General features: G+C 41.3%; 1 protein-coding gene across 1 annotated transcript; it reads right to left on the bottom strand.

The window, feature by feature from the left end:
* Window positions 1–21,197: 21,197 nt before the first annotated feature.
* LOC136871729 (peroxiredoxin-6) lies at window positions 21,198–66,763 on the bottom strand. Its single transcript, XM_067145270.2, has 5 exons — window positions 66,607–66,763; window positions 32,879–33,035; window positions 23,815–24,032; window positions 23,136–23,211; window positions 21,198–21,493 (listed from the first exon to the last, which is right to left on the bottom strand). The coding sequence occupies exons 1-5, from the start codon at window positions 66,687–66,689 to the stop codon at window positions 21,365–21,367; spliced, it is 663 nt and encodes a 220-aa protein (XP_067001371.1). The 5' UTR covers window positions 66,690–66,763; the 3' UTR covers window positions 21,198–21,364.
* Window positions 66,764–72,089: the final 5,326 nt, after the last annotated feature.

Below are 72,089 nucleotides of genomic sequence, written 5' to 3'. Positions count from 1 at the left end.
CTGAAGTATCGAGTGGTTTCACTTAACCGTCTATGTGGAAAAAGAGCGATCGCACGAGCAGGAAACAAAGTGAACATTGCCGAGGACGTAGGGAAGAGAAATAATTAATACCTGTAATTCCAACGAAACAATTACATTTTATACAGTGAGCTCTTTTTTATGAACATAACCATGGCTGTAGTCGAGGGTACACGCTGTATAGCCTCTGCTTAACTCCACTCATTAGAGTACGCCTTCTGATTTGGTTTGTTTTATTTGTAATTACACCATGCCCTGTGAGAATTTTGGGACTACAGCGCCGAATCCAGCGTCCGTCACACTACAAAGTGTGTTCGAAATGGCGGTCATCTGTGTTGGTGGTGATTGTTTTAAGAGGACGTACAACTAGGCAACCATCCTCCTAAAACTAATCATACACAAAAAATGGAAGGGATCCGAAAAATGAAGGTATCGGCCAAAGAAAGACTAGGGCCACGGAGGGCGTGAAAGTGAAAGACACCCTAGACCTCTAATACCGTCGGGGTTGGAAAACAGTTGACCAATGGATATCAGACAGGATAGATGAAAGTGAGGAGCCTTGCACAAGTTGAAACACTAGGGCTCATCTGAGTGCCCCATGGTCGCCAACCCACGCTTCCAAGTTAGGAGCCCATGGGGCCTCTTAGTCGCTTCTTACGACAGGCAGGGTTTATACCTTAGGTCTTATTCTACCGCCCCTACCTGGGCATCTGTGTTCAGAACAGAATGTACAATAGCTTTCTGTTCGACTGACGAAGCATTTCCATTAGTATGTCTGTCAGGGCCAACCTTTTGATGTGGTTCTCTACGTGGGGAAGTTTCCGTGATAAAGTCTTGTAGCCCATAATGAGGACATTATTCCTACAGAGTTTGGTTGGTGTACTACAAACTTTCCTGTCTGAAGTGGGTTAAGTAGGTAATGTGTATTTGTAACCACCCGGTACGAAAGGGAAATATGCAAGCAATACCCCCCCTCATTCTTTGATCCTGCCGGTGGTGGTGACCCTATTCTTTATCAACATCTCTTGATTTTTTGGTCATCCTGAAGTTTATATTCTAATTCTCCCAGGATTTGGTATGGTCTCTCACATTATTAGCCTAGAAAGAGGAAAAAACGAAGCTTTTGGTAGGTACTTTGCCAAACAAGTACCGGCACTGAGAAAAATCTGTAGAATTTCGGAATGCAAGTAAAACACGATACAGCATTGCTTGGAAAATACCTGGGGTTAATGGCCATGAAATATAAAAATCTATATGGTCATATTCGCGAAATAATTGAGGCTAGTAATCGGAAAAAATAATTCGAAATTCTCTTGTACCTACCATACATAATTCAAAGCCACCTTATTTTTTGTTCAGGAAACCAATTTAGGCTATTGTTAAAATTTCGTATCTCATCTACTTATGTGTTAAAGTACACGGATTATCTCGAACTTACGCAGACTGCGTTTTAAGGATTTCACGCTGCTTGTATGCTGCCTTACCGTTCTACAAATTCTGAAATTTGTATGAAATACCATACACTGAAGTCTGTTTTTTGCCACCAATAATTTCGAAGATTTGTGAAGGAAACGCACAAGATGTGAGAGCACTTGAGAATTACACATTTACAACTTAAAGCCGATTGAGATTCAATTTAATTATCACCAAGTACCATTACCAGCATTCTCCAAAACCTGGAGATAGAACAAGCTTCGAAACATTAATGGTAATAGCATTGTTTACAGAAGTTATTTCTACAAGACATACTGTATTCAAATTTATCGACTTTCATTTGTTCCTGTTTAATAGTTACTTCCGAGATTTCGAAGTAATAGGGATGTTCACTTATTAATCTACTAACAGAGGTACCGGTACTTAGGATAACTCAAAGATTTACTATGATACCATTCGTACGTCAAATAATATCTGTACAACCTCGTTTTCTAATTGATTGAACGTAAGTCTAACTTTCGCACTTTACATGCCATTTTGCCGTATGCTAAATAAAAGGTCAGCAATTAAAAATTGATATTTGAGGGCTAGTTTAGTTTTCATTGCGATTACTCTTAAGTTGCCTACAAAATTTATTCAGTGCTATGGTATTTCTAGATTGCAGGGACTGTTTGATGTTTAAATCGTGCAAGTCCTGTACAGTACGATCAATTATTATTGTTAATGTAACATTATCCAATTCTAGCTAGTTCTCTAAATTTCGTATACAGTATCTACCGACCTATACTAGCCCACTCTAACCACTGCATCCGACCCTATCACCGAAACGCTTCTCCCCCCGTTCCTGAAAGAGTTCTTTACAATGTTAATAAATTTAGCGAGAAAATCCTGTATGTACGCACACCTTAATACAATTTATGCCGAAATCTACTGTTTGGCCGCTGAAGGTTTTGTTCGGCAAAAGTCCAGTCCATTTTGAAGCACTGGAGACCTTGGAAATTTCAGTTATGACAGGAACTTTCGAGTTAAATTGAAACGCTAATTCCTGTGCTATAAAACTGCTTTTAGTACCATACTGTTTTATCAGTTACAGTTTATTAGATACTGGTAGACTTTAGTATTAAACCACTATGTATCAATAGTTTTAAACTTCGGTAAGTCTTTGAATTTGTACGTCCAAGATGAAAGTTTCATCGAAAGAACTGGAAATTATAGCTAAACTATCATACCTACGACTTCAACTACATACATTACGGGAGGTTACTACGCTTAAAATCCCAATTCCTATTTGTTAAGTCTAATTGAAGTTTCATTACGTCTGATCGGGGAGAATCTACCTACAATATATGCAGCTTCAACGATTCTGCTAGTTTTTAGTGCTACCTAGAGGCACATTTGTCGAGGACAAAGTAGTGCCTTCATGTAGTTAGGAATTCTACTCACTGCTGCTGCCACTAGAACGCTCCATAGTTCAATATGAATCTCATTAAGTGCATAGTACGCTAAGCCTAAAAAAAAACACTCAACGGAAATCTACACTATCAATCGGATATTAATTTGCCGAAGCATAAGTGCTGAGAAATTACCTGGTTAAATGAGGATGCGGTATGAATAAAGCTCGTGAAAGTTATAGCCTACCTTTCGTACAGGTCTGCTGTGCTGACGTGACGACACCAGAATAAAACACACGAAGTGCAGCTGTCAACGACGAAATTGACAGTGAAATGTACAGAGCACATTGAGCTGAGGGGCGGGGAGAGGGGCCGACATGCGCAGTTGAACGAAATACAAGGGAGTTCTAAAATCACGTATTCTCAAATAAGAGCTACGTCACATATTCCTCGGGGGTCATTTGTCTCGTTTCTGGGAGGGAAATAGCTGGGAGAGACCAAGAATGTTCATGTTCTTTTATTATGAAACCTACTGTAAAATATATTGCATTGAAGAAATGAACTGGGGTATGGCTTTTAGTGCCGTCCGAAAACACGTTCGGTTCGCCAGATGCAGGTCTTTTCATTAGACTCCCGTAGGCGTCCTGCACGTCGTAATGATGAAATTATGATGAAGACGACTCATAAACCCAGCCTCAGTACCAACGAAATTAACCAATTAACTTATGCTAATTTCGCGAAACAGGGCTTACCTCATCGCTTCACAATTTTCCAAAATTAGTCCTAAAGCGTTTCACTAATTTAACTAGTGAATTATGCGTGTGAAAGTTATGTATATATATAGCAACAATGCTGATAGATAATTATTCCTTTATTACAGTCCTAACGAAAATTTCGCAATAAATTACCCTATAACCCTATATGACCATACCATTACGATATTTCCTAACCTTGATAAGAACTATCATACGATGAAAAAATGAAAATGAAATGTCGTATGGCTTTTAGTGCCGGGACATCCCAGGACGGGTTCGGCTCGCCAGGTGCAGGTCTTTCTATTTGACTCCCGTAGGCGACCTGCGCGTCGTGATGAGGATGAAATGATGATGAAGACAACACATCCACCCAGCCCCCCGTGCCATTGGAATTAACCAATTAAGGTTAAAATCCTCGACCCGGCCGGGAATCGAACCCGGGTCCCTCTGAACGGAAGGCCAGTACGCTGACCGTTCAGCCAACGAGTCGGACATCATACGATGATGATGCTTGTTGTTTAAAGGGGCCTAACATCTAGGTCATCGGCCCCTAATGGTACGAAATGTAATGACGATTTAAAAGTCCAAAACTCATCCACTGGCCAGGATTCAAAACGTGATGATGAAGAATGAATCGATGAGTATGAATTAAAAATAATCAGCGGATCCGACTCAAAATACTGAAAGTTAAAAGTAATTCCAAAATTAATCCACTGACTAGAATTCAAAACAAGAGACGATGAATAATGATTATGAACTTAAAACCATCATTGAATTCGACCTGGAATACCACCACCTTCCCAGAAACTAACGTAAAACGGTAGTATATACTGCTTCCAAAGCACAATCCTGAATCGATGATGCTTGTTGTCTAAAGGGGTCGAAAATCCCGGTCCACGGGCTCTCATAATGGTAGCCTACTTATTGTTAGGAAAGTAAGAACCATGGTATTTCTCATGTAGCGGTACTAATCATAAGTAACGTAGACTTACGGTGTTCCACACATTGTGGTACGACTCACAGGTATTGTTATACGCACAGGTAACGCAGGCCTATGGTGTTTCTCACATTGCGGCGCCACTGAGGTAATACAAACCTATGGTGTTTCTCACATAGGTATACTAATCATAGGGACTCGTACTATCCCGTGGTATGCCTCACATGGTGGGTACTAATCATAGGCAACCCGTGGTGTTTCTCATATAATGGTATTAATTACTGGCAACGGAAGCTCGTGGTGTTCCGTATGTAGTGGTACTAATCACAGGTACTGTAAAACCCATCCCAATTCACACACTGTTGCTACTAATCAGAAACCTATTGTGTAAAGGCGACCCATGGTGTTCCCCGTGTGATGGTACTAATTACAAGTGGTCTCATAGTCCTGATGATCCTTTGGTCGCCCCTTACGACAGGCAGGGGATCATCTCCGTACAGGCCATGAAGGCCCCTGGAGGGGTGGAAGGTAAAGGCTTCCACTATCCGTAACCTCGGCACTTGGTGGGGTAGAGTGGTTAGCTCTACGCCCGGCCGCCTTTGTCCCAAGGAATTAACCTGGTACTCATTTTGGTGTAGGCTAGGTGAACCTCAAGGCCATGTCACCTTCAGAAGTGGAAATCTCGTTTCTTAAATTTTACGACTTCCTGACGGGGAATCGAACGCACGTCCTTCCGGGTGAACCGAGCACGTCTTTACCACATCGGCCGGGCAGTCTCTACAGGCAGGGGATACCGTGGGTGTATACTTCGTCTGCATCCCCCACCCACAGGAGGTTTAGTCACCTCTTACGATAGCCAGGGGATACCGTGGGTATATTCTTCGTCTGCGTCCCCAACCCACAGGGGGTTGTGTGTTTGGTCCGCGAGAGCTATTTTATTTTGCTCAAGTCCGTCGGTAAGCGGGTTAGAACCCTAACCGCCACGTGGGAGTACCACCTCTCCCCTGCTCCACAAGCGTAGTAGGTTCGTGGAGAACTATCATATTACTGTAATCAAGATTACATAGCAAATTATCCTTTCACCGTACATGGCCATAGCTTTCACTCTATACGGTCATAGCATTTAGGAATTTTATAAAAAATTAATACGAAAAGATACTTCTGTCGAAATGCGAAATCCTTGTTCTATCTTCTGTTTCCCTTCACACACGTGATATTGGAAAACAATTACTAGATCGTTATCTTCCATGAATTCGCTGCATTTTCGCGCTTATTGCAAAATAAGTAAATTTCGCTTTAAACTGGCCTTATCGCTTTAACTCGCTGTAATTCGGCGAAACTAAAATCACTAAATTCTTAACCAGAATCATATGATTCGTTACGATGTTTCAAAATCGCATCAAAATATATTTTGTCGCATTTATCGTTAATGCAAAAAAAAAAAAAAAAAAAAAAAAAACTCATGGCTCTGCCCATTTGTATTCGCCCGTGAAGCGATCTGATTATCTAACTGCAGCAGCTGACAAAATTAAAATGGTCTGAGATATGAAATGATTTTTTCAAGTTATTTATCGGTATGACCAATCCCTCTAATGCTCATACACAGAGCGGAAAATGAAATCCCAACACCAAGAAGGAGTTTTGCTAGATAAGTAGATAAAGACAATTGTGTTTGCACATCTGAAAGATGACTCCAAATTTCATATAAGTGAAAGCAATAATGATAGTTTGATAGAGCCGAGAAATTAGCCAGAACAGACATCTTCAAGAAACTGGAGAAAGTTTCAGGAATTCTGTACTTTGGTTCAGTCATTTTCAGTTTGGTGGTTGTGCTCCTGAGATTAACGGAACAGCTATGGCCAAAAATGTAATGACGAATTTATCCCTCTACGGAGCCGAAACACGGACTCTTCGTGCTACAGACATGAAGAAAAAGTCGCTCTATCTCGTGAGTAGTATCCAGTCTGGCATTTCCAGTTTTCCTCTATGATGATGATGATGATGATGATGATAATGCTTGTTGTTTAAAGGGGCCTAACATTGAGGTCATCAGCCCCTAATGGTACGAAATGAGACGAAATGGAATGACAGATTAAAAGTCCAAAATCCTCCACTGACCAGAATTCAAAACGTGAGGACGAGGAATGAATGGATGGATATGAATTTAAAACAATCAGTGGATCCAAACCTCAATGTCTTGCATTCACAGAAACTGACGTGAAACAATAGTAATACTGACCAAGGGACTGCGCTTATAGCATAATACTGAATCGATGATGCTTTTAGCCTAAAGGGGTCCAAAATCCAAGTCATCGGCCCCTCATAATGGTACTTATCGACAGGAAAGTAGAACCATGGTATTTGTCATGTTTCCCACTATCGGCAGCCCTGAAAATGGTTTTCCGTGGTTTCCCATTTTCACACCAGGCAAATGCTGGGGCTGTACCTTAATTAAGGCCACGGCCGCTTCCTTCCAACTCCTTGTCCTTTCCTATCCCATCGTCGCCATAAGACCTATCTGTGTCGGTGCGATGTAAAGCCCCTAGCAAAAAAAAAAAAAAATTGTCATGTTGCGGTACTACTCAAAAGTAGCGTAGACTCGCGGCAGTCCACACAATATGGTACTACTCACAGGTAATGAAATTCGCACATGGAATACAGACCTGTGGTGTTTCGCACATTGCGGCGGCATTTACTGGCAACGCAAACCTATGGTGTTCATCACATACGTGTACTAACCACAGAGACCCGCACTATCCCGTGGTGTTCCTCATATGGTGGGTACTAATCATAGGCAAGTCAGAATCATGGTGTCACTCCTAAAGTGGTACTGCACACAGGTGCTGTATAAGCCGGCAACGCACTCTGTTGGTACTAATCAGTAATCACAAACCTATTTGGTACCTAACATAGTGGTACTATGTGGAAGTAAAAGCGACCCATGGTGTTCCCCTGCGTGGTGGTACTAATCACAAGTAGTTTCATGGTTTTAATACAATCATCCCTTGGTCGCCTCTTACGACAGGCAGGGGATACCGTGGGCGTATTCTTCGTCTGCGTCCCCCACCCACAGGGTGTTGTGTGTTTGGTCCGCGAGAGGTATTTTATTTCGCTCAAGTCCGCCGGCAAGCCGGTTAAGACCCCCTATCCGCCACCTGGGAGTATCACCTTTCCCTCTGCTACGCCAGCGTAGTAGGTTCGTGGTTTCCTCTATGGAGCCGAGACATGGACTCTTCGTGCTACAGACATGAAGAAAAAATCGATTCTTTTGAAATGTGGTTTTGGAAAAGAATGTTACGCATACCTTGGGTAGCATTTCGCACCAATGATTCCATTATAAAGCAGCTCAAACTCAAACGTATTATTATTATTATTATTATTATTATTATTATTATTATTATTATTATTATTACAATTCTTTGGACACACTATGAGACGTGGGAATGACAGCATAGGAAAACTGATCATTCTTGGAAATACACCCGGAAAGAGAGATCATGGACGAGTTCCCACTCGATGGTCGAACATTATCAAGAACATAACTGGGCTGAACATCTTTGGTACAGCACGTCAGGCCGAGGACTGAGGAGACCAATAGCCTCCTCGGAGATCACGATCTTCAGAATTGAGGGCAGTAGCATAGCCAGGATCGGCCGATTGATTACAAAATGTTGATAGAACATAATCAAGGTGCGTGTGTGGCGCGCTGGTGCATGGTTTGAATAATGTAGATATTAAGATTGCAGTACACTACAAAATCTTACATTAAAATACAGAACAAGAAGAATACAATCAAGGTCAACAGTTTTACAGCGAATTGTATGCTCAGTTCAAAATTTAAATTCCAATTTTCGAAGCTTCTTAGAAAATAGATTCAACAGATCTGTTGGTTCTACAATTATGTTCTGAATGTTTGGTTAGTTTATTGTTTATTGTCAGTTTCTATTTAATTTCTATTTATTTTCTTTTTGTAAAAATTCCATGGGGGCGGGGGGCTCTCACCCCCAGTAACACCCCTCCCCTCTGGCTACGCCCCTGATTGAGTGAACGTTGAGAGAGAGAAAGCAATATATTTTTAGTTTAGCCTGTCCCAATGGATAAACGCTTCTAACAAGATAGTCAGCGCTCTCGTATTTAAAGTTATCGTAAGCCTATCTTAGTTTAATATTGATTTGATTCGTTTACATTAAGAGCAGATGGCGTTAAAAATAAATACTTGATATTGACACGTGATGTGCTTTTGAGATCTATGTAAACACTGTCAAGAACTCTGATTATCTGGCTATATACAAACTAACCAATTGGAAGATTGGGTTGGGTTCGTATTCAACTGGAGGGTTCAATATGTACATAAAAACCTAATATCTATTCAACATCCAAGTTCTTTCAGGTATTATAATACCTTGAAGATATATACAAATGGAATATACCCTATATTTAATAATAATAATAATAATAATAATAATAATAATAATAATAATAATAATCAACAGGATGGCATCTATATGTGTGAATGATTATCTGTAGTAGTAGTAGTAGTAGTAGTAGTAGTAGTAGTAGTAGTAGAAATGCCCCTGTTCAGCATAGCAGGTGAGGCCGCCTGGGCGAGCTACTGGTCATTCTCCCCAGTTGTATCCCGCGACCCTGTCTCACGCTCCAGGACATTGCCCTTGTGGCGGTAAAGGTGGGATCCCTCACTGAGTCCGAGGGAAAAGCCAACCCTGGAGGGTAAACATATTAAGTAGTAGTAGTAGTAGTAGTAGTAGTAGTAGAAGTAGTAGTACCGAGCGAGATGGCCGTGCGGTTGGGGTCGCGCAGCTGTGAGTTTGCATTCGGGAGATAGTGGGTTTGAAACCCACCGTCGGCAGTACTGAAAATGGTTTCCTATGGTTTCCTATTTTCACACCAGGCAAATACTGGAGCTGTACCTTAATTAAGACCACGCCCGCTACCTTCCCAGTCTTAGCTCTTTTCCGTCCTTCCATCTCCGAAAACCTTCGATGTGTTAGTGCGACGTTAAATAAGTAGCAAAAAGTGTAGTAAGTTAGTAGTAGTCGTCACAGAAACAGATTGCTATAAAACATAGGACTTAATATCTTCTTCTTCTTCTTTTCCTACCGCTTTTGCCACGGCTGTGGGATCACGGGTGAGAACTGCGTCGCACTTGAGAATTTGGCCCTGTTCTACGGCCGGATGCCCTTCCTGACGCCAACCTTATGGAGCGATGTAATCACTATTGCGTGTCTCTGTGGTGGTTGGTAGTGTGGTATGTTGTCTGAATATGATAAGGAGAGTGCTGGGACGGACACATACACCCAGTCCCCGAGCCAGAAGAATTAATCAGAAGCGATTAAAATCTCCGACCCGGACGGGAATCGAACCCAGGACCCTCTGAACCGAATGCCAGTACGCTGACAATTCAGCCAACGAGAAAACATAGCACTTACAATATCACACAAAAAAATGAAATTCGTGACAAATCTCAAAAATACTCCACCTGCACTTACCATTGTATATATATATATATATATATATATAATTGAAGAGTAAAGGAATTTAAGTAATTAAGTGAATGGATCACTCAAAATGGCAATGAAAACAAATCAGTAGCTTGAAGAACTCAAAAAATAGAGATTGATTTTCAACACACAAATGATGTTTTTTTTTTTTTTGCTAGTTGATTTACGTCGCACCGACACAGATAGGTCTTATGGCGACGATGGGACAGGAGAGGGCTAGGAGTGGGAAGGAAGCGGCCGTGGCCTTAATTAAGGTACAGCCTGGTGTGAAAATGGGAAACAACGGAAAACCATCTTCAGGGCTACCGACAGTGGGGTTGGAACCTACTACCTACCGAATACTGGATACTGGCGCACTTAAGCGACTGCAGCTATCGAGCTCGGTACAAATAATGTTTATAGCAAAATTATCTTGTCCCGGAAGAATAAAATTCGTCATTACTTAACAGTGATTGAAACTGAAGCTCTTTATGCTTCAGAAACGCTCAATTTACATCATCGAAACTTAAATGAACAATTAGAGATTAAAGAAAGGAAAATCAAGAGAAAAATCATAGAGCTAAGAATTAAAAAAGAACACATTACCCCAAAGCCAGCTTGGAAACATAAATTTCTAAACTTACTCATTCAGTGAGACTGCGACGAATTTAATTTTTAAGCCATTTGGAAAGAATAGATAACACCAGACTTACTTATCGAATACATACATTTCTGCAAATCAAACGTACGAGATCAAAATGGTATAAGCAAGTAGAGAAAGACCTCACTGAATTAGGATCACCAAATCTGCAAGATAGAAATGTAATCAGGAAAATTGTTCACACATGGAGATTTGAAGAAGATGAGAAGAGCCGGCCTGAGTGGCTCAGACGGTTAAGGCGCTGGCCTTCTAACCCCAACTTGGCAGGTTCGATCCTGGCTCAGTCCGGTGGTATTTGAAGGTGCTCAAATACGACAGCATCGTGTCGGTAGATTTACTGGCACGTAAAAGAACTCCTGTGGGACTAAATTCCGGCACCTCGGCGTCTTCGAAGACCGTAAAAGTAGTTAGTGGGACGTAAAGCAAATAACATTATTATTATTATTATTATTATTATTATTATTATTATTATTATTATTATTATTATTATTATTATTATTATTAAGATGAGAAGAAAGCAACACGACGTAGCTGGTCGGAGGAACAGTCATTACAACAATTGATGAAAAGAAAGAACTATTGGGCAAGGAGGAAAACTCAACAGATGTTGATTCTGCATGGTCCTAAATGATCCATTTGCAGAAGAAGAGAAAGAAGAAAAAGATAGTAGTAGTGTTCCACAGTTACTGCATAATCTCCTTATATCATAGCTGGAGGAGAGATATGCTAATACAGCTGTGTGTAAAATTCCACTTCCTAGTTATCCTTCACTACCTCACGTGATGTTTACATATTCACGTTAACCTTCGTGTAACATCGTTGACCTCGAATTAGCACTTTAGCATGGTTTCGTATTACCCAGCCACTGAACAGCAACGCCAAGAGTTAGAATACGAGGTAGTTCTAAAGGAGAACTAATGGGTGAAGTCCTGCACGGATGCGGATATCCGCGAAGTTAGTGTGATGATGATGATGCTTGTTGTTTAAAGGAGCCTAACATCGAGGTCATCGGCCCCTAATGGTACGAAATGAAATGACAACAAGAAAATCAAAATCATCCACTGACCAAAATAAAAAAAATCGTCATGAAGAAGGAATGGATGGACATGAACCAAAAAACAAGAAAAAACGAGCAAACAAACACTGAGTGGATCCAACTCAAGAAAAGATCATAGATAATTTATTACTGACCAAGGGACCACTCATGAAGCACAATCCTGAATCGAGGATGCTTGATGTCTAAAGAGGTCCAAAATCCAGGTCTAAGGCCCCTCAGAATGGTACCTGTCGCGAGTAAAGTAGAGCCATGGTATTTGTCATGTTGGGGTACTAATGAAAAGTAGCGAAGACTCACGGTGTTCCACACAAGATGGTACTATTCACAAGTATTGTACTTCGTATAGGTAACGCAAACCTATGGTGTTTCTCACACAATGGCGCCACTCATAGCCAACGCAAACCGATGAAATTCCTCACCTTGGTGTACTAACCACACTCTCTGTGGTGTTCCTCACATAGTGGGTACTAATCACAGGCAACGCAGACCCACGGTGTCGCTCATATAGTGGTACAACTCACAGGCAACGCCCAGACCCGCGGTGTTGCTCACATGGGTACGACTGACGGGTACTGGAAACCCACAGGGGAACCAACTATCTGCTGCTACTAATCACAAACCCATTTCGTACCGAATATAGTGGTACAACTCGCAAGTACAGGCAACCCATGGTGTTCCCCACGTGATGGTAGGAATCAAAAGTAGTTTCGTGGTTCTAATTCAATCATCCCTTGGTCGCCCCTTTTAGTCGCCTCTCACGACAGGCAGGGGATACCGTGGGTGTATTATTCGTCTGCGTCCCCCACCCACAGGGGGTCGAAGTTAGTGTCTTGGCGGATGCAAACTGTATGACAGTGCGGATAATTTTGCTGATAATTTCTAAATAATGAAATATATTTTCACTCAGATATACTCTCATTTTTTCTTGTGGTTTGGCGATCCTTGACATTGGTATAAGCAATGGTGATGTATAAACAGCCCAGACTATAAAGTCGTAAATCTGACCTAAGCCTAACTGGCTCCTGCCCAATTAATGGAAGGAAGGAACAAAGGTCCGTACGTCGGTAGTCGTCGCAAGAGGAAATTCCTCATAAACCTGTGATTGTGGATGGTCTAGTGGCAGGTGTCGGACCTGTCGTATTATGTTGACAGATATAGCCGTTTCAGTACCTTGGGTGTAATATCATCATCATCATCATCATCATCATCATCATCATCATCTGTTTACCCTCCAGGTTCGGCTTTTCCCTCGGACTCAGCGAGGGATCCCACCTCTACCGCCTCAAGGGCAGTGTCCTGGAGCTTCAGACTCTTGGTCGGGGGATACAACCGGGGAGTATGACCAGTACCAGGCGGCCTCACCTGCTATGCTGAACAGGGGCCTTGTAGGGGGAAGGGAAGATTGGAAGGGATAGGCAAGGATGAGGGAAGGAAGCGGCCGTGGCCTTAAGTTAGGTACCATCCCGGCATTCGCCTGGAGGTGAAGTGGGAAACCACGGAAAACCACTTCGAGGATGGCTGAGGTGGGAATCGAACCCACCTCTACTCAGTTGACCTTCCGAGGCTGAGTGGACCCCGTTCCAGCCCTCGTACCACTTTTCAAAATTCGTGGCAGAGCCGGGAATCGAACCCGGATCTCCGGGGGTGGCAGCTAATCACGCTAACCACTACACCACAGAGGCGGCTGGGTGTAATATACTGTAGTTAAATTTTTACAATATTTGCGGATAACCATTCGTGGATACGGATGCAGGTGCGGATGAAGGAAGTGCGGATGTGAATAACATTTTGTATATCCGTGCAGGGCTATGTTTATGGGTTGAAAACAGGGAAGCTCGGGTTTCAATGTGGAACCATTTACCGTACCATCAGATATGGTTTCAGAGCTAAGTCCAGACATATCCGAAACAGTACTTAATGTATTCATGATGTTCTTTTCATGATCTTAAGAATACAACCTCCAGTTTTACGTGCAATCCGAATCACAGAAACATGCCCTTTAACATTAAAATCTCATGCACTTAGGCCGGGATTAAAATGCCACTTCGCTATCAAACTTGATGATGATGATGTACTGCATTTTCCCACAATCTGGTGGGATTGCACATATGGACTTGGTTCTGTTTTACGCCCGGATGCGCTTCCCGATTGCAATCCTATGAGGGCGGATGTACGCATTGACTATTGCGTTTTTTCTGCGGTGGTTGGTAGTTTGTGCAGTTCTGTATGCATTGAGACAAAAACAAATGCACAGTCTCCGAGCTCACCACACGCAGCTAAAAATCTCCGATCAGAACGGTAATAATAATATATGATGATGATGATGCTTGTTGTTTAGTGGGGCCTAACATCTAGGTCATCGGCCCCTATGGTACGAAATGAGACGAAATGGAATTACAATTTGAAAGTACAAAATTCATCCACTGACCCAAATTCAAAACGTGATGATGAGGAATGGATTGATGAATATGAATTTAAAACAATCAGTGGATAAGACGCACAATGCCTAACATTCCCAGAAACAATATTACTGACCAAGGGACTGCTTCCAAAGCCCAATCCTGAATCGATTATGCTTGTCTGAATGGGTCAATATCTATGTCAACGATCCCGCATAATGGCACTTATCGCTAGTAAAGGAGAACCATGGTATTTCTCAAGCTGCGGTACTAGTCAAAGGTAGCGTAAACTCACGGTGTTCCAAACATTAAGGTACTACTCACAAGTATTGTTCCTCGTACAGGTAACGCAGGTCTATGGTGTTTTTCACAAAATGGCGCCACTCATAGTCAACGCATACCGATGAGATTCCTCACCTAGGTGTACGAATCACGGGCGCCGGTATTCCCGTGGTGTTCCTCACATAGTGGGTACTAGTCACTGGCAACGCAGACCCACGGTGTCGCTCATATAGTGGTGCAACTCACAGGCAACGCCCAGACCCGTGGTGTTGCTCACATGAGTACGACTCACGGGTACTGGAAACCCACACTGAACCCCGCTTGAGTGCTACGAATCACAAAACTATTCAGTACCTAACAGAGTGGTACTACTCGCAAGTAAAGGCGACCCATGGTGTTCTCCGCGTGATGGTACGAATCAAAAATAGTTTCATGGTTCTAATTCGATCATCCCTTGGTCGCCCCTTTTAGTCGACTCATACTACAGGCAGGGGATACCGTGGGTGTATTATTCGTCTGCCTCCCCCACCCACAGGGGGTGAGTGTGTGGTCCGCGAGAGTTATTTTATTTCCCTCAAGTCCGCCGGCAAGCCGGTTAGGACCCCCCTATCCGCCACGTGGGAGTACCACCTCTCCCCCTGCTACGCCTGTGTAGCAGGTTCGTGGTAATACTAATACTACTACTACTACTACTACTACTACTACTACTACTAATAATAATAATAATAATAATAATAATAATAATTGTACCGGGTGGTACACCTCAACCCCGTGCATTTAAATGAAGCACCTTGAAGAACGCTATCTAATATACAAAACTTGAAACAACTAGTGCAATAAGTTTGGACGTTTCTCCATAGATGTTTCTATTTATGAAGTGATGTCATGCACTCTGGTGCAAGGTGGAATAACTAGAAATTGAAAGAAATTTTGTGTTCATAGGTTTTCTGAACTGAATTAACTTTCCTCATTTTTAACACTTCAAGATTTGTAATACTTCATACTCATCCCGCCAGCTCTGGAGTCTGGCCAATAAGAAAATTTTTGTATTTATTTTTCAGCCGATCATGGGCTTCTTGGAACTTTTTCGACTGTCCAATAAAAATGAGAGAGTGTGTCCGGATTTAGTCCAGAGCCTTCTCGAACCTTCCTCTCGGGTATAAAAGCTGACGCCTTTTCGAGCTAACTTGTCATATTGATCGTCGTGTTACTGAGTGTGTGTGTTAAGAGAGGAGGCGCGGGCCTCATTCTTCGGCAGGAAGAACATCAGATAAGGCAATGGGTACCAGTTTCTAACTCAGTAGTTATCTCCGCAAGCCGACTCGAGGGGAAGGTTCCAATATTGAATTATGTAACAGTCAATTTCCTAACATGTAAACTTATCTTTCTTCTTATGTAAAAGTTCAAGTAAGTCAGAAGTACTTAAACTGAAAACCGGGGATAGAGAGTGCGTTACCCTCTCGAATTCCCCTTCAATTAATCTTGAGATGACTATGATTTTGTAACCATTTTCACTTGTGAATTGTAACTTAATTTGTCCATCTAGTCACGTCAGTAGTGTGGGATTAGCCTCTGCATCGTCGGGCCACTAGCCCAAGTAGGGTTTTAATCTTTGATTTCAAGGAGCGCAAGTTTCAGCCTCCATGCATTTCGATTTTTGGGCCAGTAACTTTAACCTGTACTTTCCCACAAAGGCCCGGTAGAATGGGTACTCAATACCCCTGTAATATTTCTTTCATGTAAACCTAAAAGACTACCAATATGGTTCAGTAAATTGTAGGTTGTGCCTATAGCGGCCTGAAAGTGTAATTTTATTGTGCAAAGACGCTCTAATCTCTAGTGTAAAAGGTAAAAGTTGCCTTGAGTAGGCGGTTAGAGTTTGGGAGCGCAGTCTCCTTGATTGAATTATAGAGCATAGAGGCTCTTTTGCATTGTAATAGATATTTGTGTGGTGCCTTTGGGAGGCAATAACTTGTAACCTTTGGAGCAAAGTGTTCTTGTAAATTGTGATTTAGAATTTCCTTTGAAATGAATTGGGATGTTCGTCTCCTTGACTATCTACCTAGACGCAACATTTGAGAGGCTGGAACCTCTGTAAATTAGGAGCTTGAAGCTCAAAACGTAACTTACCTATTCTTGGTGTTTCTGCTTTTCTATTTTGTAAAAAAACTACCTCTGTACCTGAAAGCTTGTTGTTTGTTAAATTTTAAGATCTGAAAAGAAATATAACCTTTATTTTAAAGTTTTAAATTCATCTTTGACCATCGTAGATAGACCTATTACCACCAGCACCTTGTTTCACCTCTGCGTTCCACGCAATACCCCGGAATAATAATAATAATAATAATAATAATAATAATAATAATAATAATAATAATAATAATAATAATAATAATAATAATTTTACAATTTAAACGCCCATCAACTGTGCCAAAAATCGACCACACAACCTTCGATAAATTAGGTACCATTGGTGTTGGAAATGAACAAGAGTAGGCCAATAGAAACTTTATAGGAAGGGGAGGAGTTGTATGAATGCTAGAAATAGCCGAAACTCCGTAACCCTCTTACAAATCTCAGGTTGTGAGTTTCCAAGCTTCTATTAATGTTTATAGATGTGTGCTCAGTGTTAGAACTCAACTCTTTGGTGCTCATTTCGTGGATTTTAATCTATAAAATAAACATTGTTCAAAACTTTATATTACGGATAATATACCAGAAAGAAAAATGATGATGATGATGATGATGATGATGCTTGTTGTTTAAGAGGCCTAAAATCTAGGTCATCAGTCCCTAATGGTACGAAATGTAATGAAAATTTAAAAGTCCAGAATTCAAAACGTGATGATGAAGAATGAATGGATGAATATGAATATAAAATAATCAGCAGATCCAATTCACAATACTAAAAGTTAAAAATAATTCCAAAATCGATCCACTGACTAGAATTAAAAAAGACGACGATGAAAATTGATTATGAACTTAAAACAATCAGTGGATCCAACTCGCAATTCCCCACCTTCCTAGAAACTATCTTAAACCATAGTAGACATTGACCAAGAGGCTGCTTCCATGGCACAATCCTGAATCGATGATGCTTGTTGTCTAAAGAGGTCCAAAATCCAGTTCAACGGCCCCTCATAATGGTGCTTATCGCTTGTAAAGTAGAACCATGGTATTTCTCATGTAGCGGTACTAATCTCAAGCAACGCAAGCTCGTTTGTTCCTCACATTGTGGTTCTATTCACAGGTAAAGTTCTACGCACAGGTAACGCAGACCTATAGTGTTTCTAATATTACGGCAACGCAAACCAATGGTGTTCCTCACATAGGTGTACTAATCACAGGGACTCGTACTATCCCGCGTGTTCCTCACATTGTGCGTACTAATCACAGGCAACGCCCAGACCCGTGGTGTTTCTCACATAATGGTACTACTCATAGGCAAGGTAAGCCCGTGGTGCTTCGCGTATAAAGGTACTAATCACGGGTACTGTAAACTCATAGTAATCCACCCTCTTTGTTATTAATCATAAACCTATTCTGTAGCTACCATAATGGTACTACTCACAAATAAAGGCGACCTACGGTGTTCCTCGCGTGATGGTACTAATCAGAAGTAGTCTCATGGTTCTAATTCATTCATCCCTTGGTCGCCCCTTTTAGTTGCCTCTTACGACAGGCAGGGGATAACGTGGGTGTATTTTTCATCTGCGTCCCCCACCTACAGGGGGTCAAAGAAAAATTACACCCAAGTAGTCAATTATATGCTGAAGCAAATATAATTAATATAAAGCAGCTGTACGCCCTGCAAAGTATATTAACAAAAATCAAAATATAATTGAGAATATTAATTATGAATATTCAACACACAGTAAACTGTACCAACGTTGTACGTTATACAAACCGAAAGTTAAGCACAACAAAACGCTGTGTCTTGCACTTCATTCCAATATTCCTGAATATCATTACAGATTTCTTAGAAACTACTTCATTAAGCCAGGTAAAGAGTATGAAGCGTCTTGAATCCTTTTTCGTTAATAATAAAACGATTATTGAAGAAATAATTAAGTGAAAATATCACGTCATCATATTTAGTTTCTATTCAATGCTCCACCATGTAATGTTGATCGTACCCATCATTCATTCATACCCATACTCGTGTACTTCTGGTATTATTGTTAGATTTACTTCTTTTCTTTATAACTAACATTCTAAATTACCACACATAAGGTTTCACTTTACGTGGTATTACTAATATCCTGACTCGACTCTATTGTGGTTGGTGTGATTCTGTTACAAATAATAATAATAATAATAATAATAATAATAATAATAATAATAATAATAATAATAATAATAATAATAATAGAAAAATTCGATGCGCCTTAAGATGCTGGCGCCTTTTCTTAGCGTGCTGAAAGATAAGAAGATTGTTTATAACCTAATTACAGGATTGTTTGCATGTGTATCTGTGTATTCCTTGATTCTGTACCTGATATAACCCAGTAAATAACTTCGATGATTTAATTATTCAGACAGAGTTGATGGTTTGCGTTGATGCGTCTACTGATGCTATAACCGCAGCTTCCTGCTGTTTTTCTAACAACGAAAGAAACGTTATTGTGTTGACATACAGTACTTCTGATGTATCCTACTTTAAGTGAACTGGCCAATTACCTTTAAAATTGTGTTCTTCTTCTTAATCATTTTACCCTCCAGGGTCGGTTTTCCCCTTGGGCTTAGCGAGGAAACCCACCTCTACCGCATCAAGGGCAGTGTCTTGGAGCTCGAGACATTGGCTCGGGGGATACAACTGAGGAGAGTGACCAGTGCCTCGCCCAGGCGGCCTCACCTGCTATGCTGAACAGGGGCGTTGTGAAGGGATGGAAAGATTGGGAGGGACAGGCAAGGAAGAGAGAAGGAAGCGGCCGTGGCCTTAAGTTAGGTACCGTCCCGGCATTTGTCTGGAGGAGAAGTGGGAAACCACGGAAAACCACTTTGAGGACGGCTGAGGTGGGAACCGAACCCATCTCTACTCAGTTGACCTCCCGAGGCTGAGTGTACCCCCTTTAAGCCCTCGTACAACTTTTCAAATTTCGTGGCAGAGTCGAGAATCGAACCCGGGCCTCCGGGGTTGGCAGCTAATCACGCTAACCACTGCACCACAGAGGAAAACTAAAATGGTATTATACGGAAGAATTTACGTCTATTAATACTTGGACAAAAAGCCTCCGTGGCTCAGACGGCAGCGCGTCGGCCTCTCAACGCTGGATACCGTGGTTCAAATCCCGATCGCTCCATGTGAGATTTGTACTGGACAAAGCGGAGGTGGGACAGGTTTTTCTCCGGGTACTCCGGTTTTCCCTGTCATCTTTCATTCCAGCAACACTCTCCATTATTATTTCATAGCATTTATCAGTCATTAATAAATCACCTTGGGAGTGGCGACCTCATTGTACTAATAGTCTATATAGATATGTTTCATTCATTACATCCCTGACCCTATCAAAGACTGGAAAACAGGTTGTAGGTATTCATTTTCAATACTTGGACAACATTTATAAGACACTGCCGATTTGTCCTTGCTCTAACTTTACCATTTTTAATCCTCAAAAATGCTCTTTCCTCCTCGTCATCCTCTTCTTATCAGCTTATGAAATACATAGTTTCAAATTTAATTCGACTTGAATATCTTCGAGAACATGAAATGCAGTATCTATATACTGTATTTTGATGGGCAGAATAAAATAGGATATAAAACTCTGAACGGAATGATTCACATAATAGGACGATACAAAGAAATAAATACGACAGAAGCTGGATTTAACGCGGTTGTCGAGGGCATGCTTTACCTCGCGTTATTTCTTAACCGCGGTAAATGGAAAATGGCCTATAGGGCGATAAAGGTAGACTACAAGAGAACACAATTTTATGAAATGCACTGTTCACATTCGGCATTCCATTTTTCACGCGATCGATTATGTTCAATTTATCGTTCACAGAGTACGTTTTTCTTTCTTGTGACATCACATCACCTGCACCGACCTCGAGACTTACCCAGGTGGTTGGGGTCCGACAAAAGCTAAAAACCAACACGGTCACTTGTTTTGTAAGCGTGGTAAGTGGATGGGGAAAGGTCATTTTACCTGAGTTATATATCGTTTTAACATGTGCCGGTGAAGATTATGTTGAATATTTTTATGCGCTTTACTAATATATTCCAAATCTAGTATAGAATGGTTACGTGCTAGAGTTGTTTGTAAAAAGCAAAATCATCTCCGTACTGGCTAGGAGGGCCTTGGAGGGTTGGAAGGTAACCTCGGCCCGTAGCGGGGGTAGAGCGGTTAGCTCTACGCCCGGCTGCTTTTGCCCCCATGATTTAACCTGGTACTGATTTTGGTGTAGGCTGAATGAACCTCAGGGAATGAAAATCTCGTTTCTTTATCTACAGGGCTCTCATACTGCGTTTCAGCAAATAAAATTGAGTTCACGGTTAGTCAGCAGTCCGTGCAACACTAGGCAACTTCTCCAACTTTGCGTTGTTGCGGGTAGCCGCTTCATGCGTTACTATGAAAGCTCCTACAACGGAGAAGATCGACCACCCGTTCTACTGCTATATATTTACAGTGCGAGGGAACACAGTGAAAACAGCAACATTGTGTGCAGAATAGAGAGGGAAATATTTTGTACATTTGTTGATGGAACATCCGGCACGTGTACCATGTTTTTGTTTCTTTAAGCTAAAATCGAAGTACACACTCGTTATAAGGCCATTACGAGAAGATTTTATTGGCGAATAATAATGAGTACAGTATGTAAGCAGTACAATATTTGGATGTTACATGGAAGCGATAACTATGAGGAGATTAGTGATACGTTTCGACAGGCTATGGAATTCAGTACATCAGCACACAGACAAGGGAAACGTTTCAGTAGTCTGTTGTGGTTCTCACGTAGTTAATACCAGAAGGCATCTTGACTTTCTCCACTCCTTTGGGGAAGAGCTTGGGAAGGTCCTCGTCCTTAACATGGGGTAGGATCATCACCTTGGTGCCAGGCTGAAAAAAAATTAAAATAAATAAATAAATAAATAAATAAATAAATAAATAAATAAATAAATAAATAAATAAATAAATAAATAAATAAATAAATAAATAAATAAATAAATAAATAAATAAATACATAAATACATAAATAAATAAATAAATAAATAAATAAATAAATAAATAAATAAATGCCGAATGGACTAATATCCGCCCTTTAAAAAAATCCGACTACCTCTGCCGAGTCTGAACACGCGATAATGGGATCTGAACGCCCACACTCAACCACTGATCCACTGCCATCGTAATAAGCATTCTTCAAGAATCTTTTTTTTTTTTTTGCTAGGGGCTTTACGTCACACCGACACAGATAGGTCTTATGGCGACGATGGGATAGGAAAGGCCTAGGAGTTGGAAGGAAGCGGCCGTGGCCTTAATTAAGGTACATTTGCCTTGTGTGAAAATGGGAAACCACGGAAAACCATTTTCAGGGCTGCGGATAGTGGGATTCGAACCTACTATCTCCCGGATGCAAGCTCACAGCCGCGCCTCTACGCGCACGGCCAACTCGCCCGGTCTCTTCAAGAATCAAAATAATCATCAAAACGATGTTTCTAGAGATAAAGTAACGTGACTTTTGGTCTTACATGGGGATGTCGATCAGACATCTTAATTCCACGTAGTGATATGTGCATAGCACACATAGGGCCCCAAACTAGACCTAGCATTGACGAGTTACTTGAGTTGGACCCCAATTTTTTAAGATCTCAACTTCGATCTGACTTGATTAACCATTTTTCAGTTCCGAAACTTTCGTTGATGGCTAGAACGCATCTCAAACCATTCTCTCTTAATTTGACTGATGATTCATTTTCAAGATTACTAACGTCCAAATCAACAACACATGACTGAAGGGTCTTTGATATTCTTGAACCAAGATACTCGCCTTTTACCAGCGCCTCGGTACCCTTCACTTTTGTCTTTCGGAATATGCTGTCATATATTTTTTTTTATCACCACACAACCCTTGTCACATATATATTTTATGTAATGTTTCCTGTATTTGATGTTTGTCAGTAGCTCCTTTTAGTGGTTTACTCCCTACAACACTATTTCTTTATTCGACACGTGTTGTATCCAGGAAATTCTGAGTATTCCGCTATGTAATCCATCACCGTATGAAACCATAGTTCTTGAGGTATCAGGTATATTATAGTGGAAGGGTCACGTACTCCAAGAAAATGGAAGACTCCCTTTAGTTTGCAAAATTCGGAAAAGAGAGCTCTGGCTGTATCGGATTCGGCTTGGACTTTCATGTGTGCCAACTTCTTCTTTTAAAGTTGTGAGCATCTGAGAGGAATTAGAGACAAAACTGAGATTCAGGACAGCCACTGATGTAGCTCCCCAATTCCGATCAAAGAACACGATTTAAAAACTCACAGTTGACGGGTAGTTAAGCATATACTCAGGTCAGTTTAGGAGCGTGGTCGATATTTTACCAGAAATTCAATACCTTTCCCCAAATATTATACGACTTTGCCTGCTTTCTCTGCTTTTTTCTGTACGTTCCAATCCCTGTGTACTCACACTGATCAGAAATTATTGGTATCAGAACAATAAATTTCAGTTCAACTCATCTGTTAAGCAAGTAACTTACCGTCCAGTTGGCTGGGGTTGCGACCACCTTAAGTCTGGATGTAAGCTGGAGAGAGTCAATTACTCTCAGAATTTCACTGCAAAGAGAGAAAAGAAAAAAATCTCATTAAATATGAAATAATGTCGAACATATGAGATTATTCTTTCCATAATTAACTACGTTCCCTCAAGAAACTTTCTATGTAATGGTTAAATGAATTGTTGTGTAATGTGCTTGTATTTCCATTTAATGCACGCTAGCTACAGTAAAGGGCTTCCCAGTCCTATTGTAGACAATAAATACATTCAATTCAATTCTCTCTAGTCGTTTCCCTAATTCAGAGGACTGTGATCTTCTTGCCATTACGGTTATGTGCATTTGCTCCTTATCTATTGGTAAGCCACAGTCGTATTTTTTAGCAAATTAGATCGTGCTGACGTCCGATGGTTCAAGTGTTCTAACTTTCGGGCCGATAGAATGAGTGGCCTGTCGCCTATGAAAAGCCCAGCTGATCAACCTATGGCTTGAATTTGAATGGCCCTAATTTGGCCATATTGAATATTTGAGAAATGAAGTATTATCAACTTATTTCTATTAAGAAATACCTCAAATTATTATGTAAACACATTATGTAAGTATCTCTTTAACCTTTGCTAATGATATTTATTACATATATAACTTCAGTGAAAGTATAACTTACTCGACATTTCTGCCGGTGGAAGCGGGGTAGACCATGGACAGCTTGAGCTTGTGGTCCGGGCTGATGATGTAGAGAGCGCGAACTGTCATGGCTTCAGATTCCTTGTCCTTACTCTCCTCATCGATCATGTCGAGCTTCACCGCCAACTCTCGTTTCTCGTCTGCGACGATGGGGTAGGGGAACTCCCCGGGGATGTCCAGGCAGTATGATTTGATGTCCTATTGAGCAAAATGGAAATTTCAGCATATTGAATCATATAATGAAAACGATCAGTTTGGTTCTGAAAAGAAATGCTTTATATTTTGAACTACTAGAATGAACGTCTCCTTATAGTGAGCTACCCTTCCATTAGACTATGGACCAGTGGCATACGCTGGGATCAAAACATGGGCTACCAGTAGATTGATTGATTGATTGACTGACTGACTGATTGATTGATTGATTGATTGACTGATTGATTGATTGATTGATGTTTGTTTTTTAAAGGGCCTAACAACGAGGTCATCGGCCCCTAATGGTACGAAATGATTCGAAATGAGATGACAAATTAAAAGTCCAAAATCCTCTACTGACCATAATTCAAAGCGTGAGGACGAAGAATGAATGGATGGATGGATTGATATGAAGTTAAAACGATCAGGGGATCCGACCCACAGTGCCTCACAGGCACAGAAGCTGGCACAAAACAATAGTAGTACGGACCAAGGGACTGCTTCTATAGCACGATGCTGAATCGATTGCAATATGCTCGTTCCCGAAACGGGTCCAAAATCCAGGTCATCGGCCCCCGTAATGGTATTTATCGCTATAAAAGTAGAACCATGGTATTTGCCATGTTGCGGTACTAATCAACAGTAGCGTAGTCACGCGGTATTCTATACATTATGGTACGACTCATAAGTAATGAAATTCGCACATGTATTACGGACCTAACATGTGTTTCGCACATTGCGGCGCCCTTGATAGGCAACGCAAACCTATGGTGTTCATCACCTAAGTGTACTAACCACAAGGACTCGTACTATCCCGTGGTGTTCCTCATATAGGAGGTACTAATCATAGGCAAGCCAGAACCACGGGTTCCCTCATCCCATGGTATCGCTCATACAGTGCTACTAATCACAGGTACTGTAAAAGCCGTCGTGCCCACGTTTGCTACTAATCACAAACCTATTTGGTACCCAACATAGTGCTACTACGCGCAAGTAAATGCGACCTATGGTGTTCCCCGCGTGGCGGTACTAATCACAATCGCAAATAGTTTCATGGTTCTAATTTGATCATCCCTTGGTCGCCCCTTTTAGTCACCTCTTACGACAGGCAGAGTATACCGTGCGTGTATTCTTCGTCTGCGTCCCCCACCCACAGGGGGTAGATAAAGAGAAAAAAGAAAAAATGGTATGATCCGTCACTTCGAAAAATGAAGTAACGGACAAAGAAAGGCAAGGCCACGAAGAGCGTGAAAATGAAAGACTCCCTAGGCCTCGAATGCTCTAATACCGTTGGGGTCGGAAAAGAACAAGAGTGGACCAAGGGGGGTCGGACAGTATAGACGAAAGTGAGGAGCCTGGCACAAGTAAGTGGAAGCAATACATTGTCTTCCTTCTTGCTAGTTGCTTTACGTCGCACCGACACAGATAGGTCTTATGGCGACGATGGGATAGGAAAGGCCTAGGAGTTGGAAGGAAGCGGCCGTGGCCTTAATTAAGGTACAGCCCCAGCATTTGCCTGGTGTGAAAATGGGAAACCACGGAAAACCATCTTCAGGGCTGCCGACAGTGGGATTCGAACCCACTATCTCCCGGATGTAAGCTTACAGCCGCGTACCTCTAACCGCACGGCCAACTCGCCCGGTGGAAGCAATACAAGGACTCAGCGAAGGGCCCCGTGGTCGCCAACCTACACTCCCAAGTTGAGAGCCCTTTGGGCCCCGTTTAGTTGCCTCTTACGACAGGCAGGGGATACCGTGGGTGTATTCTTCATCTGCGTCCCCCACCCACAGGGGGTAGTGTTTTTGGTCCGCGAGAGGTATTTTATTTCCCTCAAGTCCGCCGGCAAGCCGATTAGTACTCCCCTATCCGCCACCTGGGACGCGCCACGTGGGAGTATCACCTCTCCCCCTGCTACGCCAGCGTAGTAGGTTCGTGGCTACCAGTAGACATATGTTATCGCTTTCGATAGCTGGTTTAGTGAACGTCAAACCTTAAGCGTTTTGAGGTGCAGCAAATAGCTGACTGACTAGCCTGATGTGTTGTCAAGACTGTTTCACAAGCTAATTCCCTGACCTCTGCTATCGTCAATAATCAACACCTGATCAGTGGAGATGGTAGCCTAAGGTTTAGCAAATTAAAATCCGGCTTTGTGGCTAAATGTATAGAATGCTTGCCTTTGGTCCGATGACCCCGGTTCAATTCTCAGAATCAAACCCCTCGTACTCTTAATACCCCTGGCTTGGGGACTGGGTGTTTATGACATCTTCTCCATTCATTTTATCCTCATTAGTTCACCACTAAGCCTATACAGGTGGAACGCACCATTCTTCTTATTATTATCATTACTATTATTATTATCATTTTGAATTTTACAGCAGTACAAGCGGTCGTACCTATCGTTACGGTTTTATTAGCTTCCTCGGGAGATGAGTGATGATGTCCTACCCATGATCACAAGTTCTATTCCAACCAATAAAAGAGAATAAACCTGAATGATTGCATTTCATTTTAGCAGAATTGCCTACAAAAAGAAAACTATGTTACTCGTATAACAGCAGCCCTGCAGTGTCTTCCTGCGAGGATGCAGAAGTAAACGGGAGTGAAATACCAGCTCTCTATTATCTATTAAGTCAGCAGTAAGAGGTGAGGAAGTATATGATGAGGAACGCAGTTAGCTGTGGCGATCTGACGGAGCGAAGCCTTGCACACCTATTTCAGCGCGATGTGTGGTGAGGGGAGAGGGTCGCAGCGCTTGGACTGCAATATCAGTCTCCGATGCCTTGATCTCAGACATACACGCGACGTTTTTTCTCATTGCTTTCAAGTTTTGTAAATGGAACAATGCGTTAGATGCTTGCATTATAATGTGCTTTAGATTTCCATCGTTCTCATTTGAGGTTTTGGTTTCACCGATAGCCTTGTTAGCCCTTCAGTATAGGCCACATCTGTGGACGGCCCTGAAGATTGTTTCCGTATCTTCCATTTAACACCAGGCTAATGCTGGGGTTGTGCCTTAATTAAGGCCATAGTATCTTCCTTCTTAATCCTTGCCCTTTCCTCTGCCATCGTCGCCATAAGACCTGTCTGTGTAGGTATACATACATATTTTATAGGCATTTTAAAAACCAGAACATTTATTCTTGAATGATCATGTATGTAATTATTGAGCGATAAAAATATGCGTTTTACGAAACGTAAGCCGGCGTAAGTTATACCTCTCCACTTTAGTGTGCAGAAGGTTTGCAAGCAACTGCGGGCTGGTGATCAGTTAAAAGGGCCAGCATGCAGAGAAGCCCGGAATTTCAATCAATCAATCAATCAATCAATCAATCAATCAATCAATCAATCAATCAATCAATCAATCAATCAATCAATCAATCAACACTGATTTGCATTTATAGCAGTCGCCTAGGTGGCAAATTCTCTATATGTTGTTTATTTGGTCTTTTCTTAAATAACTGTAAAGAATTTGGAAATTTATTGAACATCTCCCTTGGTAAATTATTCCAATCCCTAACTCCTCTTCCTATAAACGAATATTTGCCCCAATTTTTCTCTTGAATTCCAACTTTATCTTCATAATGTGATCTTTTCTACTTTTAAAAACATTACTCAAACTTATTCGTCTACTAATGTCATTCCACGCCATCTTTCCACTGAGAGTCCGGAACATACCACTTAGTCGAGTAGCTCGTCCCCTTTCTCCCAAGTCTTCCCAGCCCAAACTTTGCAACACTTTCGCAACGCCAATCTTTTGTAGGAAATCGCCCAGAACAAGTTGAGCTGCTTTTCTTTGGATTTTTTTCCAGTTCTCGAAGCAAGTAATCCTGGTGGGGGTCCCATACACTGGAACCATATTCTAGCTGCGGTCTTACCAGAGACTTATATGCCCTCTCCTTCACATCCGTACTATAATCCCCAAACACCCGCATAAACGCACCATGCTTATAGTAAGAATGGGGCTTATTTGCTTAGGACACGGTGTGATGCGATACGAATGTCTCTGGAAAAGTGCAGCTTAGGGGCTGAAAGATGTGAATTACGAGATCCTTCGGACCTCCAAGAAATACGAGTCCTACACGCTCCTACAATACGCTCATGTTCTTAAAAACCAGAACACCTTGAAATAATAGAGATATTAAGCCCATATTCACAGGACATGTGCATTAGTATGTTCTGAAGAAATGATTAGCATTTAGACCATGTCGGCCCTCAGGTTCAATGTCCATATGGGTATCACCATCACCGACTCGTAAATTTTCCTGCGGCTTAAGTTGCCGCTATAAACCTAAGATAATGGATCAGTGTGACATGAGCAAATGTGCAGGATACCTCGCAGACGCTTGCGAGAACCGTACCGTCAAATGAGTGAGTCTGAAAGAGGGCGCATTATTGGCAATGGAGAACGAGATGCATCCATCCGGCAAATTTCTGCTCGTGTATGACGAAGCGTGTCGGCAGTGCAACGGGTTTGTACACAATGGTTCGGTGATGTTGTTGCTTAAAGGGATCTAACATCTAGGTCATCGGCCCCTAATGGCACGAAATGTAATGACAATTTAAAAGTTGAAAATCACCCACTGACCAGAATAAAAAATGTGATGAAGGATGAATGGATGGATATGAATTTAAACCAATCAGTGGATCCGACCCAGTAACTATCATATTACTGACCGAGGTACTGCTTCTAAAGCACAATCCTGATTCGAGGATGCTTGTTGTCTAAAGGAGTCCAAATTCCAGGTCAACGGCCCATTATAATGGTACTAATCGCTAGTAAAGTAGAACCATGATATTTGTCATGTTGTGGTACAAATCAAAAGTAGCGGAGACTCACGGTGTTCTACACATTATGGTACTATTCACAAATATTGTATGTCGCACAGGTAATGAAGACCTATGTGTTTCACACATAATGGCGCACTCATAGGCAACGCAAACCCATAGTGTTTCTCAGCTAGGTGTACTAATCACGGGAGCGGGTATTCCCGTGGTGTTCCTCATATAGTGGGTACTACTCACAGGCAACGCAGAACCACGGTGTCGCTCATATAGTGGTACTAATCACAGGCAACGCTCAGACCCGTGGCGTTTCTCATAATGGTACTAATGACGTGTACTGGAAACCCACAGTGAACCACTCTCTATTGCTACTTATCACAAACCTATTGTGTACCTAACATAGTGGTACTACTCGCAAGTAAAGACGGCCCATGGTGTTCCCTGCGTGATGGTACTAATCACAAGTAGTTTCATGCTTCTAATACAACCATCCCTAGGTCGCCCCTTTTAGTCGCCTCTTACGACTGGCAGGGGACACCGTGGGTGTATTCTTCATCTGCGTCCCCCACCCACGAGGGGAACAGAATGGTTCACAGAAGGTCGTAGAACACGACTAGATGGGTCAGGTCGCACCACCCAGACTATCCCCGAGAAGATCGACACCTCATCTGAATGGCATTACAAGACAGATCTGCGTCCTCCTCGGCTCTGGTGCAACAGTGGAACAGTTTAACACATCGTACACTATCAGGAGTGATAGTCCGTCACCGTTTATTACGATCTGGGTTACGGGCGCGTCGTCCACTTTTCCGCCTACTTTTGACTGATGTGCATGAACATGCTAAATTGCAATGGTGTATGGCACGACGTCACTGGGGACAGGAATGGCAGCAGATAGTGTTTTCGGACGAATCCATGTTCTGTTTGTTGGAAAATGATGGCCGCATTTTTGTTCGCCGCAGACAGGAGGAGACGCATCACATCGACTGCATTCGCACAAGACATACAGCGCCAACTCAAGGTCTTATGGTGTGGGGTGCTATTGGATACAACCACAAATGGCTGCTGGTGCGTGTCCAGGGCACTGTGAGCAGTTTGACCTACGTGAATGACATCCTGCGACCTGTAGCCATACCTTTTCTGCACGACACCTCAGACGCCACATTTCAGCAGGACAATGCGCGACCAGATATTGCTGCACGAACACTTGCCTTCTTGTTGTTACAGGATGTCAGACTGTTGCCCTTGTCCGCCCGATCACCGGACTTGTCGCCAATCGGAAATGTGTGGGATATGGTGAAACGACGGGTGCGGCGCTGTGATTCAATTCCAACCACCAAAGATCAACTGTGGAACCAGGTGAATGCAACATGGATGGCTATATCATTCGCGCCTTATACGCGTCAATGCCATCACGCATGGAACAAGTTATCAGCTCCCATGGAAGACTCAGTGCCTACTAGCCAACAGAACACATGCTGAACCTAGGTGACTGAAATGCTAATCGTTTTTGCAGAACATACTAATGAACATGTACTGTGAATATGAACTTCCTGTCTCTAGTCTTTCAAGGTGTTCTGTTTTTTTTTTATGAACATGAGTGTACATTAGGTAACTAATATAATAATTTCGTGTGGGTATTTCCAGCCGAGCAGCCCTTGTAAGGCAGATCTTCCGACAAGGGTGGGTGGCATCTGCTGTGTATAGGAAACTGCGTGTTATTGTGTTGGCGGATAGAATTTTGTGTAGTGAGTGAGTTGCAGGAATGTTGGGGACAGTACGACTACCGAGTCCCCGAGCCAAGAGGATTAACCAATTTAAGGTTAAAATCTCTGACTCGGTCGGGAATCGAACCGGGGGAGCTCTGTGATCCGAATAACACTATGCTGCCTATTCAGCCAAGGAGCCGGACAGCTAATTAATGTTTCAAATTAATGTTACTGGCTTTACGTCCCGCTAACTACTTTTACGGTTTTCGGAGACGCCGAGGTTCCCGAATTTATTACCGCAGGATTTCTTTTTGGTGCTAATAAATCTACTGACTCGAGGCTGATGTATTTGAGCACCTTCAAACCACCGGACTGAGCCAAGGTCGAACCTGCCAAGTTGGGGTCAGAAAGCCAGCGCCTCAACAGTCTGAGCCACTCAGCCTGTCAATTAATATTTCGACCTTCCTGTAAATACCGCCCCTTTCCGTCATACCTAACAAAACAAAACAGATCAAATATGATCTATTGAAAAATGAAATGTCGTATGGCTTTTAGTGCCGGGATATCCCAGGACGGGTTCGGCTCGTCAGGTGCAGGTCTTTCTATTTGACTCCCGTAGGCGACCTGCGCGTCGTGATGAGGATGAAATGATGATGAAGACAACACATACACCCAGCCCCCGTGCCATTGGAATTAACCAATTAAGGTTAAAATCCCAGACCCGGCCGGGAATCGAACCCGGGACCCTCTGAACCAAAGGCCAGTACGCTGACCGTTCAGCCAACGAGTCGGACATATCTATTAATTAGTCAGAAGCTCAAATATTAAAATTCTGGTAAATCGAATCAGCCAAGATAAACAGATGCACAAATGTAGATACTGCAATCCTCCCAAAATGATCCACATAATAAAGAGAACCTCATTTCCAGTCAATATAAACAAGAGACATGTAATACTCTTGAATTTTATGTAAATGATTCGAGTCTCGATAATTTACAAAAGTGAATGTCAACAATACTTGAGTGTGTACCTGTACGGGTGGAGGCTGGATGATAATTCAGTTGCTTTTATAAATGTTTATGGATTTCAAGCAACAACCATCTCAAATGTGCCATACTGAAAAACCAGCTGGATTATTATATAATGACTGTTGCGTTTAGCCATAACAAAGGAACATCTTAGCTTCAATCTCTTCATTATTATTATTATTATTATTATTATTATTATTATTATTATTAAAGCGTCTTTATTGTGGCGAAGTTAGGGCTCCCGGCCCTTTCTTACACTTAACCACTTCATGTATATACAATGTATATTTTACATAAAATTTAAACATATGAAATCTTTACAACCTAAAGTATAACTAAAGCAACTAAAGTATCACTAACTAAACTAAGGTGAGTAAAGTATAACTAAATTATATACAGGAACACATTGCAATAAACAACCATATTCACTCTCATTCATGCATCCCATTCACACTCAAGAAAGACTGGAAGTGCTTAAAAGATGACGCTGGCAAAGGATTTTAAATTTTGTCTTAGATTTAGCTTCCCTGATGTCATTGGGGAGTTCATTCCACCAGCTCGTGGCGGTGATAGTGAACGATCTGTTGTAGGTTGCGGTTCGATGCACAGGAATTTCTAGCGTACAGCCTGACCGGGTATTGAACAGGTGCAGGGAACTAAGGTAGCGAAATCTGGTGGATAAGTAAGGAGGAGTGTTTTCAGAAAGCACTTGATACACCAAAGTAGTTGCGTGGAGTCTACGTCTGTCATTCAGTCGTAACCAAGATAATTGTGTATAGAATGGGGATACATGGGCGTATGGTTATCTGTGGTATTACTGCTTTGAACACAATAAGCATTCATTTTTATTTTTGTTTTTCATCCTATTTTTAGACACTATTTAGCAAGACATTTTGATGTTCTTAACCTGTCCGTGTGTTTAATTTTTAATTTAACTGTCCTTGTACTTTATTTATTGTGACTTTGAAATAACACCAAAGAAATTATTTACGTTTTAATCCGTGTTAGACACAAAACAGTAATTATTTTGTTTTTTAAATTTATCAGTCTCTTTTATTTTTGTTTAAATGTTATTAATTTTATCTTGTACTGTTGACGTTAGCACAAGATGTTCCATACAAGGACCAAGACACATCCTAATTTAAATTATATTGATTATATTTACAACTAAATTAGTTGTACAGTATTCAACAGGTGGATGTTTATTTAAACAAAATTTCCTTATGGAAATACTTTGTTTTCGGTTATTGATCACTCTCAAATATGAACCAATATGTCGGAATCTGATCCATCGATTCTGAGTACAGAATATCTGCCTGAAAATTAAACTCACCGCCACCCAGTTTTTGTGGTCCTGCAGCTTGTCACAAGACAGAGCCAGTAGCTTGACGTTCCTCTTGGCGAACTCATGTTGGTGTACAGCAATACGACCCAGTTCTGTGGTACACACTGGGGTGAAGTCTGCTGGGTGAGAGAACAGGACACACCATCTGCAACAGAACAGGAAACATTATCATCCGCTGGAAAATTATAGTGATGACTGGATAAGAAGAACATGTTACTGCTGTTGTTCATTTCAAGGGACAAGACAATAGCAGCAGTCACATCTCCCACCATAAATACCCTACAAGGGTAAACTCTCATTACAATTTTTAACTTTTTGATAATTCTTTCTCTATGGCATTCATCATATTTCCCAGTGTACTCATTTGTGTTTTAAGTTTGATTTTATTCTTTTTGTTTTGCTTTCGATTACCGTGTGAATTCGTTCTGCATTTTTAATTTCTTTTAAATTACCGGTATAAGTTTTATCATATACAATATAGTGTTACTATGAATGTTTATTTATTTTTCCGTTCTATTAATTTTTTATTTCATATGGTATAGCTAATGGATAGTTAATAATAAGAAGGTACCGAATTGAGTGTAAAAACCGTGTACTTTCCTGTAAATGAATAACCGAGCAAGCTGCCCCGCGGTTTGGGTCACGTAGCTATCAGCTTGCATTCGGGAAATAGTGGGTTCGAACCCCACTGTTGGTAACCCAGAAGATAGTTTTCCGTGGTTTCCCATTTTCACACCAAGCAAATGCTGTGGCTGTAAATTAAGGCCACAGCTGCTTCCTTCCCACTCCCAGCCCTTTCCTATGTCATCGTCGCCATAAAACCTACCTGCGTCGGTGCGACGCAAAAGAAAATAAGTAAATAAATAAATAAATAAATAAATAAATAAATAAATAAATAAATAAATAAATAAATAAATAAATAAATAAATAAATAAATAAATAAATAAATCCCCTAAAGATTTATCGTAAACTTTTTTTTTTTTTGCTATTTGCTTTACGTCGCACCGACACAGATAAGTCTTATGGCGACGATGGGATGGGAAAGGCCTAGGAAGTGGAAGGAAGCGGCCGTGGCCTTAATTAAGGTACAGCCCCGGCATTTGCTTGGTGTGAAAATGGGAAACCACGGAAAACCATCTTCAGGGCTGCCGACAGTGGGGCTCGAACCCACGATCTCCCGATTACTGGATACTGGCCGCACTTAAGCGACTGCAGCTATCGAACTCGGTAGATCGTAAACTATTAGAATTTATATTATGGTACCTTGGTTTATTCAATGTACAATGTCGAATTAAACAGGGAGTAAGTTCTAGAGCATACTGAGTTACAACTATCCTGTACTTTGTGAAAATGATCAAGCTACAACTATCCTAGTGCCACGTTACTTATAGTAAATGTGTATTCCGTATTTAATGCTTTTATATCAAGTCGTAGAAGATATTTTGGTTGTTCTTGTTAGGTAAGTACCGTAACCATATTAGCTTATTCTCAAAAGCACGTTTGTAGATGTACAATGAGTGGCCAAGAGTCATGGGAGGACACGAATGTGATGTTAATAACGAGTTGCTTCTCCACAAGCCCTTTAAACGGCAGCAATACAGCGTGGCATAGACTCTACAAATTGCTGGAATCGTTCTGGGAAGATCTGGACCCACGCATCTTGTACTGCTACCCACAATTGATCTTGTGTAGTTGGTGCGGGGTTCATGGAGCGTACACCAGCATCGACAGCATCGCATAAATGCTCGTTTGGATTAAGATCGGGGAATCTGGAGGGCCAACCCATGATCGTAACTTCACAGAAGTGCCTCTCCAACCATCTGCGTGCCACCACAGAGCGGTGACATGGCAACTTGTCCTGCTTAAACATGGCATATCCATCAGGGTACTCTAGGGCCAGAAAGGGATGCAGATGGTTTGAAAGAATGTCCAAAAACGTGCACCTGTCAGCGCTCCCTGCAGCTGGACAATAGGGCCTCATTGCGACCATATGAACGCTGCCCAGAACAGAACTGAGCCACTTCCCGCCTGGACACAGCCTTGTTGACACGCAGGATCCCTAGCTTCACGGGGCTTACGCCACACTCTCAGATCGATACAGCTGGAACCGGGATTCATCGGACCATACCACACGCCGCCACTGTTCCATGGTCCATTGTTGATGTTCGTGGGTCCATGCACGTCGTTGAGCTCTGTGTCGAGGTGTCAACAAAGAGACACAAGTTGGTCGTCGGCTGATAAAGCCTATGCGGTGCAGCCCTGGTAGAAATGGGTTCCTGACTCCCAACATTCTACTGGGCGGCGATCTGACTCATAGTAGTCCGTAGAGCGCCCATATGATTCTGCGGAGGCGACGTGATGTCCGTTCGTTAAACGCCTGTGATCTTCACGTGCGGCGATTTACGCGGGTGGTAACATTATCTATGCGATATTGAAGATCCTCCCTCGACACTGTTGACCTCGGAAATCCGAATTCGCATGTAATCTCCGCAATGATAAGACCCATCATAATGATGTTCACATAGTGATACTAATCACACGTTATTTAGACTCATGGTGTTCCTCACATAGTGGTACTATTCGCAGGTAATGTAGACCATGGTGTTCTGCACAAGGTGATACTAATCACAGGCAACGCCCAGACCCATGGTGTTCCTCACATAATGGTACTATGCACAGGTAACGCAGTCGGTCAACTCGGGACGTCTTGGCATCTACACGGCACTGGTGTCTGTGACAGACTGCTCAGCTACGCCGCAGCTAGCCGCAACGCTCAGGGGCCATACACGGCACATTTTTTAATGGGACACCCCTTACAGTCCATCCATCCATGGTAGTTATCAGGCCTGGGATTTCTATGTAAATACAAATTTGTTTCAATTAGCTACAGTTAAAAGTTTCTTATATCTTTACGAATTAGGATATTTGGAGTCATTTAAAATATATTTGTCCATATTTCCAGTTTTGGTACATATTTCTACATATTTGCGAAAAAAAATCGCACATGTACACCCATGTTCATAAAAAATAAAACACCTTGAAAACTAGGCATAGACAGTACATAGTCACAGGACATGTTCATTAGTATGTTCTGCAGAAACGATTAGCATTTCAGTCACCTAGGTTCAGCATGTGTCCTGTTGCCTAGTAGGCACTGGGTCCTCCATGGGCACTGATAACTTGTTCCATGTGTGATGGCATCGACGCTTATAAGGCGCGAATGATATAGCCATCCATGCTGCATTCATCTAGTTCCACAGTTCATATTTGGTGGCTGATCTTGAGTCACAGCGCCGCACCCGTCGTTTCACCATAAACCTCACATTTTCGATTGGCGACAAGTCCGGTGATCGGGTGGGCCAGGGCAACAGTCTGACATCCTGTGACAACAAGAAGGAACATGTGGTCGCGCATCGTCCTGCTGAAATATGGCGTTTGAGATACGGCCTTGAGTTATCGTTGTATGTCTTGTGCGAATGCAGTCAATGTGATGACTCCCCCACCCTGTCTGTGGCAAACCAAAATGCGGCCATCATTTTCGAATAAACAGAACCTGGATTCGTCTGAAAACATTATCTGCTGCCACCCCTAGCCCCAGTGACGTCGTTCCATACACCATTGCGGTCTAGCATGTGTATACACATTAGTCAAAGGTAGGCGGAGTAGTGGACGACGCGTCGGTAACCCAGACCGTAATAAACGGCGACGGACTGTCACTCCTGATAGTGTACGATGTGTTACACTGTTACACTGTTGTGCCAGAGCCAAGGAGGATGCAGATCTGCCCTGCAATGCCACTCGGATGAGGTGTCGAGCTTCTCGGGGGGTGGTCTATGTGGTGCGACGAGACCCATCTCGTCGTGTTCTACGGCCTTCTGTGAACCAATCTGTACACACCCGTTGCACTTCCGACACACGGCGTCCCACATGAATAGCAATTTCCCGGATGGATGCATCACGTTCTCTCATGGCAATAATGCGCCCTCATTCAAACTCACTCTTTTGAGGGTACGGTTCTCGCATATGTCTGCGAGCCATCCCACACGTCTGCTCAAGTTACATTGATCCATTACCTTCGGTTTATAGCGACAACGAGATCCGCAGGCGCATTTTACCAGTGGTGGTGGTGCACCGAGATATCGATGTGGACCTTGAACCTGAGAGCCAACATGGTTCAAATCGTTTCTTCAGAACATACTATTGCACATGTACTGTGAATATGAACTTCCTATCTCTAGTCTTTCAAGATGTTCTGTTTTTTTGTGAATATGACTGTATTTAAATAATTTAACGTTTATTTTAAATTTCTTCCATATGCTATGGTTTCAAAGTTATTCTTCCCAGAAAATGATTAAAAATTTATTTTACTAGACATCAGTAATTCGAATCCGGAATCTGGTATTTCTATGGAATATGGAAAGAAAGTTCTGTTCTTTGCACATTTCTTCCTTCTTGCTGGCTTTGGCGTTGTCACTCAATCCACTGTGACCCATATCCAAAAGGTTAAAAACTCTTGTTCTGTGACGTTAATTTAAATTCTTACTTTTGTGACTTTCATGCTTAAGCAATACGTTTTTAACTGTATAAATATAAAAATTTGATATAGTGTCGATATTCTTTACATTACTTTTCACCATTCAATCCATATTTCACTCCATGTGTTGGCATTTTTTAACTCGTATAGATGTAAGTATTTAGCCATTTTTATTACTTGTAAATCCTAGTCCTGGTCTTTATATTCCTAGATCATCAGACATGAACTGAGAAAATTAGCTACTGTATTTGTCATGAGTTTAATCTCATCTTGAAGTACAATTTAATTTCTTTGTACGTCTATCTGCCTGGTAATCAACATACACAGTTGAAAAAAAATAGGGGATCATGTTTTTGAACGTATGCCATGCTCCAAGGAAACAATACCTCATACCCAGGTATATTACCAATTAAACCTTTATTCTTTACCGTTGAAGTATACAAAGAACGTCGGTGGTTTCGCGTTCATTTTCAGAATACAAATGGAAATGTCCAAATAGGGGCTAAAACAAAGTTATAACAGTCCTCCATGAGCATTTACCACAGCTTGGCACCTACTCCGTATAAGTCGACGGAGGTCCCGAATCGGTCGCCTTCCTGGACAATATTTGGCATGTACTGCTCACCACGGTGTCTCCATACACATTGACGTCCATCACGCTGTGTCAGGGGAAATCTGGAATCGTCTGTGAACAACACAGGTCTCCATTGGCGAAGTTGCCAGTTGACGAGGGTACGGGCAAACAGAAGGCGAGCCGCACGATGTTGCTGCGTTAAACGAGGCATTCGAACAGGACGTCTGGGCCATAAGGACACTTCTCTTAACCTGTTCCTTATTGTCTGGTCAGACACAGTGACTCCAGTGACCCTCCTGCGATCTTGTTGCAGTTCTCTGGCAGTTCCTGAACGACGCCGCAACGCACAGATGGTCAGATATCGGTCATCATGTGGGATTGCCATGCGTCCACGACCTTGTCCGACCCTCCTTGTGAACTGGCCTATATCACTGTAGCGATTCCACAAGCGTTGAATAACTGACGGAGAGACATTGAGATCCACAGCAACACGACGAAAAGTCCATCCTTCCTGGATCTTTTTTTTTCTGCTAGTTGCTTTACGTCGCACCGACATGGATAGGTCTTATGGCGACGATGGGACAGGGAAGGTCTAGGAGTGGGAAGGAAGCGGCCGTGGCCTTAATTAAGGTACAGCCCCAGCATTTGCCTCGTGTGAAAATGGGAAACTACGGAAAACCATCTTCAGGGTTGCCGACAGTGGGTTCGAACCCACTATCTCCCGAATACTGGATACTGGCCGCACTTAAGCGACTGCAGCTATCGAGCTCGGTCCTTCCTGGATCAAAGTGACGGCTCTTGTGACTTGAACCTCATTAAGATGTCTCATGGGATGTGCTGGTTTACGTACAACGTGCTCAAATGACCGCAGTAGTCTGTGTACTTCACAACGACACACGGACGCACCGCTATTCACTTTGTTTCGAGCGGTCACCTGACAGTTTAATGCACGGCTACGCCTACAGATGGAGTATAACTTGATTTGACATAGGCCCTACCCTGAGTACCTAAGGTCTCAAGGTATGCTGTACGACTATTGGATCCGCATCTACCAAATTAACGTTCACATACCAGACGTTACAAAACATGTTCCCCTAATTTTTTTGAACTGTGTATAATCAATTTTCACCCGGTCACTCAGCGTGAGCCGCTGTTGGCAACAGTCACATAAAATTCTTCACTTACGTATGGAACACGATATCATGGGTGTAGTTTTTCAAGTTAATTTTTTGTTAATTTGTTTCATATAGAGATAAGAAGACGTCACTCAAGTAAAGATTTAGGGGTCAGTCGGCAAGCAGTCCAAGCCGAGAGTTAATGATCCCTTGCTGATATCCGTGAACTTGTTTCAGATTACAGGCTCGAGATACAGTATGTTAGTCATTAGCCCACTGAATCTAGAGTAATTCCTTGCCCGTCGTTATCCAAAATCTGGAAATGAAAAACTGGGAGATTACCATACTGTAAAGTTTCAAAACTGGAAGAATTCGTATCCTGTGGTTTATTTCAGATAATTTTCACTGGTCTGGATGTTTTTTAGAAAATCCGCTTTAGAGGCAATGCTGCAATTTTACATTTTCAACTTACTTTGCTTGTCCGTCCACTGGAAATTTAGAAGAGAAAATATTCTCTCTACAGCTGCGTTATGTGCAAGTATGGCAAAATAGTACTGTACCACTCTTAATTCAACCCGACAAATACTTCACATCACAGCCTGCAATATCACATCGGCCATCTGTTCTTTAACGGCCTTTTCGTTAATAGCCTCAAGTCATGGCTATCAATCAATATTTTTTATTTTTTTAGAACTTGCTTTACTTCGCACCGACACAAACAGGTCTTATGGTGAGGATGGGATAGGAAAGGCTTAAGGGTGGGAAGGAAACGACCGTGGCCTTAGTTAAGGTTCAGCCCCAGCATTTGCCTAGTGTGAGAATAGGAAACCACGGGAAACCATCTTCAGAGCTGCCGACAGTGGGGTTCGAACCCACTATCTCCCGAATGCATACTGATAGCTACGCGAGCCTTCAATCAATACTTGACATCACAGCCTACACGGATCCTAGATAACATTACTTCATATCACAGCCTGAAAAATCATATTGACTACCTGTACTCTAACACCCCACTTTGATAATGTGTCTCTCAGACATGGCCATCAACCATTACTTCACCTTACAGCTTGCACTGTTTATTCATTCATTCATTCATTCATTCATTCATTCATTCATTCATTCATTCATTCATTCATTCATTCATTCATTCATTCATTTCCGTGTCTGGTCATCATTTCCAAACAAACTGCAGTTGCGATGGCTTTGTTGTTTCCTCTAAAAACATCTTGTGATGTGCATGGGTTGTCCAGGAGGGGACAGATAAGTAGGTGGCTGGGGTCTTGTTCAACACCACATTCACACGAGGTGTCTGCGTTTGATGGAAGGACCCTCCCATTTCTTCAGGTTGGTCTTGTATCGAGGGACGCCCACTCTTAAGGGTAAGGCAGGTTGGCGCCAGGAGCTAGTTTTTCTTTTGGTGATATGTCTTGTAGGCAATGAGCTCCTCAGTCTGTTAAGAAGAGTTATCTCTGGTGTTCCCTCCAGCGGTAGAGTCCTAGCAAGGAAACTTGCACGATTGCTAGGTAACATCACTTCATATCACAGCCTGCAAAATCGCATCGACCATCTCTACTCTAACGCCCCTCTTTGATGGCCATCATTAATATTTCACATCACAGCTTGCATGGTTGCTGGGTAACATCACTTCACATCACAGCCTGCACGGTTGTTAGGTAACATCACTTCACATCACAGCCTGGGAGATCATATCGACCATATGTACTCTAACGCCCTGTTTGGTAATAATGTATGTATTATTAATATTAGTCACGGTCATCATTAAAAAAAGAAAACTGGATGGCGCCTTCTTTGTTGCCACTTTTAAACTGAGTTTAACAAAGACTCGCTAGAGGGCAGACATGATAGCAAATATACTCAAATGTATCTAAATAAAACAGAACAGAATACAAAGTTTACAGAATTACTTAGAAGGCTAGATGGCCATGGGTAGCGGTGTTCCCACGTATTGACTGCTAAGATCAAATTATAAATATATTAAACAATATGATGGTAGGAAAAAAAACGGGGGTTGAGGGAAGGGTCTCAAAAAAAGGGCGGTCCCCGGTATAAGCGGGTAATATGGTAACCCTATTCCTACCAGAACTCGCTTCAAATCATCCATCCATTAGCATGAAGTCCTAAGGAAGTGCAATTGTCAAAAATGCTCCCGGAAGTTCCAGTTATTTCCTTCATTTCAACATAATGATGATGATGTTTGATATTTAAAGGGCCCTAATATCTACGTCATCGGCCCCTACTGGTACGTGATGTCCCCTGTGGGTGGGGGACGCAGGCGAAGAATACACCCAGGGTATCCCCTGCCAGTCGTAAGAGGCGACGAAAAGGGGCCCCAGGATCTCTCAACTTGGGAGCGTGGTTTGGCGAACACGGAGCCCTTAGGTGAGTCCTGGCATTGCTTCCACTTACTTGTGCCAGGCTCCTCACTTTCATATATCCTGTACGACCTCCCTTGGTCAACTCTTGTTCTTTTCCGACCCCGACGCTACTGGTTACCGCGGGCTAGGGAGTCTTTCATTTTCACGCCCTTCGTGGTCCTTGTCTTCCTTCGTCCGTTACTTCATTTTTCGAAGTGACGGCTCCCTCCTTTTTCTTTCTATATACCCCCCTGTGGTTGGGGGGCGCAGCCGAAGAATACACCTACGGTAGCTCCTGCCTGTCGTAAGATGCGACTTAGAAGGGCGACCAAGGGATGGTCGAATTAGAACCATGGGACTACTCGTAATTAGTACTACCACGCGGGGAACACCATGGGTCGCTTTTACTTGCGCGTAGTACTACTATGATAGGTACAAAATACGTTTGTGGTTAGTACCAACAGAGTGCGCTTTCGGCTTTTACAGTACCTGTGATTAGTACCACTATATGAGCGACACCATGGGTGAGCAACACCATGGTTCTGGCTTGGCTATGATTAGTAACCACTATATGAGGAACACCACGGGATAGCACGAGTCCCTGCCATATTTCCCTGTAGCTACCTCCGCAGACCTACACGAGGGGAAGGTTCTAATTTTTAACTATGTAACCTCCTGTTTTCTAAAATGTAAACTTCCTTTCGGCTAATGTAAAATTTCATAAAGTCTTCAACTGTAAATCGTGGATAGAGAGTGAGTTACCCTCTCGAGTTCCCCTTCAATTTATCTTGAAGTGACTACGATTTTGTAACCGTTTCTCTCCTGTAAATTTCCAAGTAACTTGGGATTAGCCTCTGCATCATCGGGCCGAGAGCCCAATTAGGATTTTATATTTAATTTTCTAGGAGTGCAAGTGTACGCCTCCATTCATTTTGTGTTCAGGCCAGTAATTTAACCTGTTTTTCTTTTCCACGAAGGCCCAGTAGTTTGGGTACTAGTTACCCCTGTGTACTAAATTGTAAAATTGTAAGTTGGGCCTAGAAAGGCCAGAAATTTGTAAGATTTTTGTAAGAATTTGGGAGCGCAGTCTCCTTGGTTAATGTTGGAGAACATGTAAGCTCTTTTCTGAGATTGCTGTAATATTGAGGGGTGCCTTTGGAAGGCCGAATTTGTAACCTTTGGAGCAAGGTCCTCTTGTTTTGGGAGATTTCTCCTTGTCTATGTAAACGCTAATTGGCGATATTGTAAAGTTGGAAATTAGGAGCTTGAAGCCGAAATCTGTTAAATTCTCCAATTCTTGTTTCAAGTTTGCTATTTGTACCTGTCACCTTGTTATTTCACTCGCTGAAAAGTTTGTTAAGTTTGTGATTTGAAAAGCAAATAACCTTCATATTTAAAGTTGTAAGTTAATCTTTCATATAGTAGATAGACCCATTCCGCCCGCACCTTCTTTCACCTCTCTCTGAATCACGGAAACTCCGTAACAATTATTATTATTATTATTATTATTATTATTATTATAAACATTTTGAATTTTACAGCATTATCAGCGGTCGTACCCATCGTTCACTGGTTTAGTAGTTTCCTCGAGAGGTCAGTGGTGGTTTCCGACCCATGATCACGGGTTCTATTCCAAACAACAAAAGAGAACACTAAACCTGAAAGATTGCATTTCATTTTAGCAGAATTACCTATAAAAAGAAAACTATGTTACTCCTATAATAACAGCCCTGCAGTGTCTTCCTACGAGGATGCAGAAGTAGACGGGAGTGAAATACCAGCTCTCTGTTATCTATTAAGTCAGAAGTATGAGGCGAGGAAGTATATACGATGAAGAACGCAGTTAGTGGCGATCTGACGGAGCGAAGCCTATCACACCTATCCCCCCCGTTCCCGCATCCTTAAGTCAGCAGCAGGCCGCGCGATGTGGGCGAGGGGAGAAGGACGCAGCGCTTGGACTCCAAAATCAGTCTCCGATGCCTTGCTCTTAGAAATACTTGCGACGTTTCTTCTCATTGCTTTCAAGTTTTGTAAATGGAACAATGTGTCAGATGCTTACAATATAATGTGCTCTAGTTTTCCGTCGTTCTCATTTGAGTTGTGGGCTTCACTGATACCCTCGGTAACCCTAAGTATACGCCACTTATTTGAATCCACTATATCCCGAATGCAAATTCACAGCAGAAGAAGAAGAAGGAAGAAGAGGAGGAACCAGGCTGAATGGTTCATACAGTATGATACAGGGTTTTTTTTGGCCCAGGTTTGCGGGTAATGTAACATCGTTCCTGAGAGACATTCCGGCACCTCGGCTTCTTCGAAAACCTAAAAGTACTTGGTGGGACTTAAAACCGATAACATTAATAATAATAATAATAATAATAATAATAATAATAATAATAATAATAATAATAATAATAATAATAATAATTGTACCGGGCGGTACACCTCCACGCCGCTAGTTCAAATATTGTGCCAATTGAAACTCCTCTACAGGAGAAAGTCTGAACTTTAAAAAACTGTATCAACTCACTGTTTCTCCGAAGATGGCTCTGTGTAAATTTTGATGTGTTTTTGTTTGTCATTGATCAAGAAGTGTGGACGTTCTCTACCAGATGTCTCTACAAAAACTATGGTAATACACTCTGGTGCAATGGAATGAACTTTCTTGAAGAAATTTTGTATTCATAAGTTTTGTCTTTACTAAATTTTGTTCTGTCATTTGTGGGTTGGCAATATAAATCCTTTCTTTCCGCCTGTTTTGAATGTAGCCAATCAGGAATTTCTGTAATTAATTTTCCACCAATAAGGTGTTTCTTCCTCGTCTTGTGTATTAGTTTTTGCTGTTATCCAATAAAAGTTTGTGGGCGGGTTGTTATCATTCATGAAAGGTCTCGAACTTTCCACGAGGGTATAAAAACTGCTGATTTTCTTGTCTCCTAGCCACTTCAGTAACATCTTTCTTAGTGTGTGGATATGTAGCAGGGGGCGGGAAGCGCCTCCTTCTTCGGGCAACAGATCTCCAACAAGGTAATGGCCTTTTAACATCTGTATTTCTTGCTAGCTCAGCAGTTTAACTCTCGGGGAGGTTTTGAAACCTTTAATATGTAACCAATTCCTTTAAAATGTAAATTACTTTTCAGTATATGTAAAAACTTCAAATCCCTTTTCCATAAAGCAGGGATAGAGAGTGCTTCACCCTCTCGAGCTCCCTTTCATTTTGAAATCGAGGTGACTACGTTTTCATAACCGTTTCGTCTCTTCCTTAATGTATTAAAGCTTTTTCATACGAGTCACCTCCCTAGCTTGGGATTAGCCCCTGTATATCGGCCTAGAGCCGCTTAGGTTTTAATATTGTATATTTAGGAGTGCAAGTTCACGCCTCCAGTCCTTTCTGTACTTTGGGCTATTAACTTAACCTGATGTTTTGTTTTCTTCATGCGAAGGCCCTGTAGGTTGGGTATTAAATACCCCTGTTTCTTTGTATGCCTTGATGGCAGTTTGGATAAGAGTCTGTTATTGCCTTTATAGGCTTGAAAGATCGAAAGCGGGTCAGCTCTTTATGGTGTTGTGGTAAAGGTGCCTTAGAGAGGCTTGAGGTTAATAGTTGGGAGCAAGTGCTCCTTGTATGAAGGGGTTTTCTGCCCCTGGGATCTGATCTGTAACCTGGCAAAGTTGAGCTTGCAGCTCGAGGAATGTAAAACGGAGCTCGAAGCCCAAATCTTATAACGAACTGTGATTTGTAATTGCTTTATTTGTTGATCTGCTACTTGGTACCTGTTAATACTCTGTTATTTGTTGATTTTGAAAAGAAAATATAACCTTTGTTAAAGTTTTAAATTAACTTTAATTTTGCAGTTGAGACCTATTCCAGCCCGCACCTTCTTTCACCTCTAACTACCACGGATATCTCCGTAACAATAAGAAGAAGAAGAAGAAGAAGAAGAAGAAGAAGAAGAAGAAGTTATTCTAAACTGCCACGCCATAGTAACCAACATCCAAATCTGAGAGAACTTTCCAGTTGTTACGGAGCTTGTTATGTAACCTAGAGGAATGTTTGGAACCCCAGCTTCTTTTAAGATCTTATATAGTACTGTAATTATACAACTTATCGCTATCAGCTTCTGATAAGAGTAAGACCTTCACCTCCGCTGCGGACTTCGAACGCATCACTGAATGGAATGGGCGGGGAGAACAAAGCAGAATATTATTCTCAGCCGCTGATTAAGTTTACAGTGAAAGGCGTGTTAGATGTCTTCCACGAGCTAAAGAATAGCCTTGGCTCACTCACAGTGACCTTTAAAAGAAATAATAACAACGCTAGAGGTTAGAAAATATCTTAGGAAGAAGAATGGAAGATAGTGAAAGAAAAATATATTTCACCCTGCGGAAGAGCGATGGAATGAGTCCGCGGAACCCTCAGCTGAGGCTGGTATTATGTTAAACATTGTGCCAGATTCTCTTTTTCATCAACTCTTGTCCTCTTCACAATCCTACAGCAGGGCGTGTGTTGGTGACCCTTTGGCGCCTAGTTGAGTCTTGAATTGTTTCCAGTTATTTTTTAGAGTCTCCTAACTTTCAAATTTCCTATCCGATCTACCTTGTCAACTCTTGTTTTTTTCCTATCTTGATGGCATTAGGTTTTTGAGGCCTTTCTTTCGCCGACATGCTCATTATTCCCCACCAGCATCAGATTTGCTACGTCGAGAAAGGTTTTCATTTCACACTTTTCGTGGTTGTGCCTTTTCTTTAACCGATACATTTATTATTTTTATTACACCATTTTTAAGAGGGGCTGATAATTCCATCTTCCCTAAAATAAAAAATCACCCCCACCTCAATACGGTGGATCCTGGATAACGTTAATTAAGTCGCGAGGGTTATAGTTGTTTTAAGTGGCTTATATGATCCTGACTATAGTTAACGATTCATATTTGTCATATTATTATTATTTTGTCATATTAATGACAAAATATCCCTTCCTTTTGTGGAAAAATAGGTTGGGATTATAATAACAGAATAATAGACTACTCCCATCTCATATTTCCGGATCACCAGGATCTGGGGAGAGAGTAATCATTTATTACAAACTAAATTATTGTAATGCATGTCTAATTTTGTTGCAATTAAATTATCTATTACTAATTTAAAGGGTTCGAACCCCACTGTCGGCAGCCCTGAAGATGGTTTTCCGCGGTTTCCCATTTTCACATCAGGCAAATGCTGGGGCTGTACCTTAATTAAGGCCACGGCCGCTTCATTCCCATGCCTAGGCCTTTCCAATCCCATCGTCGCCATAAGGCATATCTGTTTCGGTGCGACGTAAAGCAAATAAAATAAAAAACAACTTAAAGAAGTAGCAGACATGAAAGTAGCGAGGATGATTGTTGGTGGGAACAGTGGCAGGATGATACTTGGAATGAGGAGATAAAGAAGGCTAAGTTAGGAATGAAGTCGGTGGATGATGCTGTACGCATAAACCGGCTTCCGTGGTGGGGTCATATGCTGTGAATGGAGGAGGGTAGGTCACCCAGGAGAATAATGGACTCTGTTATGGAGGGTAAGAAGAGTAGAGAGAGACCAAGAGGACGATGGTTAGGCTCAGTTTCTAACGATTTAAAGATAAGAGGTATAGAACTAAACGAGACCACAGGACTAGTTACAAGTAGGGGATTGTGGCGGCGTTTAGTAAATTCACAGAGACTTGCAGACAGAACGCTGAAAGATAACAGTTTTTTTAATGAAGATGTATGATGTACCTTAAATCTTACAATTACACCTACTTACTAATTGCATCCGATTTCTAAATTGTAGTTTCTATGATTTATTTATTTTTGTCCTAGACGTTAAGATTATTATTATAGTCTAGGAGAACATGTGTCTTATCCCTATTCATTTGTGTTAGTGCAAGTATGTATTTGTGTCACGAGTATGAACAGGGTTATCCTTAGCTTACAATAATCATTATGAATGAATTAATGAATGGATGAATTGCCTGATTGGATTATATTGGGACACTGCTTTAAATGAATGAATGAATGAATGAATGAATGAATGAATGAATGAATGAATGAATGAATGAACTGAATTCATGCCATGGGCGCCCATGACAGTTTGTAAGGGGGGGGGGGCTAGACCTGGGGGTATGTAGTATTTTTAATATTTTGGAAGATGAATGACGACTTGTATTCCGTGGTAGAATAACACCCGCGGTATAACCTGCCTGTTGGTAGGGGGGGGGGCGGTAGTACCACTTCTACGTAATAGCGACTTTAAAATCATTTTCTTGAAAGAAAAACACCTGACTACATTAGACTTTTTCCTTTCCCTGAGAGCTAGTGGGGGCCGTGGCCCCCTCCCCTTGCCCCCGGGCATGGACGCCCTTGATTCATGCGTGCAGAAAAATATGTCTCTCTCCCAGTCACGGACAACCACAAACTGGGGGAGAGAGAGAGATTTTATTATTAAATGAGTGAGTGAATGACTGAATGAATGGAATGCTTTCTGCCTAATTTACATCTACGGCACTCAAGCAGATAAGATGAGAACATGGAATGGTAAAAGTGACAACTATTTAATTAGTACATCGTGTTTCTACGGACAATTTATAAACCCCTCAATTTGGATATGTTTTTGGGCTGGGGGGTTGGCGACACCTTTAAACCATAGCAACGAGTGTTCTTCATCTGCGTATACTAGGGCAGTAGCGTCATCTAATCGTTGCTATAAGAACACAAGCTTAGTGAGAACGAGTACCATTTACTACCTTCATACTTGGTGGTGATTTGAACACCGATCTGAAGTCAGTACCTGGTGATGTGTGATACGTTCGCCCTGAAATCAATCAACAACCCTGCCACTTCCACTACAAGGAATAATGCCTGCACCGATGCTGGGTTCACTCGCCACGTAAACTACTTAACAACCCAACAGTACGTTTCGTACTTTTCCTATCACTGCCCATTACTGAGTATAACTAATGTACCCAAACCTATGTCTGTACATTAATGTGTAAGTAATTCTTTCGTGTCATTACATCAGTATTGTATTTTTTTTTCTTTTTCGTGAAAAATACTAATTGGATCTCTACACTCCGCTACTCCATTGCAGACACTCGAACATTTTCTCTGTCACACAGGGAAGCATAGAATTGTGGGTAATGATGCGCGCTCTTGTCTTCTAAGCCCATTAAATTGTCCGTAAAAGTTTTCCATAATACACAGTCTTGAAGACGATGTCTGTCTGTTTCTCCTTAGGGGTCGGGGATGAGATGACATGAAATGATATGGCATATTTCTGCGGCCGGATATCCTTCCTGATGCCACCTTAGTTGAGAAGCTAATGAAGATTACATGAATAATGGTGAATAAAACTGGGCAAGGAGGTGGAAGAAATCAACTATGGGTTTTGAATAGGACTTGTCCCAGCATCTGAAGGCTGCCCCCAAAGAAAGTTGTATATTACACTTTACAAGAATTAAAGAAACAGGTATTTCTTTATAAAATTAGGGTCTGTGTTTAATTCTTTCTGTAAATAAAACTTACACTTTCTCCTTTTTTTTAGTTAAATAATATATTTGTATGTCGATGGTATCACAGGATTACAGTGAGGAAACTGCAAACTCCCTGGAAGTGTTGTATATCACGAGGTAGTTAGAACATTGTATATCACATGAGTTCTGTAGTACTTTTGTGTTTTAAATACACGGCAACTCGAAATAAACATCGTTTTGTAAAAAATACAGTATCCAGTAAGGAACATGTGTAATGTTGTACCTCAAATGGCCTCGAAATACAGACATAACATTCCTTTTTAAAACAACCTTTGGGATTGCACACCCGAGTCTAAAAGGAAACAAACAATTCAGTAGTAAATTACTTTCTTAAATAGTAAACGTATTATCGAACATATTATTATGAAAATAAAATTACGTGAATATAGTCCTTATACAACCGCTTACCTGTGCTGGACGTTGCTTTTCTTACACTACACGCTTTGATGTTGATGTGTAGCTTCCTCCGCTATCCCCCAATCGTTTGCGTACGTTGTCCTTCCAATTCAGTTGATTAATCTTTCTCTTCCTGCCCTTATTCAGTGTTAACATGGATCCAGGTGACACACTCAGATTACTGACGTCACTCATGTTTGTTGATGTACAACGTTCTTGCAGCGAAGCCAATTTTAAAACAAAAATTTCTCTCTCATTTGTTTGAATATAGAGTAACCTTTTGGCGTCAAGATATTCCTTAGATGATATACAACCTTATTCCATGAAAATTTCAACTTGTCCATACATAGATATACAACGTTCTTTGAGGACAGGCTTCATTTGTCTGGTGATGGTGGTGATTACTATTTTAAGAGGAAATAACAACTCAGCAACCATCCTCTGCTTTCCTGGAGGTCAAAATGAGAAACCATAGAAAACCGTTCTCAGGACAACCGTCGGTGGGGTTCGGACCCACTCTTCTCCCGAATGCAGAGCTTGGTTCCATAACCGTAAAGATAACAGAGAAAACCTGAGTACTCGGAAAATAACCTGTCCCACCTCAGTCTTTTCCAGCACAAATCTCATGTGGAGTGATCGAGATTTGAACCACGGAACCCAGTGGTGAGAGGCCGCAGCGCTGCCGCCTGACCCACGGAGGCTTGCTTCTTTTTCTTAGCGATTTTTAGTATTTCTGTCGCGATTTCCTATATAACTGTCACCTCTCGTAGTTACGTAACTAAATTACGTAACTGTAACTTTCACGAAGTAAACGCTTCTATCAGCTGTATTAAGTTTCCAGGCTGTATTAAATCTAGGCTGTGATAAGATAAGGCACATGGAGATAACTTGACGATAGTCAAAAGAATACCAGGAAGATGATACACATTCATCAGTGGTTCAGTGTGAGGCTTCGGATCCCAAGATCATGGGTTCAAACTCAGGATTAGTAGTTGGATTTTTGAAGGGCGCGACAAAGTCCATTCGACACTCCATGTCGAACGCTGTAGGGCACGTAAAAAGTACACTTGGTATGAACGTGACAAAATTAATATTAAAACTCAACCTTAGATCGGCCAACAGAAATCCCGTTTCTCTACCATCTGGCGAATAGAAATTGACACGCAGGCCGCCTACAAGGCGTCAAATTAAAATGCCTCCCTTCGGTAGCTGAGGACATATTAATAATAATAATAATAATAATAATAATAATAATAATAATAATAATAATAATAATAGTATTTCCAAATCCAATTGGTTTTACGTCGCACCGACACAGATATGTCTCATGGTGACGTTGGGACAGGATAGGGCTAGGAGTAGGAACGAAGCGACCGTGGCCTTAATCAAAGTTACCGCCCCAGCAGTTGTCTGGTGTGAAAATCAGAAACCACGTAAAACCATATTTAGGGCTGCCGACAGTGCGGTTCGAGCGCGCTATTCTCCGAATGCAAACTCACAGCTATATGACTCAAACTCCACGGCCAAATCGTTCGGTTTATTATTATTATTATTATTATTATTATTATTATTATTATTATTATTATTATTATTAAATAATTAAATTCGTACCCTGACCTACATAGGCCCACATTAAAAAATCTTCTTAATCTTCTACTGCTTTCCCCGCGCTCTGAGATGTCGCAGGTGGGAACTGTCTAGCACAGGGCCTCTGAGGGTGCATGCATCAGTGCATTGCGCGGTGCAAGGTGCAAAAGACGACTTCGCTTGGTTGACCAGAGTGCAGACCCTCACTCCTCGATTTGGAGCAATAGCGCTATCTCTCTCTTTCGCCACGCCTGTCTCGCTCGCTCCGCCTGTCTCCCTCTTCCCCACTTGCTCCGCAGCGCTCCAAAACTGAGCCGAGTTGAGCCGAGCTTAGTTGAGTCGCCCCGAGGCGAAGCACTGGTCCGAGTCGAGCCGAGTGAGACCGATGCACTGTGCACAGGACCTCTGAGCCTCAGATTGCACGCGTGAGATTTTGGGAGTTTGAAAGGCCCTGGTCTAGCACATGTGGATTTGGCTCCATTTTACGACCAGCTGCCCTTCCTGACGCCAACCCTATGTGGAGGGTTGTATTGGTATTGTGGTGTATTGTATATGTGTAAAGAGGAGTGTGTTGGAACAAACACAAACATCCAGTCTGCGAGCCAGAAGAATTGACCATAAGCGATTTAAATCCCCAACCTGGGCGGGAACTGAACCAGGGGTCCTCTGAACCGTTCAGACGAGGAATCGTAATCATAAACTAAAAGTATAAATAATCATTATGGTTGCTCTGTCTCACGATAAGTCATAATGGTGACAGTCGCAGAGAGACTGGGTTAAAAATGCATTTTATTGCATTGAATCCGTAAAAAGAAAAGACTAGAAACGAATTAAACATAGTCTCATCAAAATAAATAGCAGAACATCATTAGCGAATTAGAAAGGACTAGTTGGCCCAGGTTCGATTTCCGGATTTAATACAAATTGAGGTCTGATTTGGGTGTCTACATCCAGTCTCAAGTAACACAGTAAATACCTTTTAATTACTGTGTTGATGAGGTGATGGTACCCCATGCGGATCACTGTAAGTAGACCTACCTAGGTGTTAATGTAAGGAATGATCTTCTGATGATGATGATGATGATGATGCTTGTTGTTTTAAAGGGGCCTAACATCAAAGGTCATCGGCCACTAAAGGAATGATCTTCATTGGAGTAATCAAGTAAACAAGGTTGTTAAGAAATGTTTTGATCTGTTCACGTGGTTATGAAGGTATTTAGGAGTTGTAGTAGGAATGTCAAGGAGATGGCGTATAAGTATCTGGTAAGACCGCAATCAGGGTATAGTTCCAGTGTATGGGACCCACACCGTGACTACAGGAAAACAGCGCGGCTCTGTGTGATTTCCAACAAACGATTAGCGTTACGGAAATGTTCCTAACTTTGGGCTGAGAAAACGGGAGAAAGGAGACGAGCTGCTCGACTGAGTGGTATGTTCCAAACTATCAGTGGAGAGATGGCGTGGAATGATATTAGTAGACGAATAATATTGAGCGGAGCTTTTAAAAATATGAACGATCATAATATGAAGATAAAGTTGGAATTCAAGAGGACAGATTGGGGCAATTTATAGGATGAGGAGTAAGTAAGGGATTTTAATAAGTTACCGAGGAAAATGTTCGATACAAGTTTTTTGAAAACATGTAAGTAAACGCTAGGTAAACAACTGATGGGAAATGTGCTACCTGGGCGACAGCCCTAAATGTATAACATTGATTGACTGCTTGAGCTGGGGACAGGTTTGATTTCCGCGCTTAAATGCTAGTCTGGTACGAGTTACATTCAGTCTGAAGTATCAACATAGCTGAGGAGGGAAGTGTGCTCAAATTCCACTCTTGACCTCGCACATAATTATGTTTTCCTCTGCACCAACAAGTACAGTTGAATGTTAGGATAATTAGTCGTGTGTGTACATTCTATTTGACGGACGCGTATTAGCAAACTCAGAGTTGAATATGTGAAATGAAATGTGATTCAGCACATCAGCAAGGCCAGCTGCAAGACACGATGTTCTGTAAGCACTTGTTGACAAAAACAGATAGTACTCATGTGCTCAGCAAGGCCGTTTTGAAGTGACTCTTTATTTAAACGACCCACATTCTCTCATTTTTTTCTAAAAGAAAATAGAGCAACCTAACAAATTGTCACCGCTCGGCATAGTGGTGGTGATTATTGTTTTAAGAGGAAGTACAACTAGGCAACCACCCTCTATATAACACTAATCAGAGAGAAAACTTGGAAGGGATCTGACACTTCGAAATATGAAAGTATAGGCCAAAGAAACACAAGGGCCACGAAGGGCGTGAATATGGGACTCCCTAGGCGTTGAATTCTTTAATAACGTCGGGGTTGGAAAAAAACAAGAGCTGACCAAGGGAAGTCGGATAGGATAGATGAAAGTGAAGAGCCTGGCACAAGTAAGTAGAAGCAATGTCAGGGCTTGGCTACAGGCCCTTTTTAGTCACCTCTTATGACAGGCAGGTAATACAGTGAGTGTTATTCTACCGCCCCCCAGTTATTTGCTCAGCATGTACTGGTTAAAACATTACATAACACTAATGTAACTTGATACGCAGTACTTAAGTACGTTATACTGTAGGAGTGCGTAAATAAGTCATGCAAAAGTACAGTCATTCCTACAGTGAGGTACGGTAACGTTCATTTTCCTTTACACGTAAGCATAGGAAAATGAACACAACGGACATTGTTCTGATGGACTGTATATCAATATGCGACTCGGAAAATAAGGAAAATAAGGAAAATAATGGATATGAAGAGCATGGGAGATATGACCTATTGACCGAACAGCGACGAATTAAGCTTTGTGAATTGCCGTTTTCAAACTTTGGTTAAGAGAGAATGCTACTAAGGTTTTGGGCCCAAAACATGAGTTTATGGTATTAGCAGAAACTCCAAACTTCGTGGCATAAGGTTATTTTATTTTTGCTTGTGAAGTTATTTCTATATGTTCTTATTTTTAATTTTTTATTAGTTTACTTTTAATGTATAAATATCAGGTCATGTATTATTATTAATAATAATAATAATAATAATAATAATAATAATAATAATAATAATAATAATAATAATAATAATAAAAATGGAGATATTTAAATCACTCCTGTGCGACTGTTTAATGGGCCACGTCCACTTCAGCTTCAGTTTTTCTCCAAAGTATGTTTTAAACCAGAAAACAAAAAATTGGTGCGCTGGAGCAGTTTGGAAAGATACCATTCCGAAATTAATTGCTCGATTTAAACGAAATTTTGAATATTTCTTCACTTAGACTTTACTAAGTCTATCGCAAAATTTGGTTTAAATGGGGATAAAATTGACAGAAATAGAAAATTAAATGTAAACTGACATTAAACTTCGTTTCATTTAAGTGCTAAACTTTTATAGAATTAACATAAACGAGCTTTGGTACATTCGTCCTCGACAGTCACACAGTAAGTATTGTGCAAATGTTTTGCGTGCCAAATCCCCAGGGGCTCTTAACTTGGGAGCGTGGGCTAGCGACCGCGGGACCCTTAGCTGAATCCTGGCATTGTTCCGGGCTCCTCACATTCATCTATCCTATCCGACCTCCCTTGGTCAAATCTTGTTTGTTCTTTTCCGATCCCGACGGTATGGGAGCATTCGAGGCCCTTAATTTTCTTTGGCCGATACATTCATTTCTCGAAGTGTCGCATTCCTTCCATTTTTTTCCCCTAGCTGTACAGTGCTTTCCTCATTAACCAATAATCACTACCACATTTTGCACGCCAAAGCAGATATAACGCAAACGGAACCTTGAAGTTAGACTGGCACTTTTAAATTTATATTCTGAGTACTGCAAAAATATTATACATTCTGTAAATTAATATTATATTTAAATCTCGAACAAATTTAAATGGAATACCGAAACAATGAATGAATCTTCTCATGCGACCTGCGGATGGTTATTGAGTAGGCTGCATGATCATGTCACATCTCAATGTGTAGGAATGGCCTTTATAATGTTAGTTTTGCTGTGGGGAAACGCGTGGGGTGGGAAGGAGCGAATTGTCGTGTTATTTTTGTGTCGAATATCACTTTCACATTCACCAATGGGATTACTTGAACTTCAAAACCGGTGAATATTTGCTTTTTTAATATTTTCATCATCATCATCATCATCATCATCATCATCATCATTATCCGTTCTCTGGCTTCATGATCAGCATACTAGTCTTGGGTTCAGTGGGCCTCGGGTTTTAACCTCGGCCGGGCTTTTACTGCATATGGTTAATTCCTCTGGCTCGGAGACGGGCAGTTTTGTATTCGTATTAATGCATATCTCATGTCCAGATAGAACACAGAAATCACACTACCTACCACAACAGAAATACTCAGTAATGAACACGTCCCTCTATATAGCTTGCCGGCAGGAAGGGCATGCAGCCGTAAAACTGTGTTAACACCTCAAATGTCGACCCAATAAATTGGGAAATAGGCGAGGAAGGTGATTATTATTATTATTATTATTATTATTATTATTATTATGTCGAATTTTGTTTTCCCTGAAATTCTTTATCGTGTCAGAATCCAATGATACGGAGTTGTTGCATTTAAACACCATCAAATGCCAATGACCTCAGCTGGGATTGAACCCGCTATCTTGGGAACAGTAAGGCAACGATTAACGGACTGCGCTACTGAGATCAGCTAGAAACTCTTTACATCCGGATTATTTTACTGCCTATCTGCGAATAGCTCACAGATATCATCGGCCCTCTTCAGAAAAACGTCGGAGAAAATTAAGAATCTGATAGGGCCTGAACATTCCCTTCAGAGATATTTAGTCGTGGACGTGAAACTCTACATTGTTACATTTCTATTGTGATAAATGTCGCGTTCAGAAAACAATCAGTCCGTGGTAGCTTTCACAACCTCCAGTTGCTCTTTACACCAGGCATGTCAAGGTCACGAGATGATTGACAGCTCTACGTGCATGAGAAACAGCTGGTACGAGCGCTAGCCCAGGACGTTATTAGATAGCGCAAGCCTGGAGGATGTACATTACACGTTCATAACTACGGCATTTCGTGCAATACTGTACATGAACAGTATACAGTAGCCTATATTCTTTCATATCAGGACATACATAATTAAATGTGTTCAAAACGGCGTTTGCATAAAATGGGTGAAACACCACGCTTTGTAATCACCGTGTACTAGGAAAATAGTTCCTTTAAAGGTTGCCGTAAAGAATGAAGTATAAAAATAACAGGCCATTACATTTTTAGGGGATGAACATGTTCAACGCTCCTATGAACAATTATGAAGCAGAATAATGCCAATTACTATGCCGCCTCTATATCGCGTCTGTAGCAAAACGCCATGTTTTTATGAACTTAACCAAAGTAAATTAGGCTTCGATAAAACTAGAATCTCCCCACGTAACCGTGCTGATACAAACGTACGCAAAAACAAGCACACACTAACAAATTAATGTGTCAATCCTTATACCACAGCCTATGTAGCTGTTATGTTTCAACCATTACGTGTAGACCAAAACGGACCGAGCTCGATAGCTGCAGTCGCTTAAGTGCGGCCAGTATCCAATATTCGGGAGATAGTAGGTTCGAACCCCACTGTCGGCAGCCCTGAAAATGGTTTTCCGTGGTTTCCCATTTTCACACCAGGCAAATGCTGGGGCTGTACCTTAATTAAGGCCACGGCCGCTTCCTTCCCACTCCTAGCCCTTTCCTGTCCAACGTTGCCATAAGAACTATCTGTGTCGGTGCGACGTAAAGCAACTAGCAAAAAAAAAAAAAAAAAACCCAAAACGGGTAACTACTACTACTAAAATGTTTTGATTCCCCCTCCCCCCCTCCCTGAAGGCGGGCCTCTTAGACGGTAACGCCGTCTCTTAGGCCGGGACGTTTGTTACGGTGAAGCAGATGCACGGAAAAGGTGAGGGGGTTGCTGGCCGTGGCCTATACTATACTAGGAACTGTCCCGGCATTCGCCTTAGTGCAGGAGAATGGAAAACCACGGAAAACCATTTTCAGGACAACCGATGGTTGGGGCCAGCCGTGAGGTCCAGCCCTGTCCCATCTCCCGAATGCAGAGGTGTAAAGCCACTGTAGAGCCGTGGCCACCCCTCCTCTGCTCGGTTGGCCGGTCGTAGTGCAGAGCTGTTGGACCACGGACCAGCCGTGGCTACTTGTGAGCCGAGACCCAGCCTGCATCCACCGACCAAAAACGAGCGAGTAACTGGAGGCTCCTATTTTATAGGCGTGCACAGCCAAGAGTCAACAACGTGGTGAAGTAGAAGCCATCTGAGGGGAAGAGACTTGCTTCTGCGTGCACAGGTATTTCTATGCGAGATGCGAGCTGATGAGAAGACTAGCGGGACGTGAGGTGGGACACGGGGGAGCAGCTTTCTCTCTCTGTCGTCTCGGCTATGGCTCTTCCTAAAAGTATCGTCAGCCAGCCAGCCAGCAGCCAGTCTCCCTTTGATGATACAAATGGCCAGTTGAACAGTTCGGTAGTGTTGATCTTGTCTGTGTGTTGTAAGTGTTGAAGAGCGATTTATATATTGAGACTTACATAACTGTGTTATAAAATATTTTATGTTATTATAGTGCTACTTTGTATTACAATTATGGAACCCTGCCGGAAGAAAGGAAAGACTATCCACAGCGAAGCTAGGGAGGTTATCAGACATGTTATCCAAGAATGTGATGAAGAGGCACGAGAAGGGAAACTGTTCTGTTTTGTGTGTCACCAAGAAAAGTCACACAGAGACACAAGGATTGATGAAGCTAATTTAGGCCTACAGACTATTGTTTTAATGTTATTTTATTTCATAGTGTTGTCTATGAAGAAAAGTGACATAGGGACACAAGGATTGATTAAGCTAATTTAGGCCTACAGACTATTGTTTTAAATGTTATTTCATTTTTATTCAGTTTTGTGTGTCACCACGAAAAGTGATATAGGGACACAAGGATTGATGGAGATAATTTAGGCCTACAGACTATTGTTTTAAATGTTATTATATTTCATAGTTTTGTGTGTCACCAAGAAAAGTGACATTGGGACACAAGGATTGATTAAGCTAATTTAGGCCTACAGACTATTGTTTCAAATCTTATTTCCTAGTTTTGCCTATCAAGTGAAGTGACATAGAGACACAAGGATTGATGAAGATGATTTAGGCCTACAGACTATCGTTTCAAATCTTATTTTATTTCATAGTTTTGCCTATCAAGAAAAGTGACATAGGGACACAAGGATTGATTAAGCTAATTTAGGCCTATAGACTATTGTTTTAAATTTTATTTTATTTCATAGTTTTGCCTATCAAGAAAAGTGACATAGGGACACAAGGATTGATGAAGATAATTTAGGCCTACGGACTATTGATTTAAATGTTATTTTATTTCATAGTTTTGTGTGTCACCAAGAAAAGTGACATAGGGACACAAGGATTGATGAAAATAATTTAGGCCTACAGACTATCGTTTCAAATCTTATTTTATTTCATAGTTTTGCCTATCAAGAAAAGTGACATAGGGACACAAGGATTGATTAAGCTAATTTAGGCCTATAGACTATTGTTTTAAATTTTATTTTATTTCATAGTTCTGCCTATCAAGAAAAGTGACATAGGGACACAAGGATTGATCAAGATAATTTAGGCATACAGTCTATTGTTTTAAATGTTATTTTATTTCATAGTTTTGTGTGTCACCAAGAAAAGTGACATAGAGACACAAGGATTGATTAAGCTAATTTAGGCCTACAGTCTATTGTTTTATTTTATTTCATAGTTTTGCCTATCATGAAAAGTGACATAGAGACACAAGGATTGATTAAGCTAATTTAAGCCTACAGTCTATTGTTTTAAATGTTATTTTATTTCATAGTTTTGCCTATCAAGAAAAGTGACATAGGGACACAAGGATTGATTAAGCTGATTTAGGCCTACAGTCTATTGTTTTAAATGTTATTTTATTTCATAGTTTTGCCTATCAAGAAAAGTGACATAGGGACACAAGGATTGATTAAGCTGATTTAGGCCTACAGTCTATTGTTTTAAATTTTATTTTATTTCATAGTTTTGTGTGTCACCAAGAAAAGTGACATAGAGACACAAGGATTGATTAAGCTAATTTAGGCCTACAGTCTATTGTTTTATTTTATTTCATAGTTTTGCCTATCATGAAAAGTGACATAGGGACACAAGGATTGATGAAGATAATTTAGGCCTACGGACTATTGATTTAAATGTTATTTTATTTCATAGTTTTGTGTGTCACCAAGAAAAGTGACATAGAGACACAAGGATTGATTAAGCTAATTTAGGCCTACAGTCTATTGTTTCAAATGTTATTTTATTTCATAGTTTTGCCTATAAAGAAAAGTGACATAGCAACACAAGGATTGATTAAGCTAATTTAGGCCTACAGTCTATTGTTTTATTTTATTTCATAGTTTTGCCTATCATGAAAAGTGACATAGAGACACAAGGATTGATTAAGCTAATTTAAGCCTACAGTCTATTGTTTTAAATGTTATTTTATTTCATAGTTTTGCCTATCAAGAAAAGTGACATAGGGACACAAGGATTGATTAAGCTGATTTAGGCCTACAGTCTATTGTTTTAAATGTTATTTTATTTCATAGTTTTGCCTATCAAGAAAAGTGACATAGGGACACAAGGATTGATTAAGCTGATTTAGGCCTACAGTCTATTGTTTTAAATTTTATTTTATTTCATAGTTTTGTGTGTCATCAAGAAAAGTGACATAGGGACACAAGGATTGATTAAGCTAATTTAGGCCTACAGTCTATTGTTTTAAATGTTATTTTATTTCATAGTTTTGCCTATCAAGGAAAGTGACATAGGGACACAAGGATTGATCAAGATAATTTAGGCCTACAGACTATTGATTTAAATGTTATTTTATTTCATAGTTTTGTGTGTCACCAAGAAAAGTGACATAGGGACACAAGGATTGATGAAAATAATTTAGGCCTACAGACTATCGTTTCAAATCTTATTTTATTTCATAGTTTTGCCTATCAAGAAAAGTGACATAGCAACACAATGATTGATTAAGCTAATTTAGGCCTATAGACTATTGTTTTCAATTTTATTATATATCATAGTTTTGTGTGTCACCAAGAAAAGTGACATAGGGACACAAGGATTGATTAAGCTAATTTAGGCCTACAGTCTATTGTTTTAAATTTTATTATATTTCATAGTTTTGTGTGTCACCAAGAAAAGTGACATAGGGACACAAGGATTGATTAAGCTAATTTAGGCCTACAGTCTATTGTTTTAAATTTTATTATATTTCATAGTTTTGTGTGTCACCAAGAAAAGTGACATAGGGACACAAGGATTGATTAAGCTAATTTAGGCCTACAGTCTATTGTTTTAAATTTTATTTTATTTCATAGTTTTGCCTATCAAGGAAAGTGACATAGAGACACAAGGATTGATGAAGATAATTAGGCCTACAGTATTTTTAAATATTTTGTGATTAAATAAAATTCTATAAAAGTGCGTTTGTCAGTAAACTAACTCGTCGAATACTGAGTAAATTCCCTCCTCTCTCACCCATTTCAGATGGTACAGCACTGGCTTTCTGAGCGTACAATATGTCTGTGGGTTCGACCTCTGCTAAGTGCAATGGTATCTGAAAGTGCTGAACTACGTCAGCGTCGTGTCGACAGCTTTATCGACACGTAAAATATCCCTTGCGGCACAGAATTCGTGACGCACAAGCGAGACCATTGTTATACGAATAGTAGAATAGAATAATCCCATCCCCTAGTTCCGGATCTCCTGGAACTGGGGACAGGGTAATCATTTATTGCTATTTTTTATATGAATGCTCTTCTTATATATATTACTACATTAAACATCATAATTACTTCTAATCACTATTTAGCCTACACCCAATCTCTAAATTGTAGTTTTTTAATTGTATTTCTTTTTGACCTAGACATTAACAGGACAACACGTATCTAACCGGTACTCCTATTATTAATTAGTGTAATTTGTTTTTAAGAGTACGAACATATTTCTCCTTAGCTTACAATAGACATTATATATTAACTGAATGGCTGAATGAGTGAATGACTGACTGCATGTCTGGATGAGTTGAATGATTGGATCGTAATCATAGAATTGTTATACGCGCAAATATTCAATCTGGGTCATTATTATTATTATTACTATTATTATTAATATTATTATTATTATTATTATTATTATTTTCTTCACGTAACGAACACGCCGGGACATGTGTTTGAGATAGAATGCATTCGTAACTCGGCACACTGACGAACGAAATTGACCTGCCTTTAGTTCACTTCATGAAACTTACTACATTTGAAATACAGGATATAAATATCGTCTTCTAGTAATGTAACCGTCATCGGACGTTGGCGATCATTTTGTAAAAATATGTAAAAAATATTATAATAATTAATACAGTATATATATATATATATATTAAAATAAAAAATAATAACAGAAGCTCTTTCGATTTGCACCTTGAGGATGGACTCTGCCCGTGATAACATCTAATTCTGAAGATGGCATAAATTCCCAGTGTCAGTGGAAAATAACCTGGATTACTATTAGTTGGAAACTGCCTTGTCTTAATATTCCGCTGGTCAGATGTAGTCTATAAATAGACGAATAATTTTGCCCACCTGCGGTATACAAAAATACATCGAGTGCCTTGCAGGAAGAGACCTCCTGAGGACACTGCGAGGGCGAACGTTTTCAGAAACGCAAGTACATACACCAGCTTGGTGACGATAAGCCAGGGACGAGGGGAGAAGCGAGGGCTTACGCATTCCCGGCCACATTCCTAGCGAAACTCTTCTCTTGAGCTCCCATCTATACCATGGGCTCTGCGTTTACGGCGGGCTAGGTTTGGCACCCGTGCTTTACACACTACGTACATTTCCTCAAATTGAAATGGGAAGCTAATTCATTACAGAACATTTTTTGTTGTTTCCTTGCGTTAAGATTAATAAAGTGTAATGAGTGTTATGATAACATGCTAATAAATATAAATATTGAACAGTTCGCTTCATGAAGATTTGGACATAACAAAGGAAATTTAATTTAGAATTGAAATGGTTTCAAATCTCCATGAAATTAATTTGAAAATAAAGATGCATTCCGTGCGAAACTATGTCTGGCCTGTGTTGCTGTATGGGATGGAAACTTGGACACTGAAAGCTTCAGTAAGAATATAAAATTAAAACGAAGCATTTCAGATGCGGACATACAATCGCGTATTGGAAGTACTCTGGATTGGTGATGATGATGATGATGCTTGTCGTTTAAAGGGGACTAACATCTAGGTCATCGGCCCCTAATGGTACGAAATGAGACGAAATGAAATGACAAATTAAAAACCGAAAATCTTCCACTGACCACAATTCAAAACACGAGGACGAAGAATGAATGGATGGACGGATATGAATTTAAAACTAACAGTGGAACCGACCCACAGTGTCTCACATGCGCAGAAGCTGGCTTAACACAATAGTATTACTGACCAAGGGACTGCCTCTATAGCACGCTACGGAAACGATGATGCTTGTAGTCGAAAGGAGTCCAAAATCCAAGTCATCGGCCCCTCATAATGGTACTTATCGCTAGAAAAGTAGAACCATGGTATTTGTCATGTTGCGGTAGCGTAGACTCACGGTATTCCACACATCATGGTACTACTCACAGGTTACGAAATTCGCACATGCATTACAGACCTACTGTGTTTCGCACATTGCGGCGCCATTGACAGGCAACGCAAACCTATGGTGTTCATCACCTAAGTTACAAACCACAGGGACTCGTACTATCCCGTGGTTTTCCTCGTATGGTGGGTACTAATCACAGACAAGCCAGAACCATGGGTTCCGTCATCCCATGGTGTCGCTCATTACAGTGCTACTAATCACAGGTACTGTAAAAGCCGTCGCGCTCTCGTTTGCTACTAATCACAAACCTACTTGGTACCTAACATAGTGGTACTACGCGCACGGAAAAGCGACCCATAGTGTTCCCCGTGTGGTGGTACTAATCACAAAGAGTTTCATGGTTCTAATATAATCACCCCTTGGTCGTCCCTTTTAGTCGCCTCTTACGACAGGCAGGGGATACCGTGGGTGTATTCTTCGTCTGCGTCCCCCACCCACAGGGGGTTGTGTGTTTGGTCCGCGAGAGGTATTTTATTTCCCTCAAGTCCGTCGGCTAGCCGGTTAGGACCCCCCCCCCTCCCTAACTGCCACCTGGGACGCGCCACGTGGGAGTATCACCTCTTCCCCTGCTACGCCAGCGTATTAGGTTCGTGGTATTCTGGATTGAGAGAGTACAGTACAGAAATAATGACATTTTGAAAGGAACGAGAATACAGTCTGAAATAATCCAGACACATAATACATCTTATTTAGCCCACATAATGAGAAATCTCAAATGTGAATTTAATTTTTGTAGTGGATTATCGTCGCACCACCTCAGTCTTAGAACTGGAAAGGAAGTGACCTTGGCCTTAAGGGCACATGTCTGTGAAGACCTCAATAAAGGAGTGGAATATCACTATTTTTGCCATCATAATTTGGACAAAAATACTTATTCTAGACGGATAAAAATTATCATGTTCAATGAATGAAAACTGTAGATTGTTATTGGCTTATTAGTTACTGGTTATACTTCATGGTTAATTTCTTATGACAGTTTATTCCTTGCGATATTTTTTAAGGCTGTAAATTCACTCGAAGCTGTCGGAAGCGTTAACTTGGAAACTTCTCATGTGATATTAATAATATTTATACAGCTATTACCCACAACATGTACTTAGGTAAAAAGTAGACTGCAATCATGATATTTGGATAAATAGTTTATTTGCAGGAAAATTTCAAATATTGCTATCAATTTTTTTAAATCCTGTCAAATATTTTATGGTCTATTTTTTCATAAATAAAGAGCTACATTCACGATTGTAGTTCACGATTAAGACAATTGCACACTAAAACAATGTGCCAAATTACATTGGTCTATCATTAATAGTTGTCCCACAAGCGTTCTTTCACTTGCCGATAAATCCACCGACAGGAGGCTGGCGTGTATGAGCACAAACACATTGGAATGAGCTAGGTTCGAACCTACCAACTTGTATAATAGTCAGAAGGCGAGTGCTCTACCAGTCTGAACTACTCAGAAAAACTCTTTAACAGTGACCTTATTTTGTTAAGTGAAATCAGCTACAGCTTTATTGACATGTTAAGTGTTATTTATGTCTGTGTATCTTTACTCTTTAATGTTCTACATTTGCGTATTGATTATACATTACATCATCTTCCTTTCGATTATTTTCACATGTACCAGGAAGTTCACTCGGTAGTGGTGGGAGCCGGAATTTTGCTAATGTCTACTAGGTGGCAAAAATGTTAAATACGGTCCTGGGTATATTACGAACAACCAGTATAGATAGACCTACACTGCCATCCTAAGCCTAAAGGGTGTGCCTCAGTTCTTATAATTTTTCGTTTTTTACCATAGACCCTAATAATTTCCGTGGCTTAGTCTACTTCTTTCCTTGAGTATCCGTAACTCATTTACAAAGAAATGAAGAACTCTTAAAAAATTATTTCGTACTTAAAACGTTTATTGATATCCTATGCAAATTAGCAGTACAGTCTTATGTTTTCCTTAAAATGATGATGATGATGCTTGTTGTTTAGAGGGGCCTAATATCGAGGTCATCGGCCCCTAATGGTACGGAATGAAATGACAACAAAAAGTTCAAAAAATCCACTGACCAAAATAAATAAAAATGTCATGAAAAATGAATGGATGGACATGAAACCCCCCCCCCAAAAAAAAACAAGAAACAAACAAACAGAAAACAGTGGATCCGACTCACAGACGGTCATAAATAATAGCATTACTGACCAAGGGACCACTTATAAAGCACAGTCCTGAATCGATTATGCTTGAAGTCTAAAGGGGTCCAAAAAACAGGTCTAAGGCCCCTCAGTATGGTACATGTCGCGAATAAAGTAGAACCATGATATTTCTCAAGCTGCGGTACTAATCAAAGGTAGCGTAAACTCACAGTGTTCCAAACATTAAGGTACTACTCACAAGTATTGTATGTCGTAAAGGTAACGCAGACCTATGGTGTTTCTCACACAATGGCGCCACTCATAGCCAACGCAGACCGATGAGGTTCCTCACCTAGGTGTACTAATCACAGGCGCCGGTATTCCCGTGGTGTTCCTCATATAGTGGGTACTAATCACTGGCAACGCAGACCTACGGTGTCGCTCACATAGTGGTACAACTCACAGGCAACGCCCAGACCCGTGGTGTTGCTCACATGGGTACGACTCACGAGTACTGGAAACCAACACTGAACCCCGCTTGAGTGCTACGAATCACAAAACTATTGAGTGCCTAACAGAGTGATACTACTCACAAGGAAAAGCGACCCATGTTGCTCTACGCGTGGTGGAACTAATCACAAGTAGTTTCATGGTTCCAAGACAATCATCCCTTGGTCGCCCCTTTGAGTCGCCTCTTACGACAGGCAGGGGATACCATGGGTGAATTCTTCGTCTGCCTCCCCCACCCACAGGGGGTAGTGTGTTTGGTCCGCGAGAGGTATTTTATTTCCCTCAAGTCTGCCGGCAAGCCGGTTAGAACCCCCCTATCCGCCACCTGGGACGCGCCACGTGGGAGTAACACCTCTCCCCCTGCTACGCCTGCGTAGCAGGTTCGTGGTTCCTTAAAATGTAGCTGTAACTGCGATATAGTTAAAGGAGTGTAATTAGTACTAATACATACTAAAAGATAAACATTAAAATTTCCTTTAAAAGGCGATATTGTTTGTAATTTAGAAAATTGCTAATTTACTAAACGTTTGTAGTTCTTGTGACACGCCCTTAGGGTGTAGGACGCCAGTACGCTGTAATTGGAGCCCTTATAAACCCCCTCGTGAATGAAGGATAAATAAATAAATAAATAAATAAATAAATAAATATGTGTAGGCATGTCAAATTCTTGTCCCGTTTTTTTTACGGGGTCGGGTATGAAGGGAGATGAATCATCATAGCGATCAGATGCCCTTCCTGACGTCAGCGTCGTTAGAGGAGTTAATGAGATGAAATGAATGATAGTAACACGGGAGAGGGTGAAATCCGCTGCCGGCACACCGCCTACTCCTGTTGAATAGCACCAAGGTGTCTGTTCAAAGCTTTACGTCCCCATCCGACGGACGAATCACTATCAACAGAGTCATTCGCCCTTACTCCATATGAGCACTGCGGAGAGGTTTAGAATTGAATTCAGTCTTTTGGCACGGAATCTAGTTATTATAAATTGTAAAACACCACCTCTCCTACCTCGCCATCCGACATTCAGATGGTGAAAATTATTCCGACCAACGGGACTCGAACTGAAACATCCATGTTAAAATGATTTTTGGAGAGATGGCAACCCTGGTAAGTAGATTAAGGGAAGAACAAACTCTATATTATAGCCATTTCTTAATATTAGAATATCACAACCCAGTACTTACGAATCTCCAAGCCAGTTGTAGAAGCTGATAGGTCCCTGAGTGCTCTGGGCCTTGAAGTCGGGAATAACAGTTTCGAGCTTCATGTTCTACGACTCTTGTTGCTGCCTGCAATCCAAGTGATAGCGGAGCAGAGGCTTGGCAAGTTTTATACTAGAAAATGAAACAGCGACTCATGATAGAGCATACAGTCCCCACTCCTTTCTGTACTTTAGCTTTATCATCGTCAAGGATAACAGAGTTAAATACAACACGTCACAAGCGGGAGGGGACTCTGTGAGTGTGCTGTATTGGAACGAGCCACCACACACAGTAGGAGCAGTGATTGACAGCAATTTGAAACTACAAATTTACAATTCTCATACTGATATTTATCATTTTTCTAAGTGACGCTGATTGCGCACAAGCAAAAATTTTGCCTACAGAAAACTAGGCAACTGCTGAAGGTTTGTTTTGGGATTACAGTAAAACTTATATTAACCGAAACCCCATTAAACGAAATACCGATTAACATAATAACTAGGCGTTTTTTAAGTATAATATTTGTTCAGTTTTACTTAGAATATTGTCTTTTCCAAAGAAATGAACACAGTAAGCCGGGCTTAGTAGCTGAGGCGATAGAGAGCTGGTCTTCTGAGCTTACGTTGGCGGGTTCGATCCCGGCTCATTTCGGTGGTAGATGAAAGTGCTGAAATATGCTAGCCTCGTATCGGTAGATTTACTGGCACGTTATAAAACTCCTGAGGGACAAAATTCCAGCGCCTCGGCGTCTCCAAACACAAAAAATATAGTTAGTGGGACGTAAAACCATTATTATTATTATTATTATTATTATTATTATTATTATTATTCATTAGGTCGTCCAGCTCCATGGCTAAATGGTTAGCGTGCTGGCCTTTGGTCACAGGAGTCTCGGCTTCGATTCCCGGCAGGGTCGGGAATTTTAACCTTAATTGGTTAATTTCGCTGGCACTGGGGCGGGGTGTATGTGTCTTCTTCATCATCATTTCATCCTCATCACGACGCGCAGGTCGCCTACGGCTGTCAAATCAAAAGACCTGCATCTGGCGAGCCGAACTTGTCCTCGGACACTCCCGGCACTAAAAGCCATACGCCATTTCATTTCATTCATTAGGCCTATCCGTGTACCTTCCAGGCTTGGTTTATCACCCCGACCTAGCGAGGGATCTCACCTCTACGGCCTCAAGGGCAGTGTCCTGGAGCGTGAGACATTTGGTCGGAGATACAACTGAAGAAGAGGACCAGTGTATCACCCTGGCGCCCACACCTGCTATGCCGAACACGGGCCTTGTGGGGAAGGGGGGATGGAAAAATTAGAAGGGATAGACAAGAAAGAGGAAAGGAAGCGACCGTGGCCTTAGGTTAGGTACCATCCCGGCATTTGCCTGGAGGGGAAGTGAGAAACCACGGAAAACAACTTCGAGGATGGCTGAGGTTGGAGTCGATCTCCCTTCTACTCAGTTGATCTCCCGAGGCTGAGTGGACCCCGTTCCAGTTCTCGTACCACTTTTCAAATTTCGTAGCAGAACCGGAATCGAACATGGGCCTCCGCGGGGATGACAGCTAATCACACTAACACTACACCACAGAGGCGGACATTATTATTATTATTATTATTATTATTATTATTATTATTATTATTATTATTATTGTTACGGAGTTTTCCGTGGTAGTTAGAGGTGAAAGAAGGTGCGGGGGGTGAACAGGTCTCAGGCTACGAAATTAAAGTGAATTTAAAATTTAACAAGGTTATATTTTCTTAGCAAAAAACAAGAAATAACAATAATGGCAGGTACAGAGTAGCAAAACCACTAATCGAGAATGTACAATTACAGGATTTGGGGCTCCGAGAGCCAGACACACAATTCTTGAGCAATTAGCTCAACTTTACGATATACAGAATTCAACAAAGGGGCGGAAGACCCCAATCATGCCCAGGAGCACTTGCTCCCAATTACATCATAAAGCCTCCTCGAGGCGCGCAGAAACAAACTTCAAAAGAGCAATCTGCTCTCAAAGGTTAAGCCTATCAAAGGCCACACCAAACTCCACCTTCAAGTTGTCCTCTAAGGACATAAACACAGGGGTAAAGATACCCAACCTACTGAGGCCTATTAAGTGAGAAAATTTAATTACCTGACCTCTAAAATACCAATTTGAGAGGAGGCGAACTTGCGCTCCTAATACACTTTGTTTAAAACCTACTTGGCACTAGGCCGTTAATGCAAGGGCTAATCCCATACTAAAGAGGTGACTTTTAGAAGGAAACAATTTACATTACGTTAAGGAAGAAACGGTTGTGAAAATAAGTTCACCTCAATGCAATATGAGAGGGAGCTCGAGAGGGTTAAGCACTCTCTATCCCAATATGAAGCTTAAAAGATAGAATAAATACAAAGATTCTTTACATTTTAGGGAAAGTTACATGGTGGAAAAGCTTCGGACCCGCCCCGAGAGTTAAACTGCTGAGCTAGCAAGAAAAGAAGTTATTAATCGGCCATTACCTTGTTGTTGAACTTCTGCCCGAAGGAAGAGGCGCTTCCCGCCCCCTGCTATGTACTTTACACCCTGAAAGATGGTACTGAAGTGGCGCAGAGACCCTAAAATCAGCAGTTTATATACTCTCGCAGAAAGTTCGAGGCGTTTCAGGAAGGAAAACGCCCGCCCACAAACATTTTATTGGTGGATAAAGAAAACCCCTACACAAGATGAAGAAGAAACACATTATTGGTGGAAAATTAATTAAAGAAATTCGGGATTGGCTAAATTCAAAACAAGGGGAAAGAAAGGGTTAATATTGCCAACTTAAACAATGACTGAAAGAAATTTAGCAAAGAACAAACTTTTGAAATTAAATTTTCTCCAAAAAAACAGTTCTTTCACTTCGCACTAGGGTGCACCGTTGTAGTTCTTCAGTAGTGTCCTCTAGAAGCGAATGTTCACACTTCTTACTACAAGCAAAACAAAAATACGTCGAAAACAGCACAGTCCAGAAACTTCAAAATTTCCAAGTAGTGACATCTTCAGGGTAACTTGAAAATTAACACATAAGACAAAGTTCAGACTTATTCCAGTAGGGGAGTTTCAACTGGCGCAAGGTTTGAATAAGCGGCGTGGAGGTGTACCGCCCGGTACAATTATTATTATTATTATTATTATTATTATTATTATTATTATTATTATTATATTATTATTATTATTATTATTATTATTATTATTATTATTATTATTATTATTATATACTCTTAACAACGGTTCGTTGTGACATGGTTCGAGTGAATTTGTTGGTGTTTTGCGTAGTCACTGCCGGTGCCGGGCTGAGTAGCTCAGACTGTAGAGGGTTGGCCTTCTGAGTCCAAGTTGGCAGGTTCGATCCTGGCTCAGTCCGCAGGTATTTGAAGGTGCTCAAAAACGTCAGTCTCGTGTCGGCAGATTTACTGGTACATTAAAGAACTCCAGCGACACAAAATTCCGGCACCTCAGCGTCTTCGAAAACCGTAGAAATATAGTTATTGGTGCGTAAAATCAATGACATTATTTATTATCACGTGAACTGTATTCGCGAATGTGCTGTATTGCCGTAGGCGACGAGAGATTTAATGAGCGTGTTTTTATTAATGTAATTAGAGCGTGAGTAATTATTCTAAAGATTAGGGATTTTCCACAATGTTCTTTTTGTTTACTTTTCAGACAGATACATTCTTTATTGAACAAAGTAATGAAGATAGGCCATCTGATAGGCTCTTAATAACTGCGAGATATTGCCACAAGAAAACGGAATGAATAGAAAGTTCAGAAAAATATCTGATTTTTCTTGTAAAAAATCAAAGTGACAAGACCATTCGTCACACGGCGAGTGAAGGGCGTTCTAGGGCCTGCAGTCTTCTAGTATCCCCGAGACCAGCGGTATTCAGACTTTCCGGTTTCCGTACCCCCAATATTAAATTGTTTTATCTCCGTACTCCCTGAAGTGTGAGTATATTTGCGATATTACCCGAAATAACAAATAATTGCTGCTGGACGCTGAATAATATTAACTATAATCATCATCATCATCCGCAGCGTATCCCGCTTGCTCAGGGTGCCTGCACGTACTAGGGGATGAAAGAGTTGTGGCCGGGGATTTACGGCCGCATGGCCTTCCTGACACATCGGGAATGTAAACTGAAAATCCCACCCCAGCAACACCGGGAATCAAACCACGGTCGCCGGAACAACAGGCAAGCAGCTAAGCCGCAACACCATTTAGTTCTCCAGTAATAACAATAATGTGTACACTGTGCATATACTTTATATATGTATATCGTCGCTGGGTTAAGGAAACCTCGTAACTCCTTCGAAGCAAAGTTTGCAGAAGAAGCCCAAAAACCGGGCGGTGAGCAATGACCGGAGAACTGTTCTTGGTATTTTCAGTACTTAATGATAGCCCAATTATTCGAACATTGGAGTCTCTGTTCCCTTCTCAGACAGATGGAGTAAAGTTTCTTTCTCGTGAGTAGAATTGCGAGATTTTCATTGCCTGCAACGATAATAATAATTTCGTGTGGCTATTTCTAGCCGAGTGCAGCCCTTGTAAGGCAGACCCTCCGATGAGGGTGGGCGGCATCTGCCATTTGTAGGTAACTGCGTGTTATTGTGGTGGAGGATAGTGTTATGTGTGGTGTGTGAGTTGCAGGGATGTTGGGGACGGCACAAACACCCAGCTCCCGGACCATTAGAATTAAACAATTAAGGTTAAAATCCCCGACCCGGCCGGGAATCGAACCCGGGACTCTCTGAACCGAAGGCCAGTACGCTGACCATTCGGCCAACGAGTCGGACTATAAAACTCGTGTCCTCGTCCTGAGGTTGCGCAGCTCTTTTCAGGCACACCCCCATTGGAGGTGAGCTGCATGTACCTTTGAATCCAGATACCAGCCCTCCTGCCATTCTTAAATTTCTGGCAGTACCGGGAATCAAACCCGGGCCCCCGAGGACGGCAGCTAATACCACTAACCGTTACGCTACGGAGGCGGACAAAGTAAACTCATGTCCTCATTCTGAGGTGGTGCAGCTCTTTTCAGGCACACCCCCATTGGAGGTGAGCTGCATGTACCATTTCAACCACATACCAGCCCTCCTGCCATTCTTAAATTTCTGGCAGTACCGGGAATCGAACCCGGGCCCCCGAGGACGGCAGCTAATAACACTAACCGTTACGCTACGGAGGCGAACGCCTGCAACGATATATATACACGAGCATAATTAATTATTAACGCAAATATTACTGTTGTAGTATAAATACTGCTACGGAAGAAAAATTTAAGTGAATGAGAGGATTTCGAAACAAAAAAGTTTAAAAAATATCAGTGTGGCATAAGTAAGTATATTTACATATCTAGTCAATGGGAGGTACAGACTGACACATAATTTAGAATGAACACGTAGGACGAGTCATAGTCATGGCAACTATTTTTTTTTTCTCG

Source organism: Anabrus simplex, chromosome 4 (genome assembly GCF_040414725.1).
Source record: "Anabrus simplex isolate iqAnaSimp1 chromosome 4, ASM4041472v1, whole genome shotgun sequence".
Classification (NCBI taxonomy): domain Eukaryota; kingdom Metazoa; phylum Arthropoda; class Insecta; order Orthoptera; family Tettigoniidae; genus Anabrus; species Anabrus simplex.
Note: the sequence above shows the minus strand (reverse complement) of the source record. Positions and strands in the feature narration are given on the sequence as shown.

Coding starts and splice junctions, on each gene's coding strand:
- LOC136871729 (XM_067145270.2), bottom strand. CDS start 66,689: ATGAAGCTCGAAACTGTTATTCCCGACTTCAAGGCCCAGAGCACTCAG. Junction 23,212..23,814: donor TCCACCGGCAGAAATGTCGA/GTAAGTTATACT, acceptor CTCTCTTTGCAG/TGAAATTCTGAGAGTAATTG. Junction 21,494..23,135: donor CAACCCCAGCCAACTGGACG/GTAAGTTACTTG, acceptor ATTTTTTTTCAG/CCTGGCACCAAGGTGATGAT.